Raw genomic sequence first — 72,089 nt, 5'->3', positions numbered from 1 at the left:
CTTCATACATTCATATACATACCTTTGGATTTGAAAACATACAACATTCACGTAAACATTAAACATGGTGAAACACATAACAATCGTGAAAAGTTAAGGATCTAGTGAGACTTGTCGGTTGGCACTTTTGAGTGTACAATCGTAGCCTGTAGTTATAACCAGAGTTTCCTGGAGGGAGAGCGGGAGTTTGTGTATAGATCTATACAGGGTGACCCCCACGCCTTAGCTGTTCGCTACAGCTAGACTAGGCCAGTCTAGGGCGACAAACCTTACCTACATCAAAACCGGCGCCTGAAAACGCCAAGACAGGTGAATTAGTCAATATCAAGCATGGTTGTAACGGCTCACTTAGAGACTAACTTCATCAAAGATTTCGGTATATTCATACAAATCTAGACGATACTAAAAACATACATACAACGATACTCGATCTTGGAAATTTTATGATTACGATACTTTTATAAGCAGAAAATATCGGATTTTCTGGGAGAAATACATTTATACATTACCTTCTACTTACATAAGAAAATACAGGGTTTTTATCTGGATTACATTGTTGTTATTGATACATTCCAAAAGCAGCAAACACACATGCATTAATACTTGATTTTGATACATTACCTTCAAACTACTTTACATAAAATATCGGATTTTTGGTGTTTTACGAACCATACAAAACTTTTCAATCAAACATGCTTATGAACTCACCAACATTATATATGTTGACCGTTTTCAAAATAACTTGTATTCTCAGGTAACCGTTAAGCAGAAGAACCTTCAAGTGTGTGGATTTATTTTGTGTAATGTCACTCATCGTACTATTAATATTTTGGAATTATGTAACCTAAGACAATGTACTTGATGTGAACAATACCAGTTGTGATATGTAATGTTTGGTGATGATTGTGTTATGTCTCATGTATATTCATTGTGATGATATTTCAATTGATCTCAACATTATGAATTATTTCTCTTCTTTCCAACTAATATCCGTTTCCAACCTCAATTGTTTGTGTCCGCGGAACAATCTTGTTTTGGTTATACTCACGTATTGTATTTCATTAATCTTCGAGAATCATAGTATGCAATATGATATAAGTATGCATCACCTCACTCATTTTCTTCTCATCAACAAACATTGCATGGTATTTTAGTATATGTCAACGTTTTTAAGAGAACCAAACGTTTGTTCAAAATCTGTCATCGCCTTTTCTTGATCTTTCTTAAACTTCAACTTCTTTTTATCATTAAGACAAGACATGTTAAGGACATTTATGTCATTCATGGAACCTGTAGAACCATAGAAGGTATGCCATATCCACAAATATTGTAATGCCAGAACTTTAAGTATGATGGTTGGGTAACCATGATCAACTTGGATGTGTTGACCTTGATATGCATTCATACAATTGCCCAATTCCCAGTGGAGGCAATCTAGGTTCCCTAACATTATTGGGAAGCCATCCACATTTGTGTGATGATCATATAATTGTTGGGCATGACTATAAGTAGGTTTACATAAATATCATGTATCATACAATCTCATGACATAGTTGTAAAAATTGTGAATGCTTTCTCGTGCAGCACGTACGAACATCCTAAGATTCTCATCTACTGCATAAGGGGGAAGTGACATATGCTAGTTGACGAAGTGTAGCTGTGCGTTTTTGTAAGTGAGTAAAACCTATTGTACATCTAACATCTGTGCGTTGTTGAAAATATGAACATGCTTCCGTGCTGTTGTTGACTATACAATGAAACACATGTTTTTGCATACATAATCGCTGTCAAAAAAGTAGTCTTGAAAAATCACATGCTCATCAAATAATTATGCATGAGGCGTTGGTGAGTAGCTTCACGATTTCTTGTATGTATCTTTTTTTAATCCACATTACATTTTTGACATTCTGATGCAATTCTTCTATGTTTACTTCAACGGATTGAACAACCTCCATAGTCGTTTCTAACACGGCCTCAAAAATTCCAGAAGATGACGACGAATACATTTTTAGAGATAAGAAATAAGTAAATTTTAAAGTGGTATGAAATGGTGTTTAGGGGTGATCTATAGGGTTTTAAAATTGAAAATAAATAAATAAAAATATAGTCGTTTGATGATTGGTTGTCGGAGGATATTGAACTCGGTTATAAGCTAGGGTTATAAGCTGCTGACTACCCATGCTGAGTTGCACCTTCCGAAGACGAGACGCGATGTGCACCGAGTTCACCTACGTGATGTCGAGCCCACTCCCTACGACCTAAGTTTTTACACACTTGGAGATTATATATATATATATATATATATATATATATATATATATATATATATATATATATATATAGGGTTAGGTTCATATGAGACAATAGTATTTTGTGAGACAAGGGGACCAAATCTTGACCACTCATCTTGAATAATCAAAGGTTGGAATTTAATCATATTAAACCACAAGGAACCACAAGTAGGCGGTGGTATTTTTGTAATTAAATGGAACTTTGGGATTAGAATAAGGCATGGAGGGGCAGTAATGGAAATTTACATTCTATTTCATTCAGATCGCAAAAACACTCGGTATTCTTCTAAATCTTCTTCATTTTGATTCATAAAACCCTAAAAACCCTCGAGACAAACACTAAAACTCGTTTGATTCATTTTCAATCATCAATATCTTCTGTTTCTTTCATATTCGGATTTGAAAGCTCTGGTTTTATCATCCTTTCATTTTGATTTTGATTGTGAAATCGCTCGAGCATCAATAGATTAGATCTGATCACTTCAGCGTTCACATCGTTCTTCTCCCTAATTTCTTTGAGTTCATTCATATACTTCTCCCCCTTCAAATTCTTCTCGATCAAAATCATTCGTCAATCTTCATCCAATAGATTTTCAACCAAATCCCCTAATAATCGCCATCATCATCAAGAAAACGAATGGACCAGTATTCAAAAAACCCCTAGCATCGACAAAACCATAGGATTGAAAAACCCTAGCCTTTTATTCAAGTTTTAGCAGTGAAGAACATCAGAATTCGCACATTCATCATAGATTATCGATGGTTCAAATGAATCATATTTTGGGGAGAAGATTGAACCAAATCGCACATTTCAGATTGCAGGTATTTTAAATATAATTTGATTTTAGAAGTTATTTTGTTTGATTAATTAGATGATCTGGTGAAAGACAAGTAAATTTGTGCTAGCTAACTTGATATTATACATATTTTGATTTGATAAGTGAGGTCTTGCTTCCTATGTTGATTTTAGATGTTATTTTGTTAGAAACTACTTTCTTTAAACCTTTTACTATGAATTAATGTGAAATATTCTGAAATTATGTGTCATATTATGGCTTTAGACATTATGATTTTGTTGGAAACAACTTGATTTGAACTTTTTTGTTAAATGATGTGTAATATCTGATTTTAGAAATTCTTCTTTTGTTTGAAACAACTTTTCTTTGAACCTTTTTGTGAAGTATTGTGATAGTTCTTGATTAATAATGAAGCAATGTCATATATTCTGAAATTCTATGTCATATTCTGATTTAAAATATGTAATATTCTAAGTATTATTATTAGTACAATTTGAGTTCTAATGTTATTTTGTTGATTAATTAGATAATGCAGTACATACATGGAAATAAGATTTAATACATTAATATTATAGGCAAAATGATGTAACATAATTTCTAATTCCTTATCATTCGGATTTTCAACATTGTGATTTTGATTCTGAAACCATATCAAGTTTCAGATCATCAACCATTCCTAAATAAAAGAAGCTAACGCTTGTTATTCCAGCAAATGGCTTATTATACACAATCAGATTCAAATTTTGCATCTAAAGTTATTCTAGGTGACATATAATACTCTAATCTCTTCATGGTTTTATCTTCGCGTGTGATTTTGAGTTACTATGATATAAACGGCAAATTTGTCTCTCTGTATAATTTTGAGTTAATGTATCCATCTATAAAATATTCTATAAAACTCTGTGTTCTGATTATAGAATAGTTTTTAGTCAAAATAATGAAGTAATGGCATATATTCTAAAACTATATATCATATTCTAATTTAAAATATGTAATATTCTAAGTATTATGATTAGTAAAATTTAAGTTCTTATGTTATTTTGTTGATTTATTAGATAATGCAGTACACATACATTGAAATAAGGTCTAATACATAACTATTCTAGGCATTTTGATTTAACACAATTTATGATTCATTCTCATTTGGATTTTCAACCTTGTGATTCTGATTCTGAAACCATATCAAGTTTTGGATCATCAACCATTCCTAAATAAAAGAAATTAAAGTTTGTTATTCCAGCAAATGGCTTATTCTGGATAATTGGATTTAGATTTTGCATCTAGAGTTATTCTAGGTAATGTATAATACTATAATCTCTTCACAATTTTATCTTAGTGTGTGATTTTGAGTTAATGTGTTACAATCATCGAATTTATCTCTATATGAATTTAATTTGATAAGACATAACTTACTTCTTAAATTGATTTTAAATGTTATTTTGTTTGAGTAATTAGATTATCTAGTAAAAATTTAGTGAAATATTGTTGGATAACTTTATATTCTGAGTATTCTGGTTTGATAATTCATATTGTACTTCTTAATTTCATTCAAATGTTACTTTGTTTGATTAGTTAGATGATCTAGTAAAAATATTAGTAAAATAGTCTTTGATAACTTAATATTCTTGGTATTTTTATTTGTTAAGCTAGGTGTTACTTCATTATTTGATTTCAGATGTTATTTTATTGATTAACTAGATGTTACTGCTTACTTTGATAAGTAAAACCAATTCATACACCAATGACTTTATTATGTAAAGTTAATGTATATATATAGAATATTCTAATATTTTACATTTTCTTTTATCATAACTTTATGTATTATTCAAAGAACAACTCTTTATACGTTATTAGGAGAATGTTTGATGTTGATAAATTAAAAGATCCAAAAACATGAAGAAGTTAAAACTATTGTAGGTATTTTAGGTTTCAGTAATTGATAAATTAGGTTTTATCTTTTTTTAATTTCTTAATAGTCTTCAATTTGTTTATTGATGAACTGTAATTTTAATTTAAGATGTTAATATGTTAATGACATGATCTAGTGCTAAATTAGTAAAATAGGGATTGATATAGTATTCTAGACATTGTTATATGATTCTGAATCCTATAAATCCATTGACTATTGGTTTTATTTTTTTGATTTGGTAGCTAATGAAATCTCTTGTATGTTGTAAAGTTGTAAATTTTACTAATATTTGATGTTTGTGATTAAGTTAAGTTTGTTTGTTTTCAGATATGATTGATTTAACAACATTGTATATTACTTGTTATATATTCAATTTTTATGCTTATAAATATTTATAGAATATTTATGTAGAATATATGAAATTGTAAAGAGATTTACATCTAGAATATAAATCCTGAGAGATTTACATTTAGATTTGAACTCTACAGGTAACTTAAAAGTGTTCTAATTAGAGATTTTGAGTTCTTATGAAAACTCAAAATCAACAAAATTGTTATGATAATCTAACTAATTATGCATCATTTCATTAAATTTTAAAGTTATTATTTTGATTCCTTGAAATTAGAGTTAGTATTCCAGAAAAGTTTAAACCAAACATTTATATATAATTGTTGAAGAATAGCATCAAATTATGTATTAGATATTCTAGAACAAAATTTAGAACAAGACTAATTGGATATCATTGATGTTATACAATGTTAAGTTTCAATATGTGTCCAGGTTTATAACAACACTAGTATTCTGATATTCTATTTTGGTCTATAATCCTAATTACTCTTAGAGTATTAATAACGTTTGACATAAGTAATCAATTTACGTAAGTATTCAGATATTTTACTTTAGTTTTAATTGATTTAACAACATAGTATATTGGTTTGTTTTATTTTTCATTGACGTGCAATTGTAACTTTTAATATGAATCTATATTCTTAATATTATGGAATTATTTACATTAACAATAATTTATTGATGCATATAAAACTAAAATAATGAAGAAATTAAAAGAAAAAAAAAGACAACAAAGAAGAAGGATTTAACTTTTAAATCTAGCATGTCATTAGAACACCAACTTCAAGGAAAAGGTACAAACTTTAACACAATAGTATCATGTTGATAAGTATTATTAGAAAAATCTAGGCATTATGTATTCTGGTTTTGTAAGATTATGATACTATTTACTAAATTTTCGAGACATTTTGTCGTAAAAATATTGTGATATAGGTATTTATGTATAAATATTCTAGACATTTTGATCTTATTAGAAACCAGGAACGATTTAGGTATAGCCAAAGGCTTAACGAAAAGATAATTGTAAGGCTCGACGGATAAATTCAGTATTAATAAACAAACCAAGTATAGATAAAGTATTCTAGACATTAATATTTTGTTAGAAACTATTTTCTTTGAACCTTCTAGTGAAGTAATGTGTAATATTATGATAATATTTGATATAGTATCAACTTATGTGAAATATTCTAAAATTGTCTGTCGTAATCTAATTTTAAACATTCTGATTTTGTTGGAAACAAGCTGCTTTCAACCTTTTTGTTAACTATTGTGTAATATATGATTTTAGACTTTACATTTTTTTGGAAATAACATGTTTTGAAATTTTTGTGAAGTATTTTATCATATTGTGATTGTACCTGGAAATAACAACATGCAATTCCTTAATTGTAAATTGCTTGTTAAATGATTTTTCATTCTTTTAAATTTTTAGGATTTTAGAAATATTGTATCATTACATTTTATTTTATAATAGGTTTGGAACATAATTTTTTGTTTGAGAATAAATTTCTTCTTTATATCATAGTTTTATTGTTTTAACAAAAGCATGTTTTATTTTTTGATGCAGGGAAATGAAGAAATTACCAAATTTAAGGCAAAATGAGTTTTTGTCCTAAAGGAAAGAATGTACAACAATGTTTACCATCAAAAATAGATAAGGAAAAAAGTCTTAGTTCACGGTATCTCGTCTGATAGATCGTCAACCGACCGAAGACGGATCAATAGAATACGAAACAAGTATATATGACAATATAGTTGTAATTTTAGTATATAAGATCTATAAATGTTGATATTCAATTTGTGTTATGTATTCGAACATTTTGTTAAATAATATGTAATATATGATTTTATACATTTTTCTTTTCTTTGGAAACAATTTGTTCTGAACCTCTTTGGAAAGTATTGTGATATCACTTTATTAATACTGAGGTAATGTGTCATATTCTAGAATTATGTGTCATATTCTAAAACTATGTGTCATATTATAATTTTAGAATATGTAATATTATAGAATTAAGAGTTAACGTTACAAGAATGTTGTTAGTTTAATTATTAATGCGTTGTTTATAAAGACATATTTTTCATAATATTGTTGAATCTTGAGTATCTATATTAATTTTGTTTATGTACATGAATTGAATAAATGGAAAAATCAAAAGCCAAAAGTCAATGAAACTAAAACAAAGAATCTCAATGATTAGAAAACCATTGATAATTTGAGAACAACATTTCAAGATAGTATCATAAATCTTCATCATCTGGTTACCTTGTTAGACAAAAGGATGAATATGAATCTCAAAAAGTCTTATCAAGTTATAGTCAAATAACAATGCACCAAAAACCATAAAAAATCTATTACATGTTTGTGACATATAAAATCTATTACATATCCATTAATCTCAATACTTATAGTTGAAAAAGTCTAGCTTCAAACATTCAAGTTCCTTTCAACTTCTGGTATCCAAAAGAAATAACCATGAGGTCAAATGATTTGTTTGCAAGAGCCATATTGCGCTGCAACCTTTTCACTTAGAACTACAAAAAACAATATACCACCACATTAACATATAATAAAAATAATGTGCATTCATATGACTTTAATCATAAATGTATGTTCAATATTCTATAAGAAAATATGCGGTAACATGAACTAATCAGCAACACGATGTTGATAATTAGAATTAATAAATTTATGATCAATATTCTATAAGAATAACTGAATAATTGATATTGGTAACAAAATTACATTGGGTTTCCGATTGATTTTCCTCATGATGGAGAATATATGAATCACCAATACTTAACATAAAACACTAAACATAGTATTGTTCTAATTATGAAAATATGTAGTGCTATATATATTTAAACAAATTTATGCTAAAAAAACATCTTAAATCTTTTTTTGTTTGAAATAAAAAAACCATTTCATTGTATTAAAGAGTTGGTTTCTATAGAAAACCAGATAAAAGAAATGTATAACATTAAACACACTAACGATGTCAATTATTATTGAAACAAAGTCATAAATTCTACTTCGTGGTGTAATGTTCTAGTTTGTAGCATAATATTCTAGTTATGGTTAATACTATAAGATATATTTAACACATGGTATAATGTCAACATTATAGTTCAGTCAGGTTTTAATGAATAGAGTAAAAAATTACATGACAAGGAGGATTATGACTAACCTGAACCTGTTCTACTTCATGCAAAACTAGTCAATGCATCTTTTACTTAACATGCAACTGACAAGGAGGACTGTGACTAACCTCAACCTTTCACTAAGATATTACATGTTCTTTAATCTCAACATATGTCGTAAGAACTTCTAATTTGAAACATTCAAGTTCCTTTCAAGCTGAGCTTCATTAACTAAATTTCTCTGCAACAAAAATGAATGAACATTTCAGAATAGATATGAATTAAAATAAATACAATGTTTTTACAAGTGATTCAAACTTCAGATGGATTAAGATTTACAAAATTATATTCATAACATTTCAATGATAGAATTAAGTTAGTCTAATCAGAATAATATACACTAGTAGAGAATCACATCATGTAATAACATATCACTGATGGTATGTATCCAATGGATATAATCAAAACAATATACATTCTTATGAAATTAATCATAAAATAACTCATTGTTAACATATACTAGCTTTAGAAGAACAATAATTTATTTAATAGCATCTAATATTTTTTTAGTACAACCCATTTCCTACAGGTTAACAAGAGCATATTGAAAAAAAGTGTGGTAAAATACATCTCTAACCATCTGTGTTTAAAGAAAATGACATACTTTAACAAAACTAAGGTAAATTTAATAAGATTAGTCAATATTGAATTATTTTACTCCAATACTAACTCATATTTTGAAAGTATACTCATTCTTAAAGAGGACTTTATTTATAGAAAGGAGGGGGTGATACATCAGAATCTTTATTCATTCAGAAATTTCATCAAACAGGTAGAATGCATGTATAGTTTAAGAGAATTTTCTCAAGAACAATAATTGATTTCAATCAATCAATATGATGTTTGATTGCTGAAATCATGAATTATATATATATATATATATTAATTGGAGAAATGACTAGTAGCTTGATGAGTCAATCAGTTCATGTTACAAGGTTAACAATTGAACATGTTATATGCAAGTAACAATGAAAGCAATGAAAACACAGAGAAGAAAACTCAAACCTTGATCAATTGATGAAATCGTGATGTAGAGTAAAAATCACAGTTTGAAAGATCGTTAGCAATTGTTGAAGATGAAGATAAGTAGAAATCGATTGAACACTTGAACCTCTACCTTGGATGAAATCGATGATCACAGAGCTAAAATCGATAACAATCTTGTAATGAATTATTGGTGTCGATAGATGAAAATAAACTTCAATCACTCAGATTATCAATTGCAGATGTAGAAGAATGAAGAACATGAACTCAAAAAGCACAAAAATCGCAACTTTAATAACTATTATTTAGCATTGTTCGATCAATGTCCAAATCAAATTGATTATCGGTTGAAAGAATAAAAGATTTAAGGAGATAGAAGATTGATCGGAGTGAATTGAAGAACAATGCATGTTGATCCAGCGAATATCTTGGTAGAAGAATCGAAGCCGGTGATTTCTTGATGACATGAAGATAACGCTAACATTGAATCAGATCTGATCATCTAAAATTTAACCTAGTGACTAATCTACCCCTCGTTAACTAATCAATTAGATTAATTAGGGTTAATCACGTTTTTTTATGAGCCACAAGATCAGTTTTGATCAAAGGTTAAGATTTGGTCCCCATGTCTCATAAAATATAAGTGGTCTCAAATGAACCTCTATATATATATATATATATAAATGATTGAAGCTAGAACCCTAAGTCAAGGATATTAAATTGAACATTCTGAATAGGTGATTACGTTAATTTAAGGTTTATTCCCAACATAACTAACTATAACTATAACAAAAGTATAAATACAAAATTAATATCTTTTATAAACACTTTTATGTTGTTTTTCTATTTTCTGAAATGGGCCGGCCCACGATAGCATAGCCTTGTAAGTTCTAACTTCTAAGCTCGTATATTTAATAAAATATAAACCCTAGATTCATCTCCTTCACTCTTCAGCGCCTCTAACGCAACACGCACAGAAATTGTGCAAGGATCGATCGAGAGAGCAGCTCGAGCTTCGGAAAATGAGTTACAAAGTTAGTATTCTTCATGTTTATCTCTTAAATTGATTTCTCCAGATTAAACCTAATCTCAATTTTTAGTTTTACCTGTTATCGCTTGAACAAACTACGGTGTTTTCTTTTCTAGATTGCAATTTTGTATAGCAGAGTTATGGAATGCTGACATTTGATTGTTTATTCCGTTGTCTTCGTTGCAGTTCCATCAGTTTCAGGTTGTAGGCAGAGCCCTACCGACGGAGACAGATGAACATCCGAAGATCTATCGTATGAAGCTTTGGGCTACCAACGAAGTCCGTGCTAAGAGCAAGTTCTGGTACACATCGATAATCTCATTTCACCTTTTTTGCTCTCGATCCAATGAATTACATGTTATACACACATACTTTTGTATTTTGATTGTTTATTACATGGATCGATAATCATTGTATGGTGTTGGAAATCAGGTACTTCCTCAGGAAACTAAAGAAGGTGAAGAAGAGCAATGGTCAGATGCTTGCCATTAATGAGGTAATACTAATACTCTATTTTTTTTATTGGTTTTGTGCTGAAATCATATACTTCATTACATAATATTTGTTCTACATGTACAGATTTTTGAGAAAAACCCAACGACTATTAAGAACTATGGTATCTGGTTGAGGTATCAATCGAGAACTGGATACCATAACATGTACAAGGAGTACAGGGACACAACCCTTAATGGGGGAGTTGAGCAGATGTACACTGAGATGGCTTCTCGCCACAGGGTGCGTCATCATTGCATTCAGGTGATCAAGACAGCTACCATTCCTGCTAAGCTTTGCAAGAGAGAATCCACCAAACAATTCCATAACTCCAAGATCAAGTTCCCATTGGTGTTCAAGAAGGTTAGACCTCCAACTAGAAAACTGAAGACCACTTACAAAGCTTCAAGGCCTAATCTGTTTGTCTGAGTGACCACAACCCTTCTCATCGCATTTTGTTTTTCATTTGGAATTATATGTTAGTTTCTACTCTTAATCTTGGATATTTGGTTTTCTTAAATGGAGATTGGTGTTGTTGCTTTGAGAATTACATTTTGTTACAGATCGAGACTTTATTTTTCTTAAATTATGCTTCGACTCTCTTTATCTTGATTACTCTCTTTGATTGGTGAAAAACCTTTATAATAAATTAGATTTTATTTTAATAAACATGTTTTTATATTGAAATAATAATTCTGCAAAATAACCATCTATGAACAAACAGAACATTTGTCTATATCTGATTTTCAATAGAAGGTATTCTTCATATTAGGCTCAGATTTGTATGAAATACCCAAACTATTATAATATAAACAACTAAATGTATTCTAGAAAAGCAAGATGGATATCATATGTTTGCAATGAATCGAAACAAATTATGACATAACTCTTTAAGACGAAATAAACTATTTAACACATATTTACTGGTAAAACCTCTATAAGACGAAATAAACTTGAAATCGTTACACTAATTAATGACATAACTCTCAGTGAGCATAATATATACTTTCAATTTGTTTAAAGTATCTACGGTGTTCAAATTAGGGTGCCAAAATTTAAATGCTTTGTTGACTTAATTTTGGATCTTTTAATTATTCTCTTCATAAGAATTGAACAAAGTTTTATCTCGATACCAAAGCTTTCATTCTTCTTAACTCATCGTTTAAGCAATGATAGGCACTATTAGGCCCTCTTCATTTGGCCCTCTTCATTTAGTATTAAAATATATAATCCATGTCCATATAAGATGAGTAAACAAAATGCATTTTTCAAAAACAAAAACCAAATTACATAATTTCCAAAAGCCACTACAAACTGTCTCAACTTTTATTACTCAATGCTAGCCTCCAAATGTTGTTGACTCAAAATCTCACGTCTAGATTGTTCTTTCATAAATTCAAGGTTTAAATGCAGAGAACGCCACAACAGAGTTATGTCCACCAAATCCAAACGAATTTGAAATTGCTGCACAGAATAATAATAATAATATTAGTTTGAATTAGTCAACTCATAACTCACCACAAATCATGACAAAAAAAAAAGGTGCATAAACCACAAGAAACTCACCAACGTTGATTTCATGTTGTTGCTTTATATTTGCAACTGTGTCAAATTCAACTGCAGGCTCTGGGTTCTACAATATCACAAAAGATAAATAACATGCCATGTTACGAAATCATAAAAAGATAGAAAAATAAAACAAGAGTTAAAATATACAAAATTAAAACGTACAAATTGATTAATGGTAGGATGAAGCCACGAGGTTTGAATGGCTTTAATGCTAGCAATGGCTTCTAGACCTCCGGCTGCACCTAAGCAGTGTCCAATCATAGACTGAAACAATAGAAAAAAAAAAGATCCAAATATCCAATCAATGATGTCAATATGGACATGTGAAAATTTTGCAAAGGACAAAATAGGTAATTCACCTTGGTCGAGTTCATTTTGATCCCATCCGTGCTTTTGAATACCTTCTTTACAGCATTTACCTCAGCCAAATCACCAACCAATGTCGAAGTTGCATGTGCGTTGATGTAGTTAACCTAAATATATTATTTACCAGATTAAGTCAGTCATTAAGTAAAAGACAATTTCGTCCAAATGAAAAACAAAAAGAAACAATTAAACAAACCTCCTCTGCTGACACACCAGCATCTTCAAGACAACTCTTAATGCAAGAAGAAACACCAAGCCCATCAGATCGTGGATCAGTCATATGATAAGCATCACAATTTACAGCTCCTCCTAAATATTCAGCAAGTATGGGTGCACCCCTTTTCATTGCATGTTCCAAGCTCTCCATCACCTACAACACCATTTCAATTTTTTTTATCTTATTTAAAAAAAAATCCATCTACCTTGCTTTTTATATTATAGAAGAAAATAGATAAATGAAACTACATTGCTATTTCTTGCATTTAACATACCAGAACACCAGCACCTTCACCCATGACAAAACCATCTCTATCTTTATCCCATGGCCTAGAGGCCGTTTGTGGATCATCATTTCTCTGAGAGAGAGCTCTACAAGCCACAAAACCACCCAAACCAATAGGAATAATGGCAGCTTCGGTTCCACCAGCAATCATCATATCAGCCTCACCTCTACGAATATGATTTGCAGCAGCATAAAAGCAGTAATTTGAAGTAGCACATGCAGTTGAAATCGAGTAATTTGGTCCCATGAATCCGATATCAATAGCAAGCAACGCTGAACCCATGTTTGTAATCGCATAAGGAATGAAAAACGGAGTGATTTTTCTGGGACCTTTTTCGATTAGAGCCTTGACTCCATCGGAAAACACAGTAAGACCTCCCATTCCTGTTCCAACCAGGACACCAGCACGCTCTTTATCAATCTGCATAAACAGTAATTCAAATTCAAAAAAAAAAAAAGAGAAAAGGAAACTTCAATTAAACAAACAACTTTACCAGATTTGGGAGAATAAATCGGGAATGGGTTACGATTAACGAACCTTAGAGAGTTTATCGCCACCAAGACCAGCATCTTCAAGAGCTTTTTTACCAGCAACAATGCAATAACGGAGGCAATCGTCGAGTCTCCGATCGTTTTTACCGTCGATATACCCATCGGATGTAAACCCACGAATCTGACCACCGAATCGGGTCGGAAACTTGGATGCGTCGAACCTGTCAATCAACCCGATTCCGCTCTCCCCGGCTAACAATTTCTCGTAGTAGGTGTCAACGTCGTTTCCGAATACGGATACGAGACCCATACCTGTAATGACTACACGTTTTTTGGGGTCTGTTTCGCGTTTAGGTGCGGAGGCGGACATTACGATGGTGGCTCTGCGTGGGGCTGGGAGTGCGAGGGGTTTGACATTGATGTGGAATGAATGGTGGCGAAGAGGGTCGAGAGGGGAGACCCGAAGTTGGGTTGATTGGAGAAGAGCTTGAGATTGCATGGTGGTGTCGATGGAGAGGAGGCGATGATGAAAAATGGTGGAAGTATTAATAGCGCAGCGCTGCTACTTGTAACTTCAGTGTTTCATCGATACAAACGATGTTGAGGAGAAGTGGGCGGTGATGTTTGTTGACTGCGTGGCCGCGCGTGGCTTTTAGTGCGTATCAGAATGTTTTATTGGGATGTTTAAGTTGGATTTTATTTTTAGAGTAACATACAAAATTGGTTTATGTGTTTTGTTATTTTCTGCAAATCAAAATGTTTTATAAAAAGTTAATCCAGATATATTTTAGAGCATGATACAAAAAATATTCATGCGTTGTGACGTTGTGTTATTTTCAGGGCTGGCCTTAAAAAATCTTTTGCTATAAACAAATTTTATAAACAGGCAAAGGGTAAAAGGGTAATATTCTAGATGGTAGATATTGTTTTTTTTTTTGAACGGCGAAAAGATCGTAGATATTGTTATTCTTTAAAAATATCATAAATTGAAGAAGGCTCATATATTAAATTAGTCACAATTTTAGCAGGTATTATAGAATGACCATGTGGTCCGTGAATTTACGAGTTTTTAATCAAAATATTGTAGTTGAAAAAAATATTAACGAAAGTATAGTACTTTTGAATTTATTTACCATTTAAACGTATTTTTTAATAAAAAAAGAATTATGTTAGGTCTCTTGATACCCATCAGCTACTCCTGAAAGCTGAATCACGCTTAATAATCTCCTGTATAACCATTGATTACCGGGGTTTATTCTTCTTCTCTAATCTCTAGTGTTCCATTTTTCTTAACAAATGATTGTTTTTTTTAAATTAAACAAACTATTTTTGTTCTAATTTTTTTTTGGTTCTTAGAAAATTCCAAGAACTATCTTATCATGGCAAGTCTTTCATTTCTTTAGAAAACTAGAGTTATTTTTCTAAGTCGATTGAAATGACAAAACTCACTTTACAAACATTTTTCTCTTCTTTCACGATTTTGATCTTTTATTTAATTTTGTTTTCCAATATGTATAGACAACTGATGCGTACTTTCAAAAATATTCTTTGTTTACATAAATATACATTGACAATGAGACCAATATAAATATTGTACTGATGCAAACTTCCAGAAATTAAGAAGATCCTTAATTAATAGATCCGACTACATCTTCATTATGGTTGAAAACAAGGTTAGTTATAACTGCTCATTAAAGATCAAGATGGTGTAATTTATAGAAGAAGTATAAGTATATCACAATTCTATATTCAGCTAATGAAACAAGTCTATAGAAAAAGTATAAGTATATCACAATTCCATATCCAGCTAATAAAACAATATGATATGGGATGTTCATTGTTGAACCAAGTATAGTATACAATACCAAAATCCCAAAAATTATATATTATGACATTGATGTTATTCTAAATATTTGTATAATAAATGACTTAGTTCTTTCGATCTACTTCTTGGTGGTGTGACTCCATTCAAGATTAGTTTTGTATAAGTGTGAGAGCATTTGCACAGGTGATACACACCTTTTGCAATTGTGTCTGAGTGTACTAGTTAGCAAAACTTGTACAAGATTTTAAGACTACCTAAAACTTTTAATATATTGTTTTAATGTATCAATCATCGATGGTGTACCAGTGGAGATGAAAAGAGTATCTTCGTCGAAGTGGTTAAACTCTTAGGTGCTGTTGTTTTTTCTGAGGCAAAATGTCTGCAGTCTGCGGACCACATCTGTAGACCTCTGCAGTAGAAGAGGTGGACCAAACGTCTGCAGTCTGAAAAAAGAAGATTGTTTGCTTTTTTAACATCTGCGGGCTACTAAAATAAACTGAAATCTAAATAAACTGATTTTTTTAAACTTCAAAGTGATTTTTTTAATATTTTTATGACTTTGTTATAAATAATTAACGAATCCAGATCAACTTTTATGTATTATTGTATAAAAAATAAAAATAAAAATGGTATGAATTAATGTATATATTTGATAAAAACCAACAATTTTGGTTGCAAAGTTATAACTAAACATTATAATTAGTGATCAAAGAATTTGATACATAAATAGATGGAAATAAACTTCGATTTTTTCAATTAAATCCATTAAAAACGTACCATAAATATTTTCTCGAGAAATTGACGATACTGTATTAAATAATGTTTTACAAAATTTGGCAAAAAAATATAAGAATATATTATGATTTTTTTCATATTTATATAAACAACTTCAACGACTATTATTGTAATAAATCTTTATTTATAAATTTGTCAAAAATATCATGTTTGTATCGTCGAACGTTTTTTTTTTAAGTTTTGTAATTTTTTTTTTCAAATTATTTATCATTAATAAAGTTGGAAAAAATATAAATTAAAAAAAAACTTAAAAAAAATAAAGATATATATATATATATATATATATATATATATATATATGTATATATATATATGCTTTTTTAGGCTAGAAGATGTCTGAAGATGTTAGAAGACTCTGGTCCACATCTGCGCCAAGAAGAGGGCGCACAGACATTTTTAGGTCTACAGTCTTCAAAAAAACAAACAGTCTGTGAAGGCTAATGTCTGCGCGTGGTCTGCGCGGCGCAGACAGAAGAGGCCACGCAGATATGCAGACAAAAAACAAACACTACCTTAGTGTAGAGTCCAACCGCTATAATTACTTGTTTATGGTTCTTTTTTCATTATTATCTTCCCCTATTTTGTCTTTTCCCTTTTTGATTCCGAGCACATATATGATTTGGCTAAAGTCTTTATGGACAAATGGGAGAAAGACAAACATGACCAAAAAAGGCCCAACTTAAAATGAGCATAACTTTTGATCCGTAAAGAATTTTGAGGCATGTGATATATCAACGAAAAAGTAACGACGAGCCGGAGCTCCTCACAGGTCAACGAACGGTCAACTCTCAAATTTCACTGTTTAGGCCCCCAAATCTCAGTTTTTTATAATTTCGAACAATTTTTTTTATGTTATTCTGTTTTAATGACATAATATCCGTTTTCCTTGTTTTTTGAAATTCAGTTTCCCAAATTTGTTGTATAAAAGGTTATTGTAAGCCTTTAGATTCATCTTCAATTTCAGTAATAAAAATATTTTGAGTTTATCTCTATTGTTTGCTTTCGTTATGTGTCACTTTTGCACACCTTTTGATTAGAGAGAACCCAAAAAAAAATTAAAAATTAAAAAAAAAGTGAAAAGTTAGAAGCCGAGCCTCCTAAAGCCACTCCGTCTACCCTAAAGTTGTCCACGTTAATAGTTGATCCATTAGTCGTTCAGTCTTTTCTGATAAAGAAACTTAAATACCATGTTTTCCTCAACCTTTTATAGGCAGTCACAATAAAGATCAAGTTATTGTTCAACTAGCACCACGAGCAGCTAGATTTGGCATGGTGGAGTTCAGTAAGAATACTTTATAGCTAATTTCTGGATGCAAATTGAATAAGTGTACGGTTTTGAGATTCTTTTTTCAGTTCAGAACTACATCAGTACTTTATATCTTATTGAAGACCTGAAAATTAAGATATTGATATTGAGGCGTCCTGTATCCCAAACATGTGTTATGGACTGTGTTTACGCATGGTTGATGGCTGGTGATTTTAGATTTTTAGCAGTTTGTTGTAATTTGTAAACAGTGTAAAACCAAACACCAAACACAGAGTATAAGTCATTACATCATACATATGTTCTTCTTCAGACAAAAAAACTAGTTACGTGTAGAATTAAGCCATTTCCCAACAAAATGAATCTCACAAAACCTAGAAGCCCTTGGAAACTTCAACAGCTGTGGACAAAACTGTCACACCCCCGGACCAGAACGGCGGAAACGTCCGGAGGCGGGTGACGTCATTGTGCAGTATCATAACAATTGCATATAAATGAAACATAGCAAATCCAAACATCATACATCAATATATCAAACTTACATTGTTTTACATCTTGTTTATGTTCTTGAAATACACAAAAGAGACAACATTGAATAATTTCCAAACTACATCAAAATAATCTTGAATCCGCATTTCACTGACCTGCTTATTGATTTCCTGAGAATACAAATCGTTTGAAAGCGTCAACATAAAACATGTTGGTGAGTTCATAAGCATTTTTGTATAAAAATCTGTGATAGTTGGAAAACCAGAAAATCCCATATTTTCTTATCAAATGGTTATAAGTCTTGTTTCCAATCAAGTATAGTTGCGTGTGTGTTTTATTTTATTGTTTTTCGAAATCGTATAAAATCGTTTTCCCCAGAAAATCCTATATTTTCTGATGTATAAAAATGGTAGTACTAAAAACCCTAGGACTTGTGTGGTAAAAGCTTCGTTTAATGTATCAAACAATAGTTGTTTATAATCGCAAGGTGTAACTTGTTGGTGATTTGTTATCATCAATGTTATTTAAGTGTAATGGGATTACTTTGTTGACTAAAAATGATCTTGATAAATATTAAACAAGTAAGGAAGGTTTGGAGTGCACACTTGTTTAAGTTTGATCAAGTATCAAAGTATACTGTCATTTAGGGGCGAAGCCCCTGAACGAACGGGGGTCCGGGGGCAGCGCCCCTGGGAGCGGGGTCCAAGGGGCAGAGCCCCTGGCTGGGGTCGAGGAAGGTTTATATTGCTGTATTAAAAATGCATCAGAAAATCCAAATTTTGAATATTTGACCCGTTTTTGACTTAGCATTAATCCTTATACAAAACCCGGATTTATGACAGTTTTGACTGTTGAGAAAAACTGTTATATAACAGTTTTGACAGTTTTTCAAACAAGGAAGGTTTATAACCAATTTTTAGTCAGTTTTGTGGTACTCACGAAATTACACCATCTCATTCTCTTTCTTTCTCTCTGATTTTCTCTGAGTCTTATCCAATTGAGGATTTGGGAGTACCACCCAAATACTTCGATTTGAAAGTGTTTTATCACGATTCTCAGATTTCCAAGTGCCACTAGACCATATTTCTAACAAAAATCAAAGTAATCTGTGATCATGGCAAGTGGTGATTCTGTGAAGGAAATGACAAGTAAGTTTGAAAAACTGAACAAGTTTGAAGGGCAAGATTTTCGTAGATGGCAGAAGAAGATGAAGTTTCTCCTTACCACTCTGAAAGTGGTGTATGTTCTGAGTACACCCATGGTACTCTTACCAGAATCTGTCGAAGATGAACCTTTGGAGGCAACATAAGAAGATCAAAGTGGGAAAATGATGATTATATATGTCGTGGTCATATTCTCAATGGTATGTCTTGTGAGAATAAGATCTTTGCGCAGGGACAAGGTTTGAGAACTCAAACCTTGAGTGAATGCTTGAGATCAATTTCTGCTTAATAATGGATGTTCAAGTCGAGACTGGAAAGACCAGTCAAATCTTAGATAATCGATTCAACAAATGATCAAGACATTAATTGAGAACAAGTAAATAGTGATCAAGGTAAAGTTAATAAATGAGGAACAAGAATAATGTTTTTAATGTGATAAGTGTAAATGCCAAAAGTGAGAGAAAGATCCGTAGTTGACTTGTGTTGAATGCTCCTATATAAAGGAGAGAATGTTACAGTGAATTAACCCAAGTGTTTACATAGGACTGGACAAAAGATACAAGTCTGACATTCTGATTGTCCTAAATCAACTTTAGACTAAGTCCTATGAAACGTTACATCAAAATACAAGACAAAAGTAATAAATGCATAAGAGACAAAATAACTTCATTCCGGACAAGTAATGTTCCGGAGATGAAAGTTTACGTCCGGATCAGCATGCATTCTGGACTTCAGGATCAGCTCCGGAATGCGTTCCTCTTCAACATACTTCACTCCTTTTCTTCAGCTCCGGACATGTTCCAGATCACATCTTCATCTCGGAACCAACAGCCTTCGGAATATGTACTTAGGATTGCTAGAGGTTCACTTTCAGGTTCCAACAATCTCCCCCTAAGTGAACTTAGCAATCCATCGAGCTTAGTTCATTTCTTCCTTGATGAAGGTGTATGCTCGAAACAACCATTCTCGCACTGCAATGTACCAAGTCAGTTGACTTACAAACTTTGCCTTAACCTATTCCGGAGCATCAGACTTGGACGCCCGGGATATGAACTTCTGCAGAGCTTTGGTAGGAACCAGGTGTTTGTCAAGGACTCGGAAGAAGTCCTTCTTGTTTGTTCTTCTGGTGGTGTAGACAAACCCTAGAACTGGTTCTTCGATAGGACCATCTGCAAAAATTTCAGCTTCCGGAAGAACAAAGTCGATCTTTGCCACGAATTGTTCTGTTCCGTAGAGGTGAGCAAGTTCGTAATCACATCTGCAAAACTCAGCAACATAGTCTTTGAGAAAGCTGAGAGCTGCGTGATAGGCACCCATACTGATCTCATCCTTTTGATTTTCTCTGAAGTATGCAGCAAGAGTAAGGATGTCGTTCGGATTCATAGAAGGAAAATCCGCATCAGTAACAGTCTTTGGAGTTGGTTTGTTCCGGAGAAGATGGAAATGGAACAGAGGACAGTTCAGCTCAAATTTTACCAAGATTTTTCTTCCGAAGCCATGAACCTTAGTGATCCTCTTTCTTGTCCATACTTCCTTGAAAGGTTGAGCATTCTTGTCGTAAAAGGTTTTGAGCCTTTCACGTTCGGTCCGGATGATCATTTCCGGATCATCGGTTGGGTGGAGCGGAGCAAACTTCGTGTAGAATTTGCTAAAAGGAGAGAGAGGAAGATCCAGTTGATCAACATCATTTGAGGGAAGTTCATAGAAGAAAGCTGGGGTGATTTCCTTTGCTTGAAGTATGCCTTCACGGCAAAGAGGAGAAATACCACGCATCGGATCAGGATGATCTTTTAAGGCTTGAATCCGGATGCTGTCCTCTAGTGCCTTTTGAATTTCTTCCTCAGACCATCCAAATTTTTGTTTGAGGGGAGGTCCGGAGTGAAAGGCTTGAGGTTCGGAAGTCATCGATTTCTTCCCTTTGTCTCTCTAAAGAGCATCAATAACCATCTTCATGCTCTCGTCAATGACGAATTCCGGAGTAGGAGTTGGAAGTGGTTCTTCCGGAATTTCATCTGGAGTACGGAGAGGAGAGCCTTGATCAATTGGGGCTATTTTTGGTTCCGGAATGGGAGCAGGAGGTATCATGGAGGGAGTGGCTCGGAAGGCTTGAGCGGTAAGGAAGTATTTTAACGGCCATTTCAAAAGCATCCGGAAGAGAGGATGGCCATGAGACGGCGGACCAGATCCTCTTCTGTTCTTCTGATAATACTTTCGGAGCAGTCAGCTTTGGGGCTTGAAGGCCAAGAATCCCTTTGGGAGCTTCATCCGGAATGTAAACATCATAGTCTTCATCTCCTTCATTTCCTTCAGTAATACCCAGGACTCTGGAGACAAATTGGACATCTTCTTCGGAATCAAGGTCCTCATCCTGGAGTGAGAATTCTGAGGCTGGCTTCCATCTCCTGCTTGGGCCTTCTCCCCCTCTTGCATCAGTGACCCTGGAAACCGGTGCAAGCGATAAGTCCTCCTTGATATCATCAAGTTTGGAGAACACCTTCTGAAGACCGGTGGAGAGTTGAAAAGTCAGGGTGTCATAGGCTTCATAAGTGGGAGCTTGTTCGGATAGATGCTTGAAGGTGCTGCTAAGGATTTCAATCATCTCATCAAACTTCCTGTTCGGAACATCAACAATGTTCCAAGTTGAGCGCAGGAGTTTGATGAGGACTTGTTGGATGATCAGATTCATCTCATCCTTCTTCCGGATCTCCTTCTCCAATCGTTGAATTTTTTCTCATGACGAACATGAGTGAGTCTGCTTGATTAGATCGTTGGTAGTAGACACAAGATCGTCATGAACCTTGAGCATGGAAGAGATGGTGTTGAGGTAGTTGTCGACAAGAGTATCGTACTTGGAATCAATCTGCTCAACGGTGTGTTTCAGCCGGATGGAGATCAGCTGGTCAAGATGGGCTTCTCTTTCTGCTATGGATGGTCCGGACTGTTGAGAGAGAGATTGAAGGATGGCATCAAGTTTTGAATCAAGTCCAGAGACTTTTTGATCCAACTTCGAATTTAGCTCTGTTACGGAAGTCTCTACAGATGACACTTTAGCCATAGTGTCAGAGACATTTGTGCGGATCTCCAGTAGGGCGAATGGGTCAACATGGTCACCAGCGGAGGATTCGGAATCAGAATCTGAGTGTTGCGGAGGAGGTTGGTGAGCGTCCGGATTGGAAGAGGGACCTGGTTTGGCAACATCATCGTCTTCTTAAAGATGTAAGTTGGAGCCGTCGTCCGGAGTGGAAGTGGATGAGGTTCCGAAGTCAAAGGCAGACTTGGATACAGATGCTTTGGACTGATAATGAATGAATGTCATGAGATGAGCATCCGGAACTGTTGTTGCTTCTTCCTCCAACATAACCTCTTCGGAAATCTCTTCTTCCGGATCAGTATGGAAGATGCTTTGGTGAATGACTATTGGGGGCAGTTCCGAAGTGAGTTCCTTGATGACGTCATCGTCTGAGGGAAGGACATAGGGCATGTTGCTTTGGATAGCCCGGTTCCTCATGGAGATGAGAGTGGATTCAACTTGAGCACGAGTCAGGTCCGGACGCCTTGATGTAGCCCTATTCACATAATCTTCCCACAAAGGGTCATTAGAACCTGGTCGTCCTGTACGCCTTCCGGGTATCAGACCAGTTGTGGCATCGGAAGTTGGAGAGACTGCTCCTCCTTCCGGATGCTTGGGTTCTGGAACAACGGTTCCGAAGTGTGTGCGTGTGGAAGAAATAATGGGATTATCAAAGGTGACACGTGAGTGTGTTCCAGGGGGCTGCAAGGAACTTTGTTCAACACCGACATCACCCTTTTGGGAGGGTGAGGGTGGAATATGTGTAGACTCCCCGTGAGTGTGTGCTTGTGTTGATGAAACATTGAGGGGTACCTCAAATGAGTGGACAGGAGGGGTGTGCGGACGGCCAGAATCAGCCAGAATGTCATGAGTACCCTCCTGTTGAGAGGGGGCACTGACTTTGGTTTTCTTTTTGGTCTTGGGTTTGGTGGGTGAGGCCTTTCGTTTGGCCGGTTGCTTAACCCTGGGTCCGAACTTAGTGTGAGTGGCCTCTTCCGGAATAGGCTCAACTGAGACCGGGGCAGGTTGTGTTGGGTCGAACACAACCGAGGTCTCAAGATGGTGTTTCAAAAAGGGAGATCCGGAAGGAATGAGGGCCAACATATTGTCCGGAAGTCGTCTGACCGGACCAAAAGATGATTGGTCCGAAATTCTGTAGGTCTTAACAAGTTTGAAAGATACACATACCTCCGGAGGAATGGTGCTCACCGGAATGGGGATGTTAAGTTCCTTGAAGATCTGTTCTATCGTCAGGGCCCAAAATCTAGGGCTCGAAATCTCGTTCGGTTTCCTCTTGATGGCAAACTTGCAAAAGTCTTGCCACAACACTTCCGGAAGGTCGACTGCATTGTTTCGTCCGGAATAGATGCTAAATACCACATTCAGCCAGTCCTTGCTTAGAGTATCAGTGCCGCCATGCTTGCCCGATAATCTACGGATGATGAAGTGCATAAGAACGGTCCAGAGCCCTGAAACTGCAGTCTTCTTATGTGACATCCCCAAAATCACGGCCAGAAAAGACCAGTTTAATTTATGCTTTTAAAACAATTTCAGAGTAATCCTTTGATTAAAAGAGTTGCGGAATTTGTTCCCAAAACGAAATATGATAAAATAAGATTTACCAAAGCATTTCATAAAGAAATGTATTTTCATTGTATAACAAAACTCGGGATGTCATGTTCCGATAAACAGACTAAAAGCATAAACATTACAATACAGACCTTACAACAGTTATATATAACAGCAGGTCTATAATCCAAAAATAACTTGACAAGTCATCCAACTTATGCTCTGGCGCCACTACCTGTAATACAAAGAAAACTGAGTGGGTCAGGCTTGGGAGCCTGGTGAGCATATAGGGTTTTCAACCCACAATAAATAATTATATTTAATTCCACCAACCAACAATAACCCAATTACCCATTCCCGTTATTCTCACTTTACGTCCCTAAGACAACTAACATAAGGGACCTAGTCTAAGAATATTTCATCGGGGCGACAACACATGCATTCGGGGGTTTCCCAGCAATATATGTCAAATAAGGCAACCATGAGGGGGATGGAGTACAGCGAATGAACACCCAAGTTCATTAACACCTACAGGTGGCGAGCCTGCTAGCGTTCCACAAGACTGTCTAAAAAAGTCCATGGTCGTCATCTAAACTCCGCTAGATGACTAAATCAAAAACATCGAGGCCTCTCATCTTTTTATCACAAGACAACTATCTACCCATGTTCTACCCAACATTTTAGTAGATAAAATATAAATTTTTATACATAATTTAAAACCTGTATAACATGTTCATTCAAAACACATTCCAGATAAAAGATGAGACACATAAACATAACACGTATTTCATAGAGAGTAAATCATATCTATGAGATTAGAAGATAACATCGATACACTCGCATAACACATATACTTAGTACGTTAAATCGATACTTGTATAAAATCGTGCATTTGAAAGAGATTATGTACCCCCTTCAAATCAACACCAATATATAAACACATAACACGTATTTCATAGTAAATACTTCGTATTTATGTATTAGAAGAAAGTAACTACACACTCACTTGATCAGAAGATGATCGGACAGCACTACGGCTTGTAATGGTAGTATTCTTCGGTAGATCTGGAAGATCTTCACAAAAATTGGCTTCTCGCTGGCAGTGCTTCGGCTCGGAAACTCTTTTCTTCTCGGGATCTTCGGGCTTCGGGACTTGCTTCGGGTCTCGGGAATGATACCGGGGCTTCGGGGGGGTTAAAATAGGGCTTATAGAGAGTATCGGGAGTGGGAGAGTAAGAGATGAGCAACCAAACTCGGCTGACCCTCGATTTCTATTTATAGGGTGAATTTTCTGAGTTCACCTCGTGAGTTTCTAATATTCACCTCGTGAACTGGCTCACCTCGTGAGTTTCTAATATTCACCTCGCGAGCTCGATACGTCATTGCGTTCGTCATGGCCACTTGCCCTGGAAGACGTCCATCATCTGTTCACCTCGTGAACCATATATGTTCACCTCGTGAACTGGCTCAGCCTTGGGGTTCACGCCCCGAACTTCAGAAATTCATAACTTTCGCATACGAGCTCCGTTTTCGACGTTCTTTAAATCCACTCATAGGTGAGATTATGCTCTACAACTCTCGTTTAGACTCCGTCGGCTAATTTTGACTTTATTTTTATTATATTTTTATTATATTATTTTTAGTAGGCCGGGACAGGAAAACTCCGTTATAAATTCATAACTTCTTCATCCGACGTCCGTTTTCGTCTGTCTTTTTACTGTTGGACTACTATCGACGAGATCTTCGATTCTCGTTTAGATTGTTTTGGCCATAAACCGCTCGATCTCAAATCGAGTATTCGGGCTGCATACCGCTAAGTCGAAACTTCGGAAAATCATAACTTCCTCATACGAAGTCAGATTTGGGCGTTCTTTTTATGCACGCTCTCGGTTTAATGAAATCTACAACTTCCGTTTAGATCACTAAGGCTAGATATCGCTCTATCTTAAATTCATATTTTACGTCATTCAGCGTCGTGCCGGTTCTGTCGCGAAACTTCGACAGGTCATAACTTCTTCGTTATAACTCGGATTTCGGCGTTCTTTATATCTTCGGAATCCTTGTTTCAACCACTACAACTTTATGTAAAGATATCGGGTTTATCTCACACTTTAATTTTGACGCTTATTTTATTCTTAATTCAATTAAGCCACACAACTAAGCATAAAACACATAATACTCAAACATTTCATCGTTAATACTTCAAAAGAGTTACAAAGGTTAACCTAGACTATTACATCAACAATAATGCCTAGCCTGGAAACGCAGGCGTTACATCTTAAAATCCTTTGCCCTATAGTCTTGATTGTATCCGATGAAGTTAAGAAACGTCTGGAACTCTTCAGCAGTTGGTTCCACCACTTTGAAACCAACAGGGTTTGGTGAAATTCCAATGGTCTTGAGAAAGGTTGCTTCGTAGACAGGAATGGGGCGATCATCGATGATGGAGGCTAATAGAACATCATCTTCAAGTTTGATGCTAGTAAATGCACGATGAAGATGAGAAAGAGGGGGTGGAGGATCTGGGATTTTGGTAAGTGGAATGGAGAGAGGATGATGAGCAAGGAACTCAATCATGATCCTGACTGATTCGTCGTAGTCAAGAGGGTTTAAGGAAAACCATTGGGTAGTGTCCCTAAGAAAGGGTTCTTGATCTGCCGACGATGATGATCCCTTCGATCCTTTCGATGATTTCTTCCTGGCGATGGATTTCTTGGGAGTTTTGAGCAGTTGAAGCTTGGATCTTGGAGGACTCCATTGATGAAGATGATGAAGGCTTGAAGAACACGAAGAACTGTGAGGGTTTTAGAAAGGTTTGAGAATAGAGAGATCGTAAAGAGGTAAAGGTAAATGTGAAAAGGTATTTATAGGTAGAAAAAGTCGGGTCGGGTCGAAAAAAGGTAATGATGAGGATCCGAGATCCATCGGGTCGCATTTAATGTTGGGAAATTGAGATTAGACACTTGAGGCGAAAGGGCAAGGTAATTGGTCTAAAAGATGGGAATGTAACTGTGAATTCATTTTCCATTTTAGAGGGCGTGCAATCGTGTCACGCAAATCGAGGAATATTGGATAAGGATCTCCCTAAAAAGTAACCGTTGAGAAAAACCGTTTCACCTTATTACCTCTTGGTATTCCGGATGAATTGTTCCGGACAGGGCATGATCCGAAAGATAAAAGAAATGTTCCGGAATATATATGATAAAAAGGGTTTCCGGAACAATTTTGAAAATTCCGGAGCATTTTTGAGAATTCCAGAGCAAGTTTAAAATTCCGGAGCAAATTTTGAAATTCCGGAGCACATTCGAAAATTCCGGAGCATTTTTGAAAATTCTGGAGCAAGTTTTGAAATTCCGGAGCACATTTTGAAATTCCGGAGCAGATTTTGAATTTCCGGAGCAAATTTGAAATTCCGGAGCAAGTTTTGAAATTCCGGAGCACATTCGAAAATTCCGGAGCATTTTTGAAAATTCCGGATCATTTTGAAATTCCGGAGCAAGTTTTAAAATTCCGGAGCAAATTTTGAAATTCCGGAGCAGATTGCTTTTCCGGAGAGGATTTCCGGAGTGAATTCTAAAATGGTGGTCCGGATGATGGTTGATCTTGATAGTCGTGAAGAAGAGAACAAATTGTACAGCTTAAAAACTCGAGGGATAATTAGTAAAAAAAAAGGTAAAGGATCCTATGTATTTAGAGGAAAAATAGTTCCGAAGCAAAAATAAATGAGTTCGGAGCATATTTTTCTTCTGAATACTTCTATCAAAGAGAACATGTCTCCTAAAAGAATTGAGGAACAGGCATCATCATACCCATTTTGTTCAGAAAACCATTAAATTTGGTTTCGTCTAATGCCTTAGTAAAGACATCAGCAATTTCATCGTCAGATAGAACAAAAATAAGTTCGATGTTACCATTTAGAACATGATCTTTAATAAAGTGGTACCGAATGTCAATGTGCTTCGTCATGGAGTGCTGAATTGGATTGTGTGAGATTGCAATGGCACTTTGAGAATCACAGTAGATAGGTATGCGTTGAAAACAGTAACCATAATCCAAGAGTTGAGATTTCATCCAGAGAACTTGAGAGGTACAGCTGGCAGCAGCAATGTATTCAGCTTCGGCTGTAGAGAGAGCAATGCAGTTATGTTTCTTGGATGACTAGCTGACTAAACGACCACCTAGGAATTGACATCCTCCTGATGTACTCTTCCTATCGAGTTGAAGACCACCATAGTTTGAATCAGAGTAAGCTTGCAGAAGGAAACTTTCATTTGCTGGATACCAGATTCCGAGGTTCTTTGTACCTTTAAGATACCTGAATATTTGTTTCACAGCCAAAAGACGAGACATCTTCGGATTGACTTGAAATCTGGCACATAAGCATGTTGAGAACATTATGTCCGGACGACTTGCAGTGAGATAGAGTAAGGATCCAATCATTCCACGGTACTTCTTTTCATCTACTGAAACACCCGAAGGGTCGGCAAAGATTTTGTGACCGAAGCCCATAGGTACCTTGGCTGAGGCACAGGTGTCCATAGAGTATTTCTTGAGAAGCTCAGAAATGTACTTCTCTTGGTGAATGAAAATACCTTTGTTAGTCTGTTTGACTTGAAGGCCAAGAAAGAAGCTTAATTCTCGATTCATGCTCATTTGAAAACGACTGACCATAAGTTTGGCAAAGTCAGCAACCATAGATGAATCCGTAGATCCAAAAATGATGTCGTCCACATAAATTTGTACCAGCATGAGATGCTTTCCATTTGATCTTCGAAATAGAGTGGGATCAAGTATACCTCTTTTAAATCCTGAGCGCTTGAGAAAATCGGTGAGTGTCTCGTACCAAGCCCGAGGAGCTTGCTTGAGTCCGTAGACAGCCTTTCGGAGTTTATAACAGTAGTTCGGAAAGGAAAGATTAATAAATCCGGGGGGCTGTTGAAGGTATACTTCAGTGTCAAGTTCACCATTGAGAAAAACACTCTTAACATCCATTTGATAGACTTTGAAGCCTTTATGGGCAGCATAAGCAAGAAAGATTCTGATAGCTTCAAGTCGTGCAACATGAGCAAATGTCTCGTCGTAGTCAAGACCTTCAATTTGAGTGAAACCTTTAGCTACCAATCTTGCCTTATTTCGGATGATAACTCCTGCATTGTCTAGCTTGTTGCGAAATACCCATCTTGTACCAACAATAGGGTGATGTTGAGGAGGAGGTACGAGAGTCCAGACTTCATTTCGGTCAAATTTTGCCAGTTCGTCTTGCATGGCTGTAATCCAATCAGCATGCTCTAATGCTTCCTTGATGGATTTGGGTTCAACCATGGATATGAATGCTGAAAAATGGCATTCATTTTGGATGTTGGTAGCTGAGCGAGTTTGTACACCAACATTTGGGTTGCCTATCACTTGATTTGGAGGATGATCCTTCGTCCAAACATGCAATCGATGGAGTTCTTGTGCAGCCGAAGATCCTACATCAACAGTAGAATTGATTTGCTCCCCCTGAATGATTTGAATATTGGGATGATGCTCCCCCTGAACTTCTGAACCGGAGAGGTTTACATCATCATCAGAAGGAAACTCAAAGAAATTTTCGTTTTCATCAATGTTGAGAGGATTTGAGTCATCAAAATCAGCAGCTGCATCTTGGAAGCCATCCACATTTGATTCAAGAGAGGGATTTGCATTATTCTCCCCCTCAACCTGACAAGGTTGAAACGGTTCGGAATCAAATGGAGGTAGGCTCGGAAGAGGACCGGAGAGGTTGTGAGAAACTGGGGCTTCCGAAGGAGGAATTGGAATCAGAGATGGTCGTGATCGAGATTCGGAATCAAGAGCTGTTTCGGAAGGACCAAAGAGGGTTTCAAAGTCAACCTCGAGAATGGTTTGAGGGTTCGGACATCCTGGTGGAGGAGCATCAGACTCCATGATGTGAGTTGTGATGTGAGTGGGGCCAGAATTCCGATCAAAGTTGTCATCAAAGGTAATATCGAAGCTTTCTTTAAGAACACGAGTTCTTCGGTTGAGAACTCTGTAAGCTTTGGATTTGGAGGAGTACCCTAGAAAGATCGCTTCATCAGCTTTAGGTTGGAACTTTGTAAGTTGATTACGGTTGTTTTTGATGAAGCACCTGCATCCGAAGACATGTAGAAATGAGATCGTTGGTTTTCGACCATTCATTACTTCGTATGGAGTCATGTTGAGCCGTCGATTGATAATACTTCGGTTTTGAGTGAAGCAAGCGGTGGATACAGCTTCAGCCCAAAGATAGAGTGGAAGGTTTGCATAGTTCAGCATGGATCGAGCAGCTTCAACGAGTGTTCTATTACGTCTTTCAACTACACCATTTTGTTGTGGAGTGTAGGGAGCTGAGAAGTTGTGATCAATTCCTTTTTCTGTGAGGAACTTCTCAATGGTGGAATTAACAAATTCCGAACCATTATCACTTCGGATTCTTCTAACCGGGAGTTTGATAAGAACTTCTATTCCTTTGATAAAATTGATGAGCTCAGAGGCTGTTTCGGATTTCAGCCTTAGGAAGAAGACCCATGTGAACCTTGTAAAGTCGTCAACAATCACAAGAATGTATTTCTTATGATGAAGACTTTCTACAGTGGATGGTCCACAAAGATCAATGTGTAGAAGTTCTAAGGGATCCGAAATGGATTTTTCGATGATAACAGGATGACCCTTCTTTGATTGCTTACCACACTCGCATGCAGCACATAAATGATCATTTTCGAATTTGAGAAGAGGTAAACCTCTTACCATTTCACCTGATACAAGATCATTCATGTACCGAAAGTTCAGATGTGCGAGCCTTCGGTGCCATAACCAACTAACGTCAGGAACAGCTTTGGAGAGAAGGCAGAGTTGCGGTTTGCCAATGATCATATTGATGTCAAGTGGGTACATGTTTTTGTTGCGAAGAGACTTTATCAAACATTCTTTTCGGTCTTCAGTCATCACATAGCTATATTTTTTGCAAAATTCCACACGTCGGCTTGAGTCAGTGAGCTGAGCAACACTTATCAAATTATGTTTCAAGTCAGCTACATAAGCAACATGTGAAATAGAGAAGTTTCCATTGGTGAGAGTTCCATAACCACGAATTTGAGAATTGGAGTTGTTGCCATACGTCACGTAACCAGCATTTGGAGAGAGCTTTAAATCTCGCAGAAAATCCTTCTGCCCCGTCATGTGCATGGAGCAAGCACTGTCAATATACCATATTGTTTCTTGCTCCGAAGCACAAAGTGCCTGCAAAATTAGTGAGCAATGGAGCTTTTAGGCTCCGAGTTAGACTTTGGGACGTAGGCATGGACTTTGGACTTTGTTCGTGACTTTGGGACAACTACGTGGTTCTTGGTGAGATTACTTGAGTTCTTTGGAAACAGACAACATGCTAAAGTCTTTTCATCTATCCAGTAGTCATATTCAACTATTTGTGGGTTAGGAGCTGACTTCTTCGGAACCGTGGTATCCGAAGGATTGACACTTTTTGTTGTTTACGAGACAGTTGTTTTGTTAACAGATGTTTTGATTTTCCACACAAGATTTTTGTTTGAAGATTTTGAAACAGTGGTTTTTGAACTTGTGGATTTGTTTGATGACACATTGTTCTTAGAAATTTTTGGTTTTAAAATTGTGCCATCAGATTTTGCAATAAAGACAGATGAAACATTTCGAAAGTGTTTCGGATTGTTTTGACATTAGCATGAGCTTGAGGTGATTTGGAGCTAAGGACTTCCTTTGGTTCCGAACGAATAGGAGGTTTGGAAGATCTTTTTAGGATTCTTGTGGGAACAAACGAATTTTAACTATGGTTTTCACACAAGGACTTCCTTGTGTTGTTCCGAGATGAGTTAGCAACGAACCTGGAATTTTGTCTTTCCTTAACTTCCTTTTTATAAGCATTTCTAGCTTTTACCTTGGGATCTACAACATCTTTTCTATTCAACATTGGTTTTTTCTTGGGATGAGAAGAGGATCCAGAGGATTGTCCTTTGGATGAATTTGAAAACTTAGGAGTAATGGGAACCAATTTGGTTTTTGAAAGAACTACGGAGTCCGATTCACATGACTCAGAGGACACATTGCTTGAGACTTCAACTTTATCATCTAGAGATGCCCATACAAATTCCGAGGCATTGACTTCAGTTGTTTCCAGAATAATTTCCTCAATCACACAGTTGTTGACGTGATTGCTTATAGGAACATGGTCTACACAATTTGGAAGACTATAATGATATTCCGTGGTCCGATTCAGGTCCAGGTTTATCAGAGGCGGAAGAGGCGTGGAATCAGGACATTTGACTACTATTGGTTGGAACTCAGGAATTAGGGACTCAAAAGATCTTTTAGCCTCTGGAAGGGGTGACAATGGAGAAACAGGAATGTCCGAATGTTTAATGTTCGGAACCTCTCCCATGAATGTCAGATTTTGCAAATCCTTCAGGGGACTAACAATTGGTTTCGGAAACTCGCTTCCGAGACCAGGAGCTTTGGACCATAGATGACGAAAATTATGAGTCATCCGAATGTCAGCTTCAAGCATGTCAACAGAGTTATGCAAAGCATCTATTTTGGCATTGAGACGTTTCTTATCAGAAATCAAAATATTTCGTTCGGAATAAGTGATTTCACATTTATCTTTCAAAATGATACATTCATCTTTTGACATTACAAGTTCATGCTCTAATGACTCGATTTCAATTTCTTATCCTCAAAACGTAATCTAAGACGACTTAGTTCACAGTCTTTCTTCTCACTGGCTTCTATGGTAGACTCATAGGCTTTATAGATGGTGTTCATATCTGTTTGGATCTGGGTCAGATAAGGTTCACATAAAGTCAAATCAAAATTATTATCAGAGATCATGGATTTTACCTGCTGAACAATGCTTCGACCTGGTGGATCGTTGGTGGCCATGTAGCAGTAGTGAGGTTCAGCAACGTCATCTTCATCTTCGGATCCAGAAGACCAATAACCTTCATCACATACAACTGTTTGTCTTGACATCAAACACATGTTTCTTCCAGTCACTAAATCATCATCATCTCCGGATGACCAATATCCTTCGACATCTCTTGAAACGGTGGTAACAAATGCTTTCTCACTTTCAGCCATTTCTTGTGCTCTTCGGACATAATAAGCCAAGTCCTTGACTTTTGGTTTTTGTGGAGCATCAGCTAGACAATCTTTGGCAAAGTGATTTGCATGACCACATTTATGACACAAGATCTTGGGTTTGTCTGATTTGGAATTTTGAGAAGATTCCGGAGCTGAGTTTGGTTTAGTGAGGTTAGGCTTGTATGCAGGAGGATTTTCGGAAGTGTGTTTAGGTTCCGAAGGAGAATATGGTTCAGGATGGTTTTGGTGAGGGGCGCTGAATCTGTTTTGGTATGGTTTGTAAGAAGGATTGAAAGGTCGTTTGTATTTCATGGAGAGTAAGGCAAATTCTTGTTGGAAACGGAGTTCAGAATCCAAGGTTTCAGAATCATCGTCAGGATAGATGTGTGTGGGTAAAGAAGTTAAGGATGACTGAGTTAACGGAACAATGGGTTTGTAAGGTTCCGGAGTAGGTGGGTTCGGAATGGTTGATTCAAAAGAACTGACTAGAGCAAGTGGTACTCCGGAAAGTTCTCTTATGGTTTGAGCAACGTTTGATTCATGTCCTTGAAGCTCATCAAAAAGTTGATAGAGTTTCAATTTTTTAAGGAACCATTGCTTTGAAGACAGGACTTTACATTTCCCCATCCCTTACCGAGACTGTTAATAAACTTGAGATTGTACTCGAAAAGAGTTCGGACAATCCCATGAGCAGTCATGTTGTTGACAACGATTCGATATCGGTTGGAGGCTGAGGCTACAGATTCACCTGGAGTAGTAGTGAAGGTGTCAAATTCATTGACAACGGAGGTGAGGCGTTTGTCCTTCATATTTTCGGAACCTTCAATCAGATCCTGAAGAGTGTCCTAAATTTCTTTGGCGGATTTGCATAACTTGATGTGCTCAAAGAGTGATGGAGGAACACCAAACACCATTTCTGAGAAGGCGACTTGATCAACATGCAGCTTTTCAATATCATCAGCAGTTAGAGGGGCTGGACGAGCTTCATCCTCGCGCATGAGCTGAGCAGCTGCATCTCTTACAACTGTTCTTGCAGGAACATGAGGGCCTTCTTTGACGGATCTCTAGATTTGTTCACCTTTCTCTTTGGCTAGTAAAAACCTTTTCATTCTAACTTTCCAATGATCATATTCTTCCACAACTAGCAATGGGGCACGTGTAGGGCCACCCACGCTATTTGCGATTTGCATTGAAATCATTTGTTGAGGATTTGAAGCAGCCATTGAAGTCAAGATATCTTCAAGCTTAAGTGGTATATAGAAGAACTTTTATCCTTAACACAGAAATGGTTGAAATACCAAGGTAAATTCGAACCAACTATAATGTTATCTTATGGATTCAAAGGACAACCACTCGGGCTCTGATACCAATTGTGAGAACAAGATCTTTGCAGAGGGACAAGGTTTGAGAACTCAAACCTTGAGTGAATGCTTGAGATCAATGTCTGCTTAATAATGGATGTTCAAGTCGAGACTGGAAAGACCAGTCAAGTCTTAGATAATCGATTCAACAAATGATCAAGACATTAATTGAGAACAAGTAAATAGTGATCAAGGTAAATTTAATAAATGAGGAACAAGAATAATGTTTTTAATGTGATAAGTGTAAATGCCAAAAGTGAGAGAAAGATCCGTAGTTGACTTGTATTGAATGCTCTTATATAAAGGAGAGAATGTTACAGTGAATTAACCCAAGTGTTTACATAGGACCGGACAAAAGATACAAGTCTGACATTCTGATTGTCCTAAATCAACTTTAGACTAAGTCCTATGAAACGTTACATCAAAATACAAGACAAAAGTAATAAATGCATAAGAGACAAAATAACTTCATTCCGGACAAGTAATGTTCCGGAGATGAAAGTTTACGTCCGGATCAGCATGCATTCCGGACTTCAGGATCAGCTCCGGAATGCGTTCCTCTTCAACATACTTCACTCCTTTTCTTCAGCTCCGGACATGTTCCGGATCACATCTTCATCTCAGAACCAACAGCCTTCGGAATATGTACTTAGGATTGCTAGAGGTTCACTTTCAGGTTCCAACATGTCTGACTCTCTTTTTGATATCTATCAAAATTTCGAGTCTGCAAAAGAACTGTGGGATTCTCTTGAATCCAAGTACATGGCTGAAGATGCTTCTAGTAAGAAGTTTCTTGTTAGTAACTTTATGGGTTATAAGATGATTGACTCCAGGCCTGTTATGGAACAATTCCATGAAATGTTAAGGATTTTGGGACAGTTTGCTCAACACAATCTGAAAATGGATGAAGCCATTTCTGTGGCTGTGATAATTGACAAACTCCCCCCTTCCTGGAAGGATTTTAAACACAATCTGAAACATAACAAAGAGGAATTGACTTTGACTCAATTTGGAAGCCATTTAAGGATTGAAGAGTGCATAAGGACTCAAGAACTTGATAACAATCCTAAAGGCAAGAACCAAGTTGGTTCCTCTTCTGTGAACATGGTGGAAGGAGAAAGTTCAAAGAATCCCAAGAAGTCTAATGGAAAAAGGAAGTTTAAAGGAAAGGATGACAAGTCTTCCAACAAGAAGGCTAAGTTGGTTTGTTGGAATTGTAACAAACCGGGTCACTTCAAGAAAGATTGTCGTCTTCGCAAAGTGAATAAGGATGGTGCTGGACCAAGTGGATCCAAGGATCCAGAAAAGCAACAAGGTCAGATTTCTGTTTCATTGCAGAATTCTAAATATATTCAGAATTATATTTCTATGATTTCTGAAGCATTTTATGTGCAGGATGATAAAGTTGCATGGTGGGTTGATTCAGGAGCAACAAGTCATGTTTGCAAAGATCTATATTGGTTCAAGGACTTTCAACCAATTGAAGATGGATCTGTTGTGAAGATGGGAAATGTTGCAACTGAACCAATCAAGGGCATAGGATCTGTTTTACTTACTTTTACTTCTGGGAAATGTTTGTGTTTGAACAATGTTTTGTATGTTCTAGGGATTCGTAAGAATCTCGTGTCTGAAATTATATTAAATAATTATGGTTACAAACAAGTGTTAGAAAGTGACAAGTATATCTTGTCAAGACATGGTTCTTTTATAGGATTTGGCTATATATGTAATGGAATGATTAGGCTTAATATTAATTATCCTTCTAGTGATAATTCTGTTTGCATGGCTTCTAGTAGTACTAGCAATAATTTTCATAAATCTGAATTATGGCATGCTAGACTAGGACACATTCATTACAAGAGATTAAAAGACATGTCTAAAATGAGTTTAATTCCTGCTTTTGATATGCAAAATAATGAAAAATGTAAAAACATGCATGCTAACTAAAATCACTAGACAACCTTTCAAAGATGTTGTTAGGGAAAGCAAGGTGTTGGATCTTATACATAGTGATTTATGTGATTTCCATGCAACACCTTCCCTTGGTAACAAGAAGTATGTTATTACTTTTATTGATGATGCATCTAGATATTGTTATATCTATTTGCTACATTCTAAGGATGAAGCACTTGATAAATTTAAAATTTATAAACAACAAGTTGAGCTTCATAAAAATGAATTAATAAAAGTATTGCGTACTGATAGAGGTGGTGAGTATTATGATCCAGTTTATTTTGAATCAACTGGAATAATACATCAAACCACAGCTCCATATACACCACAACAAAATGGTGTAGCTGAAAGGAAGAATAGGACTTTGAAAGAAATGGTTAATTCCATGTTGTCATATTCTAGTTTAAGTGAAGGGTTTTGGGGTGAGGCAATGTTAACTGCATGTTACATCTTGAATAGAACTCCAAATAAAAGGAGTAAGAATAATCCTTATGAACTTTGGTGTAAAAAGGTACCAAATTTGAGTTATCTCAAAGTTTGGGGTTGTAGAGAAGTTGTAAGGCTCACTGAACCCAAAAGGAAAACATTGGGTGAGAGAGGCATAGATTGTATCTTTATTGGATATGCTGAGCATTCCAAAGCATATAGATTCTATGTTTTAGAATCTAATGACTGTGTCTGTAAACACAGTGATAGAGTCAAGAGATGCTATCTTTGATGAAGAAAGATTTACATCTATACCTAGACCAAGGGACATGATTCATCAATCTTCCAGCAAAAGTACTACTCAAGCTGAAGATGTTTCTGGTGGTGCAAGTTCTGTACCTGAACTTAGGAAAAACACCAGAGCTAGAAAAGCTAAGTCTTTTGGATCTGATTTTCAACTATATTTAGTTGAAGGAACAAGGAATGAGACTATTTCTCAACATCAATATTGTTTTAATATTGAAGAGGATCCAAAGACTTTCAGTGAAGCTATGGCTTCTAGGGATGTTCATTTCTGGAAAGAGGCAATTCATGATGAGATTGATTCTATCATGCATAACAATACTTGGGTATTGGCTGATTTACCTCCTGGTTGCAAGGCATTAGGATGTAAATGGATACTCAAAAGAAAAATGAAGGTGGATGGCACTATTGATAAGTATAAAACCAGATTGGTTATCCAAGGCTTTAGACAAAAGGAAGGCATTGATTTCTTTGATACTTATGCTCCTGTTGCCAGAATTTCTACTATTAGATTATTATTAGCTCTTGCAGCTATACATAATCTTGTGATTCACCAAATGGATGTGAAAACTGCATTCTTGAATGGTGACTTGGATGAGGAAATATACATGAAACAACCTGAAGGGTTTGTTGTTGGGTTATGAGCATTCTAACACTCCTAAGTGTACATGCAACCCTAAATACCTTGGATCTATGTTTTCTCTATTATACATACAATTATGAACATCCAAGGTATTATCCTAATCTAGCATACAAAATAATAAATATAACAAGATAGAATACATACCTCTTTGATGTAGAATGTCTTCATGAAGCTTGAGTGCCTAGTGCCCCAAGTGTGACACCTCAAATGGTTCACACAACACCAAATACACTTGGAATAACTTGAGAGAAACTTGAACACTCATTGAAATCGTCTAGCCCTCACACTCACACACTAGTGCCCGATTTCTTGAGCCATGGGATTCTTTTATATGGTGGCTATTAGGGTTACACCATGTAACTCATAACTTTACCCATTCCTTATGCTCCATGGATTTTAACCTCCATGGAGTATCCATGGGTCACCCCATGGACTTAGTCCAACATAAGGAATCTTGGATCACAAGCCCACATATATAAGAATGAATGATTTACACAATCAACCCATATATTTAATTAGTCTCCTTTTGATCACTTAATTAATTCCAAATTAATTCTTGATCAATACTAATTAAATAACCTTATTAATATATATTAGAACTTATAATATATTAACCAACCTTAAGTGTTATTTCTCTCATTATAGTCTATCCAAATGCATGATGCCATGCAACCCAAATGGACCATGCCGGGTCGGGTCAAGTCTTACCAATTATAGTTATGGACTTAGACATTAATCCAACAGTCTCCCACTTGGATAAGTCTAAAACTATTATTGCGTATGACTTCAGGAACCGATCAGCAATCGTAGCTCTCAAAAGCTTCTGTCGAACTCTGACCTTGTCGATGAACTCTGACCTTTGTCAATGACTTGTCCATTAGATAAGGGATCATATATTCCTCCATTCTAGATATCATATGGACTGAGACATGGATTATCAATCATTCTCTCTGTCCATTTGTTGTTTCCCGATTTCCGATTCATGATGACTGACTGATTGAACAAATTAAATCAGTCCTGGCTTGGCCAAGCACTCACATGTATCATCTTTAAATCATCGAGGGGCCCACAAATATCCCTTTTATCCCGAAGGTAAAAGGAATGGATAAACTTCAACTCATATGGCTTGTTCTACTACTTGTTGAATCATACACAAAGGCACGTTTTATAACATCGAGTTACCAATGCGTTTTCGTGCAATCAATGTATAACCAACTCATAGTAACAACTCATATCTCTAGGTTTGAAGAATATAAGATATTATCGTCTCATGATCACTCGTGATAAAATCCATGAAGTGATTCAAATGAGCGCGGGTTGAATCCAATACTCAGAAGTTATGAGCACTCATGAGTGTTGTAGCACCACTTTGTCCACCAACTTGGACCTCTACAAACCAACCCATGACAGTCTTGATTCATATCTACTTCCAACATATGACCGACTGTGGATGGTTTGAATAACTTAATCATTCAGGAAGAGCGACTTAGTTATTCTGGAAGTCAAAACATGCAAAGTGAAACACAAGAATAAATGAATCAAATATGGTATCAAACCCTATGAATATAAATAAACACTTTTATTTATCACCATACTGATTACTCATTATTCATTGTTTCGGTTTTATCAACTTTATAATTGAATTTAAAACAATAGTTGTCCCATGCTCCAAGCATGTACACTATGTTTTCTAAACACTAGTCATGCCATACACCAAGTATGCATACTATGTTTGTCTATGATCTTTACTTTGTAAAATAGATCAATTGAAGATCACTCTAATGATCCTCTTTTCACAGTCCCAAATCCTTACTGCAAATGCAAGAATTCCAAATTCATGCCATTTACTGAAATCTGTTAGATTCTAAACTTATATGCATTGATCCTCTTAATGATTATGCACAAAGTCAGAAAGACTTGACAACAATCATTACAGAGCATTCCAAAGGAGATCAGCTCCTTGGAAACATCCTTCTTTCATTAAGTTTCCTAATCTTACACAGATTGAATAATTTCTAACTTTGAAACATTTCCATATTCCATTTTGACTATCACTTCTGAACAAGAGTTGCCTCCTTACAGATTATGTCAATATGGTCCTTCCAGAATTAACATTATACTTCCAACTGTCCTTGAGCAACCAATCTTTGGTAAACCTTAGATTGTCCTCGACAATTGCTTAATCATTTTAGTCATATCCAATTCTAGACCTTTTCCCTTCATAATGCTCCAGGCATTTGGAAAATTTTAGAAGGGATGAATATAGCACATGTAATCGATCCTATATCCGAAGCATATGGGACACGATTCATGATGTCTCACATAAAGACTAAACCAGTCTTTTGCTATAATATTTCCATTTCAATTTGCCAAGTTCTCAAAATTCAGATTATGAAAAGGGATGCCGTAATCATAATCGAATTTTAGAACGCAAATAATGGACCCATATATAGAATTTCCTTATGTTGAGCCATTCCAACATGAAATTCATATATATATATATATATATATATATATATATATATATATATATATATATATATATATATATATATATATATATATATATATATATATATATATATCCTTGATTAAATACGATTAAAATCTCAATCTAAGCTTTTAGAATTGAAATGAAGTATAATTTCCTCTCCCTTAATTATAGCAAAACAACTTTTTCAACCCCTGCAACCTCACGAATTGAAACTTTTGTTTTCTATAATTAACATTGCTAACTTGCAACCTTTGTCATAATTATCATGCTCCCACTAACATGATGATTATTAGCATAACACTTATGCTCCCACTAGCTTTGACATGTACTCAGAAATCAGCTGACTTTCTTACCAAAGTTCAGATTTCTGATACTAGATTGTTTTGATAAAACTTTATCAAAATCATACACCTCTCTTAGATAGCTCACATGTGTGTCTAAACAATTTTAGAACTATGAAAAGGGATGCCGTAATCATAGTCTCAATTGTTTAGACCTTTGCCACTTCTCACAAGTCCATGTTAGTGTGCCGGTAAACCACACACGCTCCACTAACGACTTTGAGAATGCAAATATCACAATTGCTATCTAGCTAAAATCTACTTAGTGAAAGTGTTTCCTCACCATCATTTTCATGAATCGGAGAGAAACCTTATGACACTTATATTTAATAGTGTATGTGTTCTTATCCATGTGAATTTGTCAAAACCATAATCACAAGACAAGGTTAGTGACAAATCCAAACTCATATTGATTAAACTTGTGCAATCTTGAATTCTTGCCATTTGGCAGCTCAGGTGCCTGCCATTGCTTCCAAGTAGTTGTGCAACCAATTGAGAACTCTCAGAACTCCTATGCAAAGCCAACTTGAATAGGCATAAAAATTTCAACACGATAGGTTATAAACCTCAAGTCGTGTGCTAGTGAAGGACTTTAGGTTTTATTCTTGATTAAGTCTTGAAACTTTCAAGAGCTTTAAGACTCCCACTGTCCTCTTGACATATAAGACTCCCTTGTCAAATATTCAAGAGATAGTGCGGATTCTTTATCAAGACTAACACTTTACACAATTGGCCTAAGTTGGTCTCTGTTTTATCCAAAACATCACAACTTACCAATTTCAAATGTACAAGAGTAGATAACCTTTTACTCTTACATTTGACTAGTGTTAACAAACCCTCTTTAAGATATGTCACTCAAGTTACAATCTTGGAGTATGACTCTAAGAATTGTTTTGGAACGAAGTATGACTCATCTTTTTGATTTAACCATTTCAACAATTCATGACTCCTCTTCTTAGTCATAAGAATGCACTAAGATGACTTTAGAGGACCAATTGTGATATGGTATCTTAATCATTAAGATGATCATAAACATGATACTAAAGTACTCTCCCATCTTTTCAGATTTGAGAAACTTTTATCTTTCTGTCATACTTTGATTCTTCTTATTCGTTCTGTCTCACATTGAAACTTCTCCAATGCTACAGACTTATACTTAAACTTATAAGTATAACCATATTTACTGAACTTAAGTAAATCATGACGAATAGTCTTCTTGATCTTTTGTGGTGGACTTGACCAGTGCACAAGAATGTGTACTCGATCCCTTAGTCCTTTCCTTATTCACATAAGGATTTAGTCTTAATTTTCCAAGCTGAAAGTTCTCATTCATCATACTATACAACTTGCATGATTCCAAGTTTCGGTCCAATTGAACCTTGGGTGATGAGAATCTTTCCTTATTTGGTAATATTAGACACTACCACAACCGAAAGAATCAAATCCATTTTTTCAATATTGTTATCAATGGAATCTTATAAGCAACAACTTTTCACAAATGCCATTGTAAGGATACTTAAAATAAATAAAATCAAAACCTTTTTCTTTTATTTTAAAACTTTGCGGAAAAACTTATCCTTACAATCCATATGAAAACCTTGTTGTTATCTATTCCTAAGCAATATAAATATCATAACTCTTAAGTAATAGCCCAAAATTCTGATCACCGAACCATGCGATTGAAATCCATCTTCGCGATCAGAATCAGCATGTACTTAATAGAGTTAGACAATGGACTTTACCTGAAGTAGAGCCAAACTTATTGACTTTAACATCCTTAGGTAAATTTGGCAGCTTCGTAACCAATGCCCCTTCCTTTGGCAATAGTTACCTATGGATCCTTGATAATGGGACTATCTCAGACTTCGCCTCTCTCTTTACCATTGGGTCAACAGAGTTGACTATGGCCGATCCCTTTCCATTGGGAAGAGAGAGCTTTACTGGATATCCAATGGCATCATTGTCAATGTCCATGGCGTTTTAGGAAGTTGATCTTAGCAAATAGATAAGATCATTAAGGGTCTTGTCTTAGTCTGTTTCATAGGATTCCCAAAAGAACTCACTATGTGACTTAGAAAGTAGTTGAGCCACCAACTTTCTCAAGACTTTGACACCCAACTCTCCCGGCTTGTCAATATGTGACTACATCTCCAAGATGTGATCACACCTAGACCTTGCCTTGCCAATAGGGCTTGAGTGACCTTAAACTTTTTAGGAACTTGTGGGTTAGGGAGAATAATTGGAGGAGGTGAAAGAAGGATGATATCCATGGGACATCATCTTCATTTAGGAAAGCTTGTTTCAAGAGATTTGGGAAGATCATAAATGTCTAGACCAGACATCTTTTTGGGAGATATTCAAGATAGTTGATTTAAAGTCCTTAATATGACACCCAATATGAAATATTAAGGCTAGGACCCAACAAACTATTTTATAACTTAGAAGAGGGATGCCGTAATCCAAGCTATAAAATATTTGAAGGTAGGTGAATGACGATTCACCAATTTCCACCATGAAAAACGAAATAATTTATTAGGTTTTAATTGGATTTGAAAGTCCTAGATCTTTGAGATTCATTGAACTGTTCAAAGGCATGTTTCAATCTCGAGTGTGCCCTTCAGGTTTTGTGACTGGGATGCCGAGGATCACAAAACAAGGTGTGAATAACCATGCAAATATACTTGGTACCCTTAATATTTACCCCTTAATCAGTGTGCCGGTTCACCACACACGCTCCACCGATACTATGATAAATATTAAGTTACCCTTTGCCTACCTTGTTAAGTCCATGTTAGTGTGCCGGTAAACCACACACGCTCCACTAACGACTTTTAGAATATGATTCTTAAATGTGACTTTTCATATAACTTGAGGACAAGTTACAAAAACACACTTTGGAATCAACTCTTAGATTAAAATGGATTGAAAACAACTATTTCACACAACTTTTCTATTAATCTAAGAACCTCATAAGAACAAGATAATTCAAATCATCAATCTTCAAGAAATTAGCATGAACATACAAACTAATACAAATCTTGAAATTATGACAATTATCTTAGAAATTGGATTAGCATGAACATTACCACATCAAAAACAAGTTTAAAAGATGTTGAAAAATGTAAAACATGCATGCTAACTACAATCACTAGACAACCTTTCAAAGATGTTGTTAGGGAAAGCAAGGTGTTGGATCTTATACATAGTGATTTATGTGATTTCCATGCAACACCTTCCCTTGGTAACAAGAAGTATGTTATTACTTTTATTGATGATGCATCTAGATATTGTTATATCTATTTGCTACATTCTAAGGATGAAGCACTTGATAAATTTAAAATTTATAAACAACAAGTTGAGCTTCATAAAAATGAATTAATAAAAGTATTGCGTACTGATAGAGGTGGTGAGTATTATGATCCAGTTTATTTTGAATCAACTGGAATAATACATCAAACCACAGCTCCATATACACCACAACAAAATGGTGTAGCTGAAAGGAAGAATAGGACTTTGAAAGAAATGGTTAATTCCATGTTGTCATATTCTAGTTTAAGTGAAGGGTTTTGGGGTGAGGCAATGTTAACTGCATGTTACATCTTGAATAGAACTCCAAATAAAAGGAGTAAGAATAATCCTTATGAACTTTGGTGTAAAAAGGTACCAAATTTGAGTTATCTCAAAGTTTGGGGTTGTAGAGAAGTTGTAAGGCTCACTGAACCCAAAAGGAAAACATTGGGTGAGAGAGGCATAGATTGTATCTTTATTGGATATGCTGAGTATTCCAAAGCATATAGATTCTATGTTTTAGAATCTAATGACTGTGTCTGTAAACACAGTGATAGAGTCAAGAGATGTTATCTTTGATGAAGAAAGATTTACATCTATACCTAGACCAAGGGACATGATTCATCAATCTTCCAGCAAGAGTACTACTCAAGCTGAAGATGTTTCTGGTGGTGCAAGTTCTGTACCTGAACTTAGGAAAAACACCAGAGCTAGAAAAGCTAAGTCTTTTGGATCTGATTTTCAACTATATTTAGTTGAAGGAACAAGGAATGAGACTATTTCTCAACATCAATATTGTTTTAATATTGAAGAGGATCCAAAGACTTTCAGTGAAGCTATGGCTTCTAGGGATGTTCATTTCTGGAAAGAGGCAATTCATGATGAGATTGATTCTATCATGCATAACAATACTTGGGTATTGGCTGATTTACTTCCTGGTTGCAAGGCATTAGGATGTAAATGGATCCTCAAAAGAAAAATGAAGGTGGATGGCACTATTGATAAGTATAAAACCAGATTGGTTATCCAAGGCTTTAGACAAAAGGAAGGCATTGATTTCTTTGATACTTATGCTCCTGTTGCCAGAATTTCTACTATTAGATTATTATTAGCTCTTGCAGCTATACATAATCTTGTGATTCACCAAATGGATGTGAAAACTGCATTCTTGAATGGTGACTTGGATGAGGAAATATACATGAAACAACCTGAAGGGTTTGTTGTTGGGTTATGAGCATTCTAACACTCCTAAGTGTACATGCAACCCTAAATACCTTGGATCTATGTTTTCTCTATTATACATACAATTATGAACATCCAAGGTATTATCCTAATCTAGCATACAAAATAATAAATATAACAAGATAGAATACATACCTCTTTGATGTAGAATGTCTTCATGAAGCTTGAGTGCCTAGTGCCCCAAGTGTGACACCTCAAATGGTTCACACAACACCAAATACACTTGGAATAACTTGAGAGAAACTTGAACACTCCTTGAAATCGTCTAACCCTCACACTCACACACTAGTGCCCGATTTCTTGAGCCATGGGATTCTTTTATATGGTGGCTATTAGGGTTACACCATGTAACTCATAACTTTACCCATTCCTTATGCTCCATGGATTTTAACCTCCATGGAGTATCCATGGGTCACCCCATGGACTTAGTCCAACATAAGGAATCTTGGATCACAAGCCCACATATATAAGAATGAATGATTTACACAATCAACCCATATATTTAATTAGTCTCCTTTTGATCACTTAATTAATTCCAAATTAATTCTTGATCAATACTAATTAAATAACCTTATTAATATATATTAGAACTTATAATATATTAACCAACCTTAAGTGTTATTTCTCTCATTATAGTCTATCCAAATGCATGATGCCATGCAACCCAAATGGACCATGCCGGGTCGGGTCAAGTCTTACCAATTATAGTTATGGACTTAGACATTAATCCAACATTTGTGATGCCTGGAAATGAACACAAAGTGTGCAAGCTGAAGAAATCATTATATGGTTTGAAACAAGCACCAAAACAATGGCATCAAAAGTTTGATGATGTTGTCTTGTCTAATGGTTTTGCATTAAACCAAGCTGACAAGTGTGTATATAGCAAATTTGATACTTCTGGTAAAGGAGTCATGATTTGCTTATATGTAGATGATATGTTGATTTTTGGTACTGATTTAGAAGAAGTTGATAAAACCAAGAAATGCTTATCATCTGGTTTTGATATGAAAGACATGGGGGAGGCTGAGGTAATTCTTGGTATAAGAATTAGAAAAGGAAACAATGGGATTTCAATTTCTCAATCTCATTATATTGAGAAGATATTGAAAAAGTTTAACTTTGAGAATTGTTCTCCTGTTAGCACTTCTATAGATCCTAGTCTTAAGCTTCTACCTAATAAAGAATCTCCAGTGTCTCAACTTGAATACTCAAGGGCTATTGGTTGTCTAATGTATGCCATGATTAGTACTAGGCCTGATATAGCATATGCTGTTGGAAGGCTTAGTAGATATACTAGTAATCCTAGTTCACATCATTGGCAAGCTGTGAGTAGAGTATTCAAGTACTTGAAAGGGACCATGAATTATGGTTTAACTTATAGTGGATATCCTTCTGTTTTGGAAGGTTATTCAGATGCCAGCTGGATTAACAATTTAGAGGATCACTCCTCTACAAGTGGTTGGGTGTTTCTTCTTGGAGGAGGTGCCATTTCTTGGGCATCTAAGAAACAGACTTGTATTACTAACTCAACCATGGAGTTTGAGTTTGTTGCATTGTCTGCTGCTGGTAAAGAAGCTGAGTGGCTAAGGAATTTGATTTATGAAATTCCATTATGGCCCAAACCGATATCTACAATTTCTATCAGATGTGATAGTGCTGCAACATTGGCTAAGGCTTATAGTCAAGTGTACAATGGAAAGTCTAGACATTTAGGTGTTAGACATAGCATGATTCGTGAGCTCATCATGACTGGTGTGATATCTGTGGAGTTTGTAAGAACTCTGTTGAATTTAGCCGATCATCTAACCAAAGGGTTAGCAAGAGATCTTGTGCACAAGGCGGCTGTAGGGATGGGTTTAAAGTCCACTTAAAATCTTTTATATTGAGATACCCAATTCCCATCTAATGTAATATTAGATGTTGAATTCAATGTGGAAAGCTTCATATTTGAAGATTGGAACACATTATTATTATCATCCCAAGGTATGTGTTCAGTACTGTAAGTTAAGGAGGTTGAAATTTTATTTCTTAATAGTTCTTTGAAAAGTTGCATTTGCAGGTGTAAGAACAAAAGAACTACCTATATAAGCATGAAGTTTAGCTGCTTCAAGAAGTTAGGACTTGGCTTTGATATGCTTATTGAAGGATGGGACACAAGCTAGTAAAATATAGTGTCAAGTTAGAACTTTGAGAATGTAAACTGTTGTGTATATTATCTTCATGTATTCACTTAGAATAGAAAGGGTTCAATCCTTAGTGACACCCTAATATTCGAATATTTGGAATGAATAATATACTAATGTGAAATCCAATCGTCACGATATTTCATTTATGCATCAGTTTTGTTGGTGTTATGTTTCATTTTAAGTTAATCAAGATTACACTTAAATGGGGGAGGTTTGTTGGTGATTTGTTATCATCAATGTTATTTAAGTGTAATGGGATTACTTTGTTGACTAAAAATGATCTTGATAAATATTAAACAAGTAAGGAAGGTGTGGAGTACACACTTGTTTAAGTTTGATCAAGTATCAAAGTATACTGTCATTTAGGGGCGAAGCCCCTGAACGAACGGGGGTCCGAGTGCAGCGCCCCTGGGAGCGGGGTCCAAGGGGCAGAGCCCCTGGCTGGGGTCGAGGAAGGTTTATATTGCTGTATTAAAAATGCATCAGAAAATCCAAATTTTGAGTATTTGACCCGTTTTTGACTTAGCATTAATCCTTATACAAAACCCGGATTTATGACAGTTTTGACTGTTGAGAAAAACTGTTATATGACAGTTTTGACAGTTTTTCAGACAAGGAAGGTTTATAACCAATTTTTAGTCAGTTTTCTGGTACTCACGAAATTACACCATCTCATTCTCTTTCTTTCTCTCTGATTTTCTCTGAGTCTTATCCAATTGAGGATTTGGGAGTACCACCCAAATACTTCGATTTGAAAGTGTTTTATCACGATTCTCAGATTTCCAAGTGCCACTAAACCATATTTCTAACATAACTTGTATAAAGTTCTAAATAATAACTGTTATATTCTTAGTGGGTCGTTATAACCATACTAATATGACGGAGTGTCTGTTTTGAAATTCTTCAGGCGTCGGTTTCGTTTAAGACATTTGTCACCCTAGACTGACCGGTCTAGTTGTAGCGAACAACGAAGGTGCGGGGTGTCAACCCCGTATAGATCTATACACAAATTCCCGCTCCCCCTCCAGGAGACTCTGGTTATAACTCTTACAGGACTTAAAGTGTACACTATCATATATATATATATATATATATATATATATATATATATATATATATATATAGGTACTGTGAAGATGCGTCTGACTAGAATACTAACAGGTGTTTGTGCCAAAAAAAATCGTTGTAATCCGTTATTTATTACATAAATAACAGTAGTGTACTCGTTGACTAGATATTTCGTTTTCGTTTATAGAAAATACTCCTTTTTAAATCAAGCTTGTAAAAAATGACCCAATATTCTTGATGTTGGCATAAATGGTCCATTTCCTCCAAAATACTTGTTTAATACAAGCATAATAGGAAAATAAATCAAGGTTTAAAACAAGGTTTTGACTTGTATTCTCCCCCAAAAACCATAAAACTCGAAAAAGTAGGGGTATGAAGCTCACCTTGAGTTGGTTGGAGTGATGGGGTAAAGATCTCAAGCCTAGACTCGTGGGTGAGTTGAGGGACTTCCTTGGAAGGAATGTTGTCTTAATAGTTTTTGTCACATATCATTATTAGTGAAATAATGTGGATTTATCTTGAAATTATATAAAATACTAGATGAGTGGAAAAACTTAGTTAAAACTCTAAGGAGGACTTGAGAAATTTAGCCTTTAACAAGATCCTTGTTCTTGCTCTTGAGAGGAGTATTAGAGAGAATATGAGAGAAGTGAGAGAAATAGTGGAGTTAAAAGCTCTCTTTATGTCGTTGCTTTAAGGGGATAAAAGAAAAAAGGGGGGAAATATATGCATGGGAATCTGATGGTTCAAACATTGTTATTTGGTGGGTAATACATGGGTTACTGTGATTTGCATGGAGAATGGGAATTACATCCAATCATAAAGTCAATCCTCTTATCCTTATGTTATTCTCATCTTGATTTAAAATAATACCTTTATAAATCTTAAATATTATTTTATGTAAATGTGTTTTAAATACTCAAATTTTGCATAAAACAGGGGTTTGAGGGGTCTAAGTTATGAACAATACGAGATTGATGGGATTCCCGACGTCAAAATACCTTAAAATGAAGAAAAGGTTCGTAATGGTCTAAAATCCGGAGTTAAACCATGAATTCCGAATTCCTTCTCAGGTTCAGAGTGGGTTCAAGAGGTTCCGGAGTGAATCCACAAATTCCGGAGTCAAGTCATTAGTTCTGAAGTCCTTCTTCCGATTCCGGAGTCGCACAGCAGCTTCCGAACTCGAGGTTGCGAAGTCAGCTCATCCAGAGTCGTTTCCTTCCGAGACTATGAGGGCTTCCGGTCCGAAGTCAGAGGTCTTCCGGAGTGGGTTCGGTCCGGAGCATGCGAGATTTTCCGGAGCAAAACAGGAGGTTCCAAAATAGGGGGGTTCCGAAGCGAGATTGTCCGGGGGGGGGGGGGGAATGGTAGTTTTCTCCTTTCGTTTTGAGATGGCCTCGACTAAGGAAACTACATAGAGAGATTTGAGGTGGATAGAGAGATTTGGGAGAGATTTGAGATACACAAAGAGATTTGGGAGAGATTTAAGACACACAGAGAGATTTGGGAGAGATTTGAGATACATAATTGCTTTGCATTATAACAATACATGGTTCATTTGGACCCATAATATAAACTTTAACGCGTTAGTACAAGTCTTATAATAGTTGATGTTTACATGAGGAAAAAATTTCCTAGCTAAGAATGCTAGTTGTGACAAAAACCGCAATTCATCCTTCATGGTCAAGCTTTCGCATGTGATTGTTAGCGTTGTCAAAACCTCTGCATTAGCCAACATGTATTCTAGGAGCTGTATATCACACTTCGACCCCATGCAATTTTTAATTTTCATGCTTCTGAGGTTTGAAAGAATACAACTAGGAACTGATTCCGGCTCAATCCAGCAAGAGTCTTCCACCTTTTTCTATATCACAAAACCAGATAGAGAACTTAATGTTATATATAACTTGGAAAACATAGAATAAGACATATATAAATGTTTACAAACAAGGAAATTACCTCTTCAATACATAAATGTTCTAACTCTGGAGAGCTTTCAAGCACTTGAAAAATAGCAACCATTGAAAATTGAAAGAGACCTTCAATTTTAAGTGCTTCAAATTGGAAAATTTCGGCAGAGGTAAATCACTTGGGACCTTCAACAAAAGGGAAAACTAGTGATCATGAATGATTGAATACAAGAATCATTCAAAGTGTAAAGCGTTACTAACAAATAACAAATTAAAAGTTTAACGTTCTTTAATACAATCTTACAATTAAATTGAACAATGAAAGTGATTTAGCTCCACTTATTCCTTTTAGAACGTCAGTCGGATACTTAAAACTCCCAGTAAGAAAAAAAAAACAGTTGCGTCAACCAATGATGATAAATCTTCCATCACAAAATGTGAATCTAACATCCCATCAACCAAAAGGTACTCAAGATTAGGGACATTCAAAACAACTTTGTGTTATGCAATTCCTTGCTGTTAGTTCCAGTCTCTTCAAAGTAGGGATGTTAGAAATGTAGTCTTCATTATCAAGTGATGCCATTGTCAGAGATAAATTTTCAAGCACCGAGCAGTCATGGATGAGTTTGAGGACAAAATGTTTACAATGAACACTAATGTAAAGGGTTTTCAGACAAGGAAGTATGAGTAGAGGTGGAAGATTGAAAAAATTCGAATGATTAGAACTCACAACTAAGCTTAGTTTTGTGAGTGTTTTGCAAGTGAATAGGCTTTGAGGCAGCCCAACCCGACGAACGTTTATGTCAAGCTCACAAACATTTAATCTAACTACTTTATCGATCCACTTTGACACACTTGACTTTGGCACCACATAACGGGTAAAATGTAACTTGAATAATTTAACTTGGGAAGTTTTGCAGAGCTCCAATACCCGATCCACAAATTTCATAAACCAATCGAGACCACAGGTGGGATGAGATTCGTTAAAGTCAAGGTTTGTGACCATCATCCAACTCTGCCTCCATCTTTTCGATAAAATGCAACTTCGAACATCAAATTTTGTAGGCATTAAAGAGAGTATATGTGAAAGAACTTCTTCAGGCAAAGAGCTAAGCCTATCTTCATTCTTGCTCCTGAAACTCATTTTTCAGACCTCTTCACTTCCTAATAAATTAAACAACACAGATTTCAGTATCCTCTAAAGACCTTGTCATATTTAATATCACATTAAATACTTATTTAATTTCACCGCATATCCAACAATCCAAATGGCTGTTTTAAAGTTCTTGGTAATTACAAACCTATTATATTAAAATAGGCAAAAATTCATATCAATTTTAAGGAAAAAGAAAGTGTGAAAGTAAAGCGTCGTTGAGAAACGAACTCAAAATATAGTAGTATTATTAATATATGTATCACGAAAAACAAGGAAGCCCGAGTTGAATGTATAACGCACTGAACATAGACTACGAATGCGAAACGAACATTAACTGCGAATAATCCAAATGGAAATCATTACACACTTTAAGACATGCAAAACAGAGAAGAAAAATGCTTACGACGAGTGAGGCGATAGATGGTAACTCGGTGGTGGCAGACGGCGATGGGGGGTATTTTCAGACAGTGATTCGGTGAGGGTAGAACACGATTGAGGGAATATGTTTTAATCTTAGTTATTATTTATCTCGTTATAAAATATAAAATGATAATTATGAAAAAAGATTTTGTAATCGACATTGGTGTTCGTTTGGATGGATCGGTTTGATCCAATCCAATCAAGTAAATCCAAATTGATTTCGGTTTTCAAAACATGGATCCGAATTGTCCAAACTAAATTCAAATCTGATCCGATCTGATCCAATTACAATTCGGTTGGATCGGTTTTTATAATTCGGTTTTCAAAAACCGAAATATTTTAAAACGACATATAATTATAATATTACCCAACTTTACACAAGAAGCAAAAACAAATAATTTAGTTTTGATTTGAAATTTATAAACAACTAATAAGAAGATATATTATAGTTAAATATTTATAGATACAAAACTTTCGAGAGAAAATGTATATTAATGTTTTTTTATCGGGTGAAACATTTTGTACCTATTTGAAAAAATAAATTACAAAATTAATAAATAACTATAGATATATATTATAAATAGATAAATAATAAATGTTTATTCGGTTTTTTTGGACTATTCGGTTCTTATTTTATAAACCAAAACCAATCCAAAATCCAAAATAATAATTCGGTTTTGTTGAAAACCAATCCAAAAATCTGAATATCCTAACCAAATAGTCCAATCCAAATTGTCCAATTGGATAATTCGGTTTTATCCGAATAGTGAACAACCCTAATCGACAATCAAGGAAAAAGAAATCCTAATCGTCTACCATATTTTTATAAGTCTATATATAAAATAAAATTCAATATCACCAAAATTCGTTATATTTGAAACAAGATACATTATTATTCCCTCCGTCTCAAATTAATTGTCCACTTTTAATTTTTGAAGTCTTTTTTCTTAAACTTTGACCTTAAATGTTTTTATTTGTATGATATATTAATTGATGAAACTTATAACAATGAAAAGACATTTAAAATACAATCCATTCATATATTTTCCATTGAGTATTACACTATTATGTATCAAAAACAAAAATATTTAAGATCAAAATTGAAGAATAAAGACTTTAAAAGTCAAATGTGGACAATTAATTTGGGACGGAGGTAGTATTTCTTAATGTTAATGTTAATGTGATAATATGGTAATTTAATGTTTAATCCTCTCTAATAAATGAATGTTTTTTTTTGCCACTTGTTAATCTCTAATGAGTTTTTTTTTTTCAATTTTGTGATATTTTTAAATAAATAATATCTACATGTCAATTTATGGTTTTTTTTCAATTTTTAAAATTAAAAAACCACATAATACTTATACTTATATATGTAAAGTATCAAATCTAATAAATATTATACTAAATTGCAATTAATATGTTTCTTCATTCCTTATTTCAAAATTTTATTTTAAAAAATAATTTATTATTTATATTTTAATATTTTATTATTTTAATCAATCCGTGTAATACAATGGTTCTATACGTAGTACTTTAATAATAAGAATGATTTTGCTACATGTTTTTCTCTCGTTCAATTGGCCACATGTATTTGGTTAAAGGGGCGATTTAAAACCGAACCACTTCTAAAATCTAAACCATAAGTGCAAGCCTATGGGCCGGACTAGATACCAAACCTAATGTTTCTTTTGCATATTTTCATTGGACTCGGTCTAAAGTTGGGACTGGTTCCTTACAATTGCTTCCAAAAAGGGGTAGGATTCGGTTAATCAATGAAAAAAAGACTCTGTCGATTTTGCCCTCTAGAAGAATGTCCCAAGCAGAAGAACGACTTACGCAGCCAACTTCTTCCTGCTCTCCGTCTTCTTCCTCAGCTATGTTCCTGTGCGATTAATTAATGTGATAAAATTTAGAACCAATAACAAACAGTACCATAACATGTTATTTCTATTTATATTAGATCAAAGGATCCCCATGACCCCATCATTTGGATTTGCATCATGTCTGCCCTCATCCACTGGACGATTGGAAATGTAACTGTTGACGAGAGCGTTAAGTAACAGAAAAGGATTGGAGATAAGAAGGAAAGTATTGTAAACTGTATAAAGTCCTAGTTTTTAGGCTAATTTCTTGCAATTCTGTTGTATTTCCCTTGTATATATTGTATACGCCTGTGAATGAATAATATACTGATTCCTTCATCATCAAATCTCTTATTCGAATCTAATCCATAATTCTACATGGTATCAGAGCGCATACCAAACCACGCTGAATCTGAAGTTCTCAAACTCTGATCTTGAACTTGAACCCGAATCTTACGAATGGGTGATAAGGGAGGCTCGTCAAACACAAACCCGATGATCATCCAGAATGTTCAAGACGCACCGTTTCCAACTAGAATCACTCACGATGATACGAACTACCCGTTGTGGTCTCAACTCATGGAGATGCGCATCGGGGCTCGCAATAAATCCGACTACATCACCGGTAAAACACCTAAGCCCACCTCCGGCAATGAAAAAGAACTCGGAACTTGGCTCATTGATAATAATCGAGTCAAAAGCTGGCTAATTGACTCAATGCAGCCATCCCTAATCCGGCGTTTTATCAGACTGCAAACGGCGGTGGAGATTTGGGAGGCTGTCGGAAAGACATTCTATGATGGAAGCGACGAGACCCAACTGTTCGAACTGAACCGACGGTCTTTCAATACCCGGCAAAACGGACGTGCACTACCGACTTACTACAATGAATTGGTACGTATTTTTCAAGAAATTGATACTAGACTTACTGCACAGGAAGAAACAGTGGATGAAACTGTGACTGCGAACAAAACTATCACACGCCTCCGTGTGCACATTTTTCTAGCTGGCCTAGATCCTGATTTTAGCCAAGCTAGAAGTGAAATATTGAGAAAGGATCCACCACTAAGCCTAGAATCCAGTTATGCTTATATCAGAAGAGACTTTAGCCAAAGACAGACTATGGAGGAAAAGAAGGTCGAATCCGACAGCATGGTTCACCTGGCCTCTCGTAACGTGCCACAAAAAGGAAAAAAATACGACTGGAAAAAAGAATAAATTTTCATGCACCCATTGTGGAGAGGAAGGTCATTCAAAGCAAAGGTGTTATGAGATAATTGGCTATCCGGAGTGGTGGGATTTTACGAAAAAACCGAGGAAGAAACTTAGCCAAGCTGTTGCAGTGAATGCGACTCAACATCCAGATCCTCCAATCGTAGCTCATACCTCCACTCCTGACTCGCGTACGTTTTGTAAAACTCAACAAAAACCGACTAACTGGATCATAGACACTGGTGTCTCCGACCACATGGTAAATGATAAGTCTTTTTTAACAACATCATGTAACTCTAAACAAAGCATAATACAAACCGCAAGTGGTGACTCAGAAAAAGTTACATGTGAAGGAACTGTACACATATCGAACTCTATGAACATTGATTCAGTTCTTGTAGTCCCATCGTTATCATCTAATATTCTATCAGTTAGTCAAATCACTGAAGCTTTGAACTGTTATGTAATTTTCTGGCCAAACTACTGTGTGTTTCAGGACATAGTGACACACAAGATACTTGGTTATGGTACTAGGCGAGGGAGGCTGTATTACCTGAAGGACAGTCATGAGAGTCAGGCGTTTCATACTGGAGTAAAGGAAGTGAATAAGTCCATGGCGATGTTGTGGCACCGTCGTCTCGGGCATTTGTCTTTTGGTTATTTAAAAAAACTGAAACCAAATTTATTTCTAAATTTAGTTGAAAGTGAATTTAAATGTGATATTTCTGAATTGGCAAAAAACACAAGGATTTCGTATGTTCCTAGCAATAATAAAGTTTCTACTCCTCTTATTAAAATTCACTCTGACGTTTGGGGGCCTGTCCCAATCTCTACTCTTAATGGTGCATGTTATTTTGTGACTTTTATTGACGAGTGTACTAGAATGGTGTGGGTTTCGTTACTTAAAACCAAAGGAGATGTGTTGCTTGCATTTAAAGAGTTACATAAACTAATCAAGACTGAATATAGGATATATATATCCAAATATTACAATCTGATAACGGTGGTGAATACATAAACTATGAGATGGATCGTTTTTGCCAGGAAAATTCTATTAGACAGCAGACCTCTTGTGCTAGGACCCCACCCAACAAAATGGCCTAGCTGAGAGAAAAAAACAAGCAATTATTAGAAATTGTTCGTGCTTCCTTATTCGACATGAATGTACCACAGAAATTTTGGGGAGAAGCAGTCAGGTCTGCTGCATACCTCGCGAATAGAATGCCATCTCGCGTACTTGACTTTGCCACACCTTTACAAAAATTACAAGAGCTTGTCAAGCAACCAATTAATCTTGGGCTTGAACCAAGAATATTTGGTTGTGCCGCATATGTTCACAAAAACGAAGGTAAACTTGAACCAAGGGCTGTGAGATGCATGTTTATTGGATATGCACACCAAAAAAAGGGCTATAGATGTTATGACCCACTCGAAAATAAAACTTATGTGTCTCGCGATGTGTCGTTTCATGAAAATACTAAGTTTTATGGGGATGAGACTTCACTTAAGGGGGAGAGCGTCGGAGAAGTAAAGTCTCATGGTGGTGTCTTTGAATTCAACATTGAAGAAAGTAATGACTTAAGTGACAACGATGGTCAAACCGGAACCTCATCGGGTGAAGCCCAAAAAAACGATGGTCAAACCGGAACCTCATTGGGTGAAGCCCAAAACAATGAGACACAAATGGAGGCCGAAGTAACTGGACTAGAACTAACGAATAACGATTTGTTTTTTGATAATAATGTGCAGGAAACCGAAGGTCAGGCCCAAGATCATACGCCAGCCCAACAGAACATACCTGGCGCTGATTCTGAAGCCCATGAGGATGTAATCGGCGTTGAACAGGGGCGACGTTTTCCGATCAGGAGTACACGAGGAGTTCCAAAAACACGTTACCAAGCTGACTTAAATGCAAAATCAAAATATCCGATCGGGAACTATATGTCACACCATCGGCTCGCAAAGTCACATGTGGCTACAATCAACGAATTATCCACAGTAGCAATTCCATGAGATATTCACGAAGCACTAAAAGATAAGAGGTGGAGGAAAGCCGTAATGGAAGAAATTGATGCATAAATGAAAAATGGTACGTGGGATTTTGTGGATGTGCCCCAAGATAAAAAATTGGTTGGCTGTAGGTGGATTTTCACAGTCAAACTTGATGCGAATGGGAATATTGATCGATTCAAGGCGAGACTTGTAGCCAAGGGATATACATAAAAATACGGGATAGATTATGGAGATACATTTGCTCCAGTGGCAAAGATGAATACGATACGAATACTGATCTCCATAACTGCAAATGAGAACTGGCCCTTAAAACAATTAGATGTAAAAAATGCATTTTTAAATGGGCATTTAGAAGAAGAAGTGTACATGGAGTCACCCCCCGGTATGAACTATAATGGGAAAGTGTGCAAGTTAAAGAAAGCGTTATATGGGTTGAAGCAGTCACCTTGTGCATGGTTTGGAAGGTTCTCAGCTTTTATGAAGAAGATCGGATACAAACAGAGTGATGCCGACCATACATTGTTCATTAAAAATGTGAACAAGAAAATCACAGCTCTTATAGTATATGTTGATGATATGGTGGTAACCGGAAACGATAATGTTGAAATAAATAAACTCCAAGACCTACTTGCTACAGAATTTGAGCTGAAAGACTTAGGCCCACTAAAGTATTTCTTAGGTATTGAAGTGTCGAGGTCAAGGAGGGGAATTACCATGTGTTAACGAAAATATATCTTAGACTTACTAGCTGAAACAGGAATGCTGGATTGCAAACCCATAGACACTCCAATCGAAACAAATCACAGGTTGTCTATACTCCCGGATCAAGTACCAACTAATAGGGAGAGGTATCAGAAACTCGTTGGAAAACTCATATATTTGTCACATACTAGGCCGGATATTGCTTATGCAGTAAGTGTTGTGAGTAGATTCATGCATGCACCAAGTGAAGAACATATGGCAGCGGTATACCGAATTCTGAGATATTTGAAAGCTACACCTGGAAAATGACTCTTTTTTGGGAGGAAACAAGATCATAGCATAAAAGGATACACAGATGCGGATTGGGCTGGTGACCGTACAGATGGTAAATCAACTTCTGGGTATTTTACCTTTGTTGGTGGAAATTTAGTCACTTGGAGGAGTAAAAAACAAAAGGTGGTTTCTAGGTCGAGTGCAGAAGTGGAGTATAGGGGAATGGTGCATGGCGTGTGTGAATTATTATGGATAAAACGAATCTTGCGAGGTATTGGCGTATATGTAACTAGTCCTATTAAACTATATTGTGATAATGAGTCGGCTGTGAAGATAACTAACAACCCGGTCCAGCACGATAGGACTAAACATGTAGAAATTGACAGACACTTCATTAAAGATCATCTTGAACGGAAGACTATAGAATTGCCACATGTAAGTTCTGAAGATCAACTGGCGGACATGCTAACAAAGGCGGTATGTGGGAGAGTGTTTGAATGCTCTCTTGACAAGCTGGGAATGTTGGATATACATTCTCCACCTTGAGGGGGAGTGTTGACGAGAACGTTAAGTAACAGAAAAGGATTGGAGATAGGAAGGAAAGTATTGTAAACTGTATAAAGTCCTAGTTTTTAGGCTAATTTCTTGCAATTCTGTTGTATTTCCCTTGTATATATTGTATACGCCTGTGAATGAATAATATACTGATTCCTTCATCATCAAATCTCTTATTCGAATCTGATCCATAATTCTGCAGTAACAACCAAGTAAACATCAATGTTAATTGAGTGGGTTGGAGATAGAAAGCAACCAAATGACCTTTTTACCCTTCACATCAACAGTAAATCCAGGGTAAGAACTATATTGCATTCCTTTGGTTTTAAGCAACTCTTCTAATCGAATTTTCTTTTATGGCTATTGCTTCCATATCCATATGTGTCGATGGTGGTGATTCAGGTGGTAAAGGTGTTTTAGCCTCACCCTGGACATAAGCAAATCTTGATAAATGAATTGAAAGGGCCCTAAATGATGGATTTTAACATATATAATAGATATAGCCGTACATACTAGAATATGATCAAACATGAGAATTCATATGATAGGGGTAATTTGAAATCCAACCAATAAGAATTTAACACAAACCTCAGGTGTGACTGCATAGGTTACCTATACTAGGTCAAGTCCAAATACTCCAGCCTCCATTGCAGGAAGAAAATTTAATCCATAGGCATTTGTGACCTCCAAGAACTATCATATGGTAAGAGTGGCTGTTCTGCTTGAAAGTACCTGCATGTGGACATTATGAGCCAGTAAGAAGCCTGCCATTATCTCGTAGATGTTCCGTGGCTGTTACAATATCGAACTTGCAATAAGATTCAATTAGTTATGGAAATGGTAGAAGAGTTGATTTTGATAGGGTGTTGCTAATAAGACACCATTTAGACACCTTATTGACACTTTTATAAAAAGTCAACCAATAATTAACTGCTTATAATCAGTTTTTCCGGAAAACAATGCAATTTCAGCCAATAAAAATATTTAAAAAATTAATTAGGATGTCCATATTGCAATATGGGGTGTCTTTTTAACCAACCACTTTTGATAACTCCAGCAAAAGTGTGAATATTTAATTTCTTTATTTTTTACTGCAAGTAGAATGTTTTTATAAAAAATCAAATTTATAAATTAAATGGTAAATCATAAAGGAATAATAAAAAATATTGTTTGAGGGTAATATAGTTATTTTGCACAGTTAGTCAGTTACTTAGATGCAAAATCAAAACAACAAGTTTCAGTAGAAATTAACCTAGTCAGCTTTAGAAATATAACTGCTTTTTCTTAATAAAATAAATAAAGTAGTATTTTTTTTCATATAAAAATATAAAAATGTAGTGTTATTTTAGGAAAAAAAATCAGTAAAATATAAAGAGAAAATCAGAAAACGAAGCTACGTGGTTTTTTCGTCTTTTCGTAAAACCCTGATTAGTATTTGAATTAGGGATGAGCAAAAGGCCCGAACCGGACCCGACCCGGGAACCGGCTTCGGCCAAAATCAAGAACCGAACCGGCCCGGTGGTTCTACCGGTTCCCGGTTCCTACCGGTTCTTGTCGTGTCTTCAAATGTTGGAACCGGTCCTTGAAAAATAGCATCATACGGTTCCGGTTTTTGCGGGTTCTATCGGTTCCGGTTATATCGGTTCCCGTTCCTACCGGTTCCCGGTTCCAAAAATCTACAAAAATAACGTCCCGGTCCCGGCCCGACCGGTTCCATCGGGTTCCGGTTCCGGTGCCGGTTCCGGTTCCGGCCGGTTCCCGGTCCCCATATGCTCATCCCTAATTTGAATTAGGGCTTTTGAGCTTTGGGCGCTTCACTTCCACCACCGCCATTGGATCCTTCTTAAACTAATTAGACGAATTTATATAAGCGATTCCACTTCCTTAATGGATTTTGATTTTCATCTTTTGCAGGTTTGCATACGCTTAAACTAGAATATGTTACTCTCAAACGATCTGCATTTTAGAATTTTCTTATTGAAAGTGGCTAATTGAAAAGGACGTGAAGTACCAAATAATTTTATGAAAAATCTTTAAATTGTTGATTCAAACGCAAACAATTCCAGTTTCTCGATATAGTTTCAAATTCTAAACTATAATTGTTCGACATTTGTCTATTTTTACTTCAATCTGTTCATCTTTGTAGGCGAGACTTCTTCATTAACAGGTTTGCACCATGGAACCCTAAATTAAGTTTAAATAGGAGTACGTTATTGAACAACGGTTTACTTACAAATGATATACACCTTTCACACCTTTATTTTTGCGATCAAAATCTCAGGAATTGAAGAGGCTAAAAAATGAGTTCAAGAAGTGCGAATGTGGATAGGCTCAGCCTTTTGCCAGATGTGCTTCTTGCACACATACTCTCTTCAATGCCTACAAAATCAGCAGTGGGAACAAGCATCTTATCCAAAAGATGGAGATCCTGCTGGACATTGGTCCATAGCTTTGACTTCCATTACATTGAACACATCCCTGATTCTGATAGGTTTTTGAGTTTTGTAGATCGGGTGCTGAAGCTTTGTAAAACATCCCAAATTAAATTATTCCGGTTACACTGTTTTGAATCTTTGATTGGAAACAAAAACGTACCAAAGTGGATTAATGAAGCAGTTAAGCTAAACGTATGTGAGCTTGACATACAAGTTATCATACGTGAGTTGCCACTTAGTCTGTTTACTTGCAAGACACTCACCACATTAAGATTAGCCATTGGTGGTTGTGATTCAGATGTTCTGAATGTTCCATCTATTCCATCTGGAGTCACACTTCCTTGTTTGAAAACCCTTGACATCCGTGTGTTTAATGAACCTTTTGTCAATGTATGCAAACTCATTTATGCATGCCCAATACTTGAAACTTTAAGTTTATCTCTAGAAAAATGAAGATGGCGTGAAGACAACCAAGAGTATAATTTCAATATTCCTACTTTGAAGCGATTTGAACTAAGAACACCACGAAGCATGTCAGATATCAGCAAAGTTGTCTTGAATGTCCCTAATCTTGAATACCTCATTCTTGGTGGGTTCTTGTGTTCAGTTTTTGTGATGGAGGATTTGATGTCTCTCGTTGATGCAACTGTTTCATATTCTGAAGTGGAATATAAGCATTTGATGATTGAGCGTTTAAAGGGATTAAGTGGAGTTAAATCGCTTTCATGGTCCACTTCAACTATTGGTGTAAGATCCCCCTTTTAAAAACTTCAGTGTATCACTTTTTCTTTTGTCAACATATTTCAGTTAAGAGCATTATTGGTTAGTAATTATTTACCATTTAGATGATTCTTATTTTCATGTATTGAACACTAGTTTTGCCTTTGGTTGAAGGTCCCATTGGATTTCCCCTTGCCCAAATTTCCCTATTTGAAGCGCTTGGAGTTTAAGAGGTTTTCATGTTTTGGATGGTTTTTAATGTTTGAAGTTCTTCAGCGCTCGTGTGAGCTGGAACATTTATGTATTGAAGAGGTAATTAGCCTGTTTTTTTAAGCTTTGACATGTTTTAATTTATTCTGTGCTTTTCTAATTTTTTTTACATGCATAACATTTGGTTATGTGTCTTGTGATAAAACAAAAGCCGGAAGAATTTTGCTGGAAGGAGCCACAGTCAGTTCCCACATGTATGCTTTTGAAGCTTAGAAGCATGAAATTTATAAGTTTCAAGAGGCGAGAGTGTGATATAAAGTTAGTTCATAGAATACTTGTTGGCGAATGCAAAGGTTTTGAAAACCCTTACCATCACATCAGAAATATGGCCCCCTGTGGATGAAATGCGGTTGTGTGAACAGTTTATGAAGTTTCCAAGTGCTTCTGGTTGTTGTGAGATCCAGTTTGTTAGGAAGTGGTCTCATTTCTACAATAAATTAGCTTGACACCTTTGATGGAAATGAATTTCATTAAGAGTAAGTTTATTATTTTGGCCCTGTGGTATATGATTTTGAGTCAAAGTTATATGATTTTGTTGCAATTATTGTCTTTGTGGTTTCATTTTGATATTTTTATTATTCGTGATCAATCTAAGGCCCAAAATTTAAATGTCATTCACACTTGACGAAAAGGTGATTAACATCTTCACTTTGTAAACTGAAACACAAACATAAAACGAAATCCCTATGGATTCCCCTACTATCCAAGTTGACTCTAGTAAGAATTTGATCTTTTAACACCCTCCAAGTGCAAATAATAACCTTTTAGGCACAAAACAATTTCATCTAGTTTTATCATTTCGTTACTCGTGAGAGAGCATAACTTCATAAATATGATGTCTAGTGGCACTAAGAGAGAAACTTTCGACACCACCCAAAACCCTCAAGAATCTCACATATGTCACAAGAATATCAATCAACCCATTCATTTGTGTTTCATCGGCTCCATCCCCAACCAGAAAATTAAAACCAACATGATGTTGCTGAGCTTGACCGCTAAAAGATTGCACGGACGAAGCTCCCGTCTTTAAAGGTTTTTATGTCGCTCTAAGGTTGTAAGCTTCAACGTACAACCTCAAGATTTGATGCAGAATATCCTTTGTTCCAACAGTTATGGAAGAAGCGAAAAATGCAAAGCTGACTACTCGTAAAACAAAAGAACCGGAAATTTGTTGTTTCAAAATTGCACAGGGAGCGAGAGGAGAACAGGGAGAGATCGAATGATCTAGGGTGAAGAATACGGCTCCAGGAGAGCTTATAGAAACCCTAGAAAGCTGCCAAAAAACTAGGACCGGTGACAACGGCTACCCTATCACAATATGCCAAGTGTCATCCGTGTATGTTGAATCATGACTTTTTCCTTGATCGAATTTCGACACCACCTCATGAGAGAGAGAGATTGGGGGGGGGGGACTATTTTTGTATGATTACTGTAAATGTAAACAAATGGAAAAACAAATAAATAAGGAAAACTAGTCGCTTCAAACCCTTTAAATTTTTTAAGGGACCACAGTCACAAAAAATAATTCAAATTTGATCCATTAGTCTAAGTCCAAAGTTGTTTGGAATGAAACCACAAAAAAATGACAACCGGACTATTTTTGCAATTTTCTCTAGAATAAATAGTCAATTTAGAACAATATAACAAAATGAAAGACAATTTAACCAACATCCCAAGCACGTGTTATATGATTTCTGTTTAATTCTAACATCAATTGAATGGACATGGATTGTAATTTTGACCCTTCCGTTTTCGAGATTTTCCTATGAGCAATAAAAAAAAATTAAACTTCGAGGAATTATCCCCGATTTTAACCGGAAAGTGGAATAAAAAGAGGTTCAAAAGCCTCCGTAGCAATGCATGTATTTGCTGCACATGAGCATGGCTAACCTTGCAGTGTTATAAATGAAACTAGTTACGTGTAGAATTAAGCCATTTCCCAACAAAATGAATCTGACAAAACCTAGAAGTCCTTGGAAACGTCAACAAGCGTGCACACAACCGCATTTCATCCCTCATGAGCAAGCTTTCACATGTGATTGTTAGATTCTTCAAAACCTCTGCATTCCCCAACATGTATTCTATGAACCTTAAATCACAATTACGCCCCTTACATCTTGTAATTTTCAAGGTTATAAGGTTTGTAAGCATCCAAGGTGGAACTGACTGCGGCTCAATCCAGCAAGATCCTTCCGGCTTTTGTTTTATCACAAAACCAGATAGAGAACTAAATGTTATGCGTGGAAAAATAACTAAGCATCGAATAAGACATGTCAAAGCATAGAAAAAAGTACAATTACCTCTTGAAAACTTAAATGCTGCAACTGGGAAGAGCTATCAAGATGTTGAAAGACTAGCAACCATGGGGAACCAAAAGTACCCTTCAATTCCAAGTGCTTCAAATTGGGAAATTTAGGCAGAGGCGACCTCAATACGACCTTCAATATCAACAAAAGGAGAAACTAGTGATTAATGAATGAAAACAAGAATCATTCTAAGAGTAAAGCACTACTAACAAATAGTAACTTAAAAAGTTGAACATGGCATGCTCTTAATTAAAAATTTAAAAGATCATGTACGAAAAAGGATAAACTAATCCACCGAAACTTTTTAAAGGTGTCTTACATCAAGAAATGGAATGGACCATGAAATTAATTTAGCTCCACTTATTCCTTTTAGAAGCTCAGTAGCATTCAGATGATTAAATCTTACTTCAGCACGAGAAAAACTAACAGTTGCCTCAACCAAAGATGACAAATCTTCTATCACAAAAAGTGCCACAAATCCCCACTAACACCAAGGTATTCAAGATTAGGGACATTCAAAACAACTTTGTAGATAGATCTGTAGCCACTTGTTGTTAGTTTCAGTCTCTTTAAAGTAGGAATGTTGAAGTTGCAGTCTTCTTCTTTATCGTTATAAACATTTATTTCCAGAGATAAACTTTCAAGCATTGGGCAACCATTGATGAGTCTGAATGCGTTGACAGAAGCTTTACCATTAACAATGATGTCAAGGGTTTTTAGACTAGGAAGCATGACGAGAGATGGAAAAATAATATCTTGCCAAACATTATTCGACCCAATTATTTTTAGTTTTGTGAGAGTTTTGCAAGTGAACAGGCTGAGAGGCAGATCAAACTGCGGAACATTTACTTCAAGCTCACACACGTTTAACTTAACTGCTTTGTCGATCCACTTTGACACGCTTGACTTCGGCATCACATAACTGAAAAATCGTAACCGGAATAATTTAACTTGGGAAGTTTTGCAGAGCTCCAATGTCCGATCCACAAATTTCAAACACCAATCCAAATCAGAGATGCGTTGAAAATCGTTAAAGTCAAGGTTTGTGACCATCATCCAAATTTGCTTCCATCTTTTGGATAACATGCAACTTCGCACAGCAAATTTTGTAGGCATTAAAGAGAGTATATGTGAAAGAACCTCATCAGGCAAACAGCTAAGCCTGTCTTCATTCTTACTCCTGAAACTCATTTTTCAGACCTCTTCACTTCCTAATGAATTAAACAACACAAATTTCAGAATACTCTAAAGACCTCGTCACATTTAATATCAAATTAAATACGTATTTCACCGCAAATCCAACAATCCAAATGGCTGTTTTAAAGTTCTTGGTAATTACAAACATACTGTATTAAAATAGGCAAAAATCCATATTAATTTTAAGGAAAAAGAAAGTGTGAAAGTAAAACGTCGTTGATAAACAAACTCAAAATATGGTAGGAATATACATATCAAGACAAACAAGGAAGCACGAACTGAATGTACAACGCACTAAACATTGACTAAGAACGCGAAACGAACATTAACTACGAATAATCCAGATGCAAAAACATTAGACACTTTAAGAATGCATGACTGATGCAAAACAGAGAAGAAAAATGCTTACGGCGAGTGAGGCGATAGATGGTAACTCGGTGGTGGCAGACGGCGACTGGGGGTATTTTCAGACGGTGCTCGGTGACAGAACGGGTCGATGGGATATATATTAATTTTAGGTAATATTTATAGGGTAATTCCAAAGACACGAATAAATATCTATATACACGAATAATTATTGCAAAACAGTCTTCCATCAATCAAATCTCAAATCTCAAATCTCATGTATATAAATCCCATGGTATTTTAATTTTCAAAGAGGGTCATCATGCTTTTATTTATCTTTTAAAATTTACCTTTTGTTTTTCAAAATTTTATTTTAAACCTTTTACTTAATATGTTTTCAAATTTTGTCCTCATACTTTTATTTATCTTTCAAAATTTTCCTTTTAAAGAATTGCATAAAAACATAATCAAATCAAATGTTGTCCTCATACTTTTGTTTTACAAGGAAACCGAGTCAATAATCTTATATATTTAATTACATGTAAAACAATAAATTTAATATAGATTTACATGGTTTGTTAAAATTATTTTTTTTATGTAATTATTGTTAACCGATAATCTCATGATTGTTCCTATTGATAGCAATAAGGTTCACCGTGGCCAATAACCAAACCAAACCGTCCAATACGCATCTCTATTAAAAATATATAATTAGAAAATATGTATTGTTTTCTATATACATTACAAAAAATTTTCGATTTAGATACGGAAAAATTTCATAGCAAAAACATGAAATTCCGTAGCTAAAGCCAAATAACTATGGAATTTGTGACGTAAATTTTCAATTAGACTCCGTATATGTTTGCTAAATTAAAAAAAACAATTTTTTTTATTTATAGAGATCTTAATAATTATAAACAACAAAACATAAACTTGATTTTATTAATTATCAGATATTATAACTGTAGAATTGTTACAATTACTGTGTGTTGCAAATGAAGAAATGTATGAATTCAGGCGAGCAGCATAAACAGTTTCCCATCCAGCAGATCGTAATGATCTGTTGTGACGCCAAAGTGGCAAAATAGTAGGTATTGGATATGCTCCATGTAAATCAACCTTCACATAATGATCACCTCTAACAAGAGCAACAACAACAACTCTATGAGTTGAGATGTCTTGGGGACCAAGCCATAGTGGAAAACATGTTGCTGGACTATCTTTGCTTAGAAAAATAACTATTACACTATACTTGTTAGCAATGAGAAAGCTAGTGACCGGCATAATCAACCAACGATCTTTTGGTGCGAAATGTGATCCATTGAAATTCAATGAGTGATGTATGGTGTTTAAATCGTAATAAAAAATCTGTGCGTACTCAGCTGGGTGTGCTAACAACTCATTTTGTAAATCTAAGCGGATTTGACGCCAATTATCTTCACTATAACCGAGACACGTAGCTATTCCATCTCCCCTCACATTTTGTATGTTTGTGACATATGGATGAAATTCATACGGAATTTCATTCATAAGTGGATCTGAATTATACATTACTTGTTCTTGGTTGAAGTACGAGTTATGCATCGATTGTTCCTAATTAAAAGTTAAGTTGAACATTGGAGGTTCTCGGAACTAGTACGTACTGTGCCTATCCGGTTCCTGGTTTAGATCAAACAAATTAGACCGCATATAATCAGGCGTATAAGTAGAAATGCTGCGTCGAGATGGATATTGAGTTGGTGGCGCTTGAGTCGGTTGATCTTGAGGTGGTGGATCTTGAGTTGGTGGGTCCTGGTTTAAATCGATATGGGTTTTCTTGAAAAGTTTCTTCTTTAAGGAGGGGCACCCACGAGTATTTTTGTGAGTAGCAGGTTCAGAAACTGAAGTTGTTGACGGCGTGATTAAGTTTAGTAACTTCCTTGCTAAACTTAACTTAACAGGTCTTGATTGTTTTTCGTAATGAGCATTAAACATATTTACCTCAACTGCACAACCCAAATTGTCATCTTCTAACGATTTGCATTCTAATAAATCAAGTTTCTTCCAAAACTTATCGACTGAATGAAGCGGTACATAATGACATTTTCTAACAAATATAGCTTGTTCATGCGCACATGGCAGCCCATAACTTGTACGTACTTGACATCCACAATTTTCATAAACAAATCCAAATTCTTTGGACCGCTCATATTCTTTGAAAATGATATCAAGTGCATAAATTGAAACGAAACGACACAATGGTTTTAGATGTGGTATTTCGTAGTACCGATGTACAATAAAAATTTTGTTATGCGCAAGACTCGCTTTTATACCTGTGTATTGTGACTCAACAACATCAACAATACGCTTCAATGATTTGGCGATATCTGATCGCAATGTTTCGACATATCTTTTTAACTTGGCATGTTGACTTTCAGCTCTATTAGTTGTGTGGTTGCCAAAGTTAACAAACTTATCGGTCCATGCAGACACAAACTTTTCTTTGTGTGGTGTCAACCATGTTTTGTTTAGATAAGAAAATGCATCTGAAATACATAAACAAATTTCAGTTGATGTAATGAATTATAACATATTATAATGTATATTTAAAAATACCTGGATAATTGTTCGTAATTTTTTCAACTTGTGCCAAATTCTTGTTGTATGCTTCCTTTGTTTCAAAGTTAACCAACCTCGTCAATGACGTATAAAGAACATCCCAACATGATTTGCATTTCTTCATGATATTGTTATTTATATGACATCTGCAAAGTAATCCTTTAGCATCTGGAAATATAATAGCATATGCGTTCATGAGAGCCATTTCTCTATCGGTCACAATAACACGCGGCAACATACATCCTTCCATTACCGATTTTAGACAGTCTAAAGCCCAAACATAGTTGGACTGTTTTTCTTCATGCATGTACACAAATGCAATGGAAAATGTCATATTTGTTGGAGTTACACCAACAATCTCCAATAGAGGCATCCCGTACTTGTTTGTCTTATATGTTGCATCCATTAACAAGACATGTGGAAATGCACGCCATATTTCTAATGATCTTGGATGAGCAAAGAATAAATCTTCTAACTTATTTGTCAAAACATTTGCACGACTATAATAAACATATCCATTTTGATCTAGAAATTCCATAACACCTTGCATTTGAGTTTTACCTTCTCTCTCCCTACGTCGAAGTTTTTCGTCTGCATTGTAGATAGTTTTGAGAGTAGATACATTTTTTGGATTTAGGTTTTTTAGTGCAGATAATATATCTTTTGGTTTGACATTTTTTTTTCTACAAATCTTCCACTACTCGACATTCATATTCAGTTAGCCGTCGTGGATAAGGATGACCTTCCAAATATAATGACGGCTCATGGTTATGAAATTCACATATCATTTTTTATCTTCCAAGAATTTTCTACTGACGAATATTTACCCTGTAGGCTAAATGGACAATTAATTTTTTTTGTCCCTGTTTTTTTAGAGATTTTTGTACTTTTGTATGTACCTCCACGGTCACATTGAAATACAACATTAAAGTTACGTTTCGAATTTTTTATGACGATGACATAACCTAAAGTATTTGCCATATTTTGCACCCAATCCATCAATTCTTGACGAGAATTGAACACCTGGCAATTATATTATTATCAGTAGCTAACAAATCCACTCGATGCTAACATTACTGTAACAACATACTAATGAATTTATACCTTATCTGTTTTGAATGGTGATGTGTCATCGAAGAAATAACGACTTTCATTCAAACTTTCATTTTCATCTGCTTCATTTGTGTCCATTGGATGAATATCCGTTTCGAATGGCGATGTGTCGTCGAAAAAATAGTTACTTTCATTGAAGCTATTATTTTCATCTACTTCATTTGTCTCCATTGGATGAATATCATCTCTCTAAACATAACAAAGAGAAAAACATACATTTAATAATAATAATAATAATAATAATAATAATAATAATAATAATAATAAGAAAGGTTAAGTACAAATACCTCATATATGTGTCACCCATCCATTCTTCCCAACTTGTTATTTAATAAAATCTATATTTATAACAAGTATCGTATGTTTGCTTTTAAGGAAAGTTACTTTCAAAATAACATTGCAAGTCACTTTCAGTTTAACATATAAGAAAATCTATATATAGAAAGAAATTGTAACCAAATTTTCATTTTTATCCCTTCTATTTTTGTTAATGTTTCATAGTTTATATTTCTTATTTAACAAATTAATTTTTTTCTATTAATATTTAATAATATTCATTATTACTCTTCTTGTAAATGTATTAATGAGATCATTTTAATTATACAACTTTTATGAATAAATAATATGTTTCTATTTGTTAGTTTTCAAAATTAATAAAGTTTTAAGGGTTTAAGATTTAAATTGATAAAATCTAGGGTCTTTTTTAAAACTACAACGTAAACTGAGGGTATAAAATTATAATATTACATTTTATCGATAGAATGATTGACACATATATTAATACACATATCAATTACACGATTTTATTCGTGTATATAGGAGCACCCAATATATATATATATATATATATATATATATATATATATATATATATATATATATATATATATATATCCCGAATATAATGTTATTTTAATTTTCAAATGTTGTCCTCATGCTTTTATTTATCTTTCAAAATTTACCTTTTGTTTTTCAAAATTTTATTTTAAACCTTTTACTTAATATGTTCCAATTATGGTGAACTAAAAGGATATGGCGAGTTTGCGGATTATGATAAGTTGGATATATCCGTCCTAGAGAGTGATTCTAACGGAGAAGAATTTGATGATGAACCTAAACTTATTTATTCAGATAACATGTTTCATGGTATGCCCCCATTACCTTCGTGTCCTGTAAACGATGATGTGAACATTCCATCTCAGAGGCTGGATATAAATGAAGAGATTAAGGTTCTAGACATTTTTTATGACAAAGAGTTGCTCAAGCTTGCAATTGGAAGACAATGCATGGAACAAGGTAAGCAGTATAAGACTACCAGATCGAGCAAAGAGAGGTTCGAGGTGGTTTGTTTGGTAGAAAATTGTTCTTGGATGGTTATGGCAAGGGGAATCAAATTGACTACTGCTTTCCAAGTCACAAAAGTTGTTGACCAACACACTTGTTGTGCAACAAACTTGAAGTCTAATCATCGACACTTGTACATCGTAGGTTTAGTATGAAACCTACAGGTTTATATATTTTTTTTCGATTTTTTTCAAAAAGAATTTAACCACATATACAAAACCTACTCCTAATCACAAACACGGTAAAATTTTGATGAAAAGTAGACAAACCTGGTTGTTCTTCGGGTGCTCCATTGAGACAAAAAAGTAGTCAAACCAAAGAAAACAATAGGAAAAATGACCTAATCTGAAAAAAATTTCATTATATACTTTGGGCTAATGAGCCACGAAAAAGTAAACGGGTCCGTGAAACAGTAGCCTATTAGCACGAAACACTACTTTAAGGCATAAAATAATAGTCAACAACGTTGACCGTAGTCAACCAAAAGTTGACTATGTTTTTAAGGGCTATTTTTGGCTAAGTATTATTTTTTTTGGCTATTTTTTGATAAATAATTAACAAAATTGCTAGATTTGTATTTTCCCATTTTATTTATAGCTTTCTTTTTTATTTATATACATATTAAAAAAAACGAAATGCCGATGGATTTCCCATGTTAGAAAAAAACACTAATTTACTAACGGTTTATGATCCTTCAATATTTGTATAATTTTAAACTTATGAAAGTGTTATTTTCTAATTAACACTAATTGAGTTTTTAAACGCCAACTGAGTTCTAATACGTTAATTGAGTTTGTAAATGTTAATTTTAAACACTACTTGAGTTTTTAAACACCAACTCTAAATGCTAATTTTTTAAAACACTAATTAATTTTAAATACTAATTGAGTTTTTAAAAACTAATTTTTAAATGTTGATTGAGTTTACAAATGAATTAGACTAATACTATAGGTTAAAAATTATGTATATATTTTTAAATATTATCATACACATATGAGCATATTTCTAATAGAATAGATTAATATAGTGAATTTTTAAAAGTCGAAAAAGTATAGGATGAAA

At 35.3% G+C, this 72,089-nt stretch overlaps 5 protein-coding genes and 1 pseudogene across 6 annotated transcripts; 3 read left to right on the top strand and 3 right to left on the bottom strand.

The window, feature by feature from the left end:
- The first annotated feature begins 10,451 nt into the window (after positions 1-10,451).
- On the top strand, positions 10,452-11,599 carry LOC145104254 (large ribosomal subunit protein eL20x-like). Its single transcript, XM_079041521.1, has 4 exons — positions 10,452-10,564; positions 10,747-10,862; positions 10,993-11,056; positions 11,140-11,599. The coding sequence occupies exons 1-4, from the start codon at positions 10,553-10,555 to the stop codon at positions 11,479-11,481; spliced, it is 534 nt and encodes a 177-aa protein (XP_078897647.1). The 5' UTR covers positions 10,452-10,552; the 3' UTR covers positions 11,482-11,599.
- Positions 11,600-12,213: 614 nt separating this feature from the next.
- LOC145104252 (3-oxoacyl-[acyl-carrier-protein] synthase I, chloroplastic-like) lies at positions 12,214-14,596 on the bottom strand. The gene is made up of 7 exons (XM_079041520.1): positions 14,028-14,596; positions 13,479-13,910; positions 13,184-13,357; positions 12,981-13,094; positions 12,784-12,885; positions 12,619-12,685; positions 12,214-12,516 (listed from the first exon to the last, which is right to left on the bottom strand). The coding sequence occupies exons 1-7, from the start codon at positions 14,478-14,480 to the stop codon at positions 12,449-12,451; spliced, it is 1,410 nt and encodes a 469-aa protein (XP_078897646.1). The 5' UTR covers positions 14,481-14,596; the 3' UTR covers positions 12,214-12,448.
- Positions 14,597-26,427: 11,831 nt separating this feature from the next.
- LOC145104461 (F-box protein At4g09920-like) lies at positions 26,428-51,650 on the bottom strand. The gene is given in 4 exon segments (XM_079041704.1): positions 26,428-26,950; positions 50,261-50,460; positions 50,903-51,023; positions 51,025-51,650. Coding segments are annotated over 4 exon segments (1,470 nt in total).
- A 2,753-nt stretch (positions 51,651-54,403) lies between these two features.
- Positions 54,404-55,162, top strand: LOC145104460 (uncharacterized). Its single transcript, XM_079041703.1, has one exon. The coding sequence runs from the start codon at positions 54,404-54,406 to the stop codon at positions 55,160-55,162; it is 759 nt and encodes a 252-aa protein (XP_078897829.1).
- A 5,371-nt stretch (positions 55,163-60,533) lies between these two features.
- LOC145104458 (F-box protein At4g22280-like) lies at positions 60,534-62,654 on the top strand. Its single transcript, XM_079041702.1, has 5 exons — positions 60,534-61,584; positions 61,639-61,881; positions 61,942-61,956; positions 62,029-62,166; positions 62,388-62,654. The coding sequence occupies exons 1-5, from the start codon at positions 61,000-61,002 to the stop codon at positions 62,568-62,570; spliced, it is 1,164 nt and encodes a 387-aa protein (XP_078897828.1). The 5' UTR covers positions 60,534-60,999; the 3' UTR covers positions 62,571-62,654.
- A 1,253-nt stretch (positions 62,655-63,907) lies between these two features.
- LOC145104247 (F-box/FBD/LRR-repeat protein At4g26340-like) lies at positions 63,908-66,111 on the bottom strand (annotated as a pseudogene). Its single transcript, XR_013707036.1, has 4 exons — positions 66,037-66,111; positions 64,750-65,641; positions 64,425-64,562; positions 63,908-64,320 (listed from the first exon to the last, which is right to left on the bottom strand). The product of XR_013707036.1 is annotated as an F-box/FBD/LRR-repeat protein At4g26340-like (transcript).
- Positions 66,112-72,089: the final 5,978 nt, after the last annotated feature.

The sequence above is a fragment of the Lactuca virosa genome, chromosome 4 (genome assembly GCF_052849685.1).
Source record: "Lactuca virosa cultivar CGN04683 chromosome 4, Lactuca_virosa_CGN04683_v6, whole genome shotgun sequence".
Lineage (NCBI taxonomy): Eukaryota > Viridiplantae > Streptophyta > Magnoliopsida > Asterales > Asteraceae > Lactuca > Lactuca virosa.
The sequence above is the reverse complement of the archived record's forward strand: the minus strand, read 5'-3'. Positions and strand labels throughout refer to the sequence as shown.

Bases quoted from the DNA above. Each gene is read 5' to 3' on its own strand.
- LOC145104254 (XM_079041521.1), top strand. The intron at 10,863-10,992 runs GTACACATCGAT...GTTGGAAATCAG, and splicing joins CGTGCTAAGAGCAAGTTCTG to GTACTTCCTCAGGAAACTAA. The intron at 11,057-11,139 runs GTAATACTAATA...CTACATGTACAG, and splicing joins AGATGCTTGCCATTAATGAG to ATTTTTGAGAAAAACCCAAC.
- LOC145104252 (XM_079041520.1), bottom strand. From the start codon at position 14,480: ATGCAATCTCAAGCTCTTCTCCAATCAACCCAACTTCGGGTCTCCCCT. The intron at 13,095-13,183 runs GTTTGTTTAATT...TAATATATTTAG, and splicing joins CTGGTGTGTCAGCAGAGGAG to GTTAACTACATCAACGCACA. The intron at 12,686-12,783 runs GTACGTTTTAAT...GTGATATTGTAG, and splicing joins ATCCTACCATTAATCAATTT to AACCCAGAGCCTGCAGTTGA.
- LOC145104460 (XM_079041703.1), top strand. From the start codon at position 54,404: ATGGGTGATAAGGGAGGCTCGTCAAACACAAACCCGATGATCATCCAG.
- LOC145104458 (XM_079041702.1), top strand. From the start codon at position 61,000: ATGAGTTCAAGAAGTGCGAATGTGGATAGGCTCAGCCTTTTGCCAGAT. The intron at 61,585-61,638 runs TGAAGATGGCGT...CCTACTTTGAAG, and splicing joins TAAGTTTATCTCTAGAAAAA to CGATTTGAACTAAGAACACC. The intron at 62,167-62,387 runs GTAATTAGCCTG...ATATAAAGTTAG, and splicing joins AACATTTATGTATTGAAGAG to TTCATAGAATACTTGTTGGC.